The 72,089-nt window shown below is 39.1% G+C and overlaps 1 protein-coding gene and 1 non-coding gene across 2 annotated transcripts; one reads left to right on the top strand and one right to left on the bottom strand.

Moving 5' to 3' along the window:
• Positions 1-13,370: 13,370 nt before the first annotated feature.
• On the top strand, positions 13,371-54,813 carry LOC128132394 (uncharacterized). Its single transcript, XM_052768941.1, has 3 exons — positions 13,371-13,413; positions 53,669-54,435; positions 54,487-54,813. Exons 1-3 carry the CDS (start codon positions 13,371-13,373, stop codon positions 54,811-54,813), a joined length of 1,137 nt encoding a protein of 378 aa, XP_052624901.1.
• Positions 53,971-54,077, bottom strand: LOC128132552 (small nucleolar RNA R71). Its single transcript, XR_008230597.1, has one exon. It is a non-coding gene; the product is annotated as a small nucleolar RNA R71 (small nucleolar RNA).
• Positions 54,814-72,089: the final 17,276 nt, after the last annotated feature.

Raw genomic sequence — 72,089 nt, 5'->3', positions numbered from 1 at the left:
TAAAGAGAAAAAAAAAGCAATGATGGCAGTGGGAGATCTATGGTACAAGAGACTTGGGCATGCGGTGATAAAAACTTATCAAAAATAACCTTTCTTAGCCATTTTCTTTAAAAAATAATGATGATGTTGTATTATTCATGTGCTAAATCTAAAATGATAAGAAGACCTTTTCCTATTAGCACCAGAAAAACAAAATCCTGTTTTGAATTACTACATTGCAACATATGGGGAAAATATCGAACACCCACCTTTTTAAAGGCAAGTGATTTTTTAACAATTCTCTTGTAACATCCCAAAAATTCAGATAAAAATTTTGTTTTTAAATCATTCCCAAACAATCTACATTCATATCAAATCAACCAAGTGTATCATAGTAAAAAATATCATCAGAGTACATAATCAAAAAATCACATAATGCGGAAAACATGGGCGGATGTAGTGCGATCAGGTTAGACCCTTCCCTTTCGAGTTGGAAGTACCTGAAACATACACTGAACACTGTAAGCACAACACTTTGTGAGTTTCCCCAAAATACTATTGGAAAGAGTATCTAAGGTCATTAACTATTAGTAACATGTCTAGTAATAACATGGTCCTTTTGGGTTTCCCTTTAGACCTAAATTGAGTAGAATAAATAAAGGAGAAATTGATTTATTAATTATTATGGTTAACAATTAATTAGAAACTAATTGGAAATATATTTTGGGAATTAATTAATAGTTTAATTAATCAAAGGGTTGAATATTCAATTAATCAATAGTTGGTTGATCATGAGTTTTCCAAAACCCTTATGGAATTAGGGTTGGATGAAAAGCACTCCATCCCACATGGGAAATGGAGTGAACTTCTTTTTTGGCCACATATTCCACATGGGAAGGAATACAAAACCTAGGAAGATATCCAAGGCTATAAATAGCTCCTTAGGGATTTTAATCTTCTTTGCACCTTGGTTTGAAGTTCTGCCAACCCTTAATCCTCATCCCATAGGGTTTGTGAAATTGACCATTCTCCTAGTTATTTTTATTCCACTATTTGGTATCATTGAGTGTGATACCATTGGAGGGATTCTGGTTTGGGTCCTCTCATCCAAGCAACTTCATGGAGGACAAGATCAAGATCTCAAGCATGGAGATCAAGGGTTACATAAAAGATATGCTTTTAATCTTTGTATTTTTGTTTTCTTGGGTAGATATAATTAGCATAAAACCATAGATCCATAGGTTGCATGTACACTTAAGTATATCGTAGTTTTGATTTTTCTGTTACCTAGTTTAATGTGTATTTGATGCTTAGAAAATCTAACAGTGGTACCATAGCCATTGGTTCAAGATTAAAAAATTTGTGTTTGAAAAAACCCTTTGTCGCTACTCACGATGTGAGGAGCCCAAATTAGGGTTTTCCCATTTTTTTTCAAACTTGAAGATTTATGATATGGATAATTACCAAATTTAAAATGTTTTAAATCTAGAAAACAATAAATATTATTTTGTAGTGATTTGAATTAGAATTATTATTATTATTTAAATAGTGAATTTAAATATTTAATATTATTTATAATAGAGATTTATAAATTTGAATATTAATCCCTCATAATTTATTAATTGTTATACTACGTCCTCGCAATTAACTAGAATTAATAATAACCAACTAAATTTAAAGAGTTATAAATTTACCCATTTGTATTTATACATATTAGAATTGTATTTATTGTATGTGTGAGAAAGTTACAACATGTTTCCTCACATGTTTTAAATATTGACATTATCAGTCTTACCATGACTAGGCTCACTCATTCTGATGTAGGGGTTTAAGGAGGTCTCTATGATTTATAATGAGGTCGGTTTTTAGTATGCTTCACGCTTATTCTGAGACATGTTCTGATAGCTATTTGTTTCCATAACAAGAAAAGACTAAGAAAGCATGCATGACCAATATATATATATATATATATATATATATATATATATATATATATATATATATATATTGAAGTGAAAGGACTAAAACATGGAGAAAGTAATTTGATCATGGATTACGAGCCCTTGCCACCTTTCATAGGATCAAAAGATAACTGTTTATCCCATGTTTAGTGTTCAATCAAATATATGGATTCATAATGTCATAAGAACATTACTTTTAAACCTTGAGTATTTTAGTAAGGATTAAGTAATGACATTTACAAGAATGTGCAGTGACTAAAATGAAGTAAGAAGACCGAAACATGGAGAAGATTATTTGATCATGAATGTCAAGCCCTTGCTACTATTCATGGGATCAAAAGACAACTCTCCCAAATTTTTAGTCTATGGTATTATAATTGAAATTATTTATACTATGATTCATGAGATAGTGCTGACTTATTTTAATGTGGAATATTCTAACATGTTAAAAGAAAGTAATGAAATCTATGAAGCTAGTATAGTAGCAATAGTTCAAAATTGATTCGAATATTTAAGTTGTATTATTGTGGTGCAAATATCTGTTGAAATTCATTTACCTAATGGATTGTTCAGATTGACCACAATATATATTGATTCAATTACATCCAGAAGGTTTGGGTGAAATGTATTTATAGAATCATAGTCTTGGAAATATAAATTAGAAATGCATTACCAAGTATTTAGTTGGAACAGATTTTGGATATCATCTGATCATGAATCTCATGATAAATGCAAATCTTGTTTACCAAGATAGATGATGAATAACATCACTGGATGCTAAGAATATTTGTTGGAATTATTTTGTACTAATGGGCGGTTCAGATTAAGCACGATACATGGTAAGACCAACTTCGTATGAACATGAGTGTGGAATCTTTCAGGTGTTTAGAGCTCTCATAAAGCGAAGTTAAGAATTAACTGGGCAATAGGAAGAGACACTCATAGTGAGCATCTCAGTCCAAATTTTATCGATCATATAAAGTAATTGTGAAAGAGTTTCATGATCTATCACTACCACTGAGAACACTACCACTAGGAAGTGCTAGTTGGATAAAAATACAAATCATTGATTTATTTCATACTAGATGAGTCACACTATGCTTCCTAACAAGTCGTGGATTGTACCATAAATAATGTTACGAGAAGTCATTTGGTCTTGTACAAACTAAGTAGGTTCATGAAACACTTTATGATATGTGAAGTGGGATTCAATCCTTACTGTCACATATGGAAGTCTATGATTATAAGGCTTATGCTCTTCGTGAAGCGCTCGATAATCTAGAACTTAGAATAGAGATGTGTTATCTTGTTGGACAATCTATCAAGCTTTTTGGATAACAATCATTTTAAGAACAAAGTGTATGCTGCTCGGAGAGCAGTCTTCCAAGAGCAGGAACTGATTTCCAAAAGGGATAGTGGGAGCACATTGATCTTGATAAGATTCAAGAGTAAACCAATGAAGAGCCTAAAGTTGGACCTAGCATTCAATTCGAGGTTGAAAGAGTTATTGAGAAAACTAACATATTTCCACCTCTTCCTTATAGATATGATAGAGGACGTCATATGCCCGGTTATATAAGAGTTTATATTATTAAGGTAAATGATTCGCTTGTATGGAGCAATCAAAGTATATCGGCTATTGGAAGCCATGGTAGGCCCTAAAGGCTACAACATGGAAGGAGGACATGGAGAGCGAGATTCAGTCCATGTATGTGAAAAACTTGGTAGATCAAGCAGTTAGCCTTAGCCATTAGGTATAAGTGGATCTTAAAGAAGAGATAAGCATAGATAAGAGAAAACAAATAATCAAACCAAGATAGGTTGTGAAGGATGTGTATGCTTAATAAGTTCATATATGGACCGAAATAAGCATCTCAGAAGTGAGATCTTTGTTTCAATAAGAAAGTTCAAGGAGTTTGAAATTCGAGAAATAAAGATGAGTTACATATATGTCAAATCTAGTGGGAGTAATTAGAATCTTTGTTTCAATGAGAGTGTTCAAGGAGTTTGAATTTCGAGAAACATAGATGAGCCATATATATGTTAGTGTTAGTGCGAGCATTGTAGTCACCCTTGTTTAGTACATAGATAATGTACGATTCATAGGAAACTATGTTCTAACCTAGAAAGTGTAAAAGATTGGCTTAGTATGGGAATCATTTCGCTATGATATACATAGGAGATACAACACATGTAAACATTAAGGATCTATGGAGATAGATCAAAGTGTTTGGTTTGATTAAGAAAAAGTACATGGAATCTTAAAGAAACTCGACATGTAGAACTCAAAAAGGAGTTCATGCTTATTAAAACATGGCATAACATTAAGCAATGCTAATGTTATAGTTTACTATTAAGATAGAGGTTATGAGTCATATCCCACATGCTTCTACTATCAGATCGATCATCTATGCCATGAGATGTACCAGATCTGATGACGCGTATGCCTTGAACATGATAACTTGGATTATATCAATTTGACAAGAATCAACGAATCAAGATCAAGAACATTCTTAAGTGTCATAAGAGGACAAAGGAAATAATATTTATAGTATGGAAGAGATAATTTTAAGAGATGCATTGATGCTAAGTTCCACACTGACAAAAACAAATTCATTTGCAGTTAGAATTCGTGCTTTTATTGAATAGTGATGCATTAAATTGGAAGAGTACCAAGTAATACACCATAATGGATTTAACAAACTTATAGTATATTGCAGTTGGTTAATTTGTGAAGAAAACAATGTGACTAAAAGAGATTCATCAGTGACATCTTTCTTGAAATTCAATCATTGATGGTTCTTTTGAAGTTTCTTGTGACTATAAGGGTGAACTTACCTCGAGTATGGATCCCAAGTCACATAAGCCCACATGACACATAACTAGGGGTGCAAACGAGCCGAGCCGAGCCCGAGCCTGGCCAGGCTCGGCTCGGGCTCGTTTAAGTTATATAAGGCTCGAGCTCGAGCTCGGCTCTATTCGAGCTTCCTTGTACTGAGCTTGGCTCGAGCTCGTAAAGAATTATACAATCTTGGCTCGGGCTCGGGCTCGACTCGTTTTTTATCTGACGTGTCTAAATAAGCTTAAGCTCGGTTCAAGCTCGTTAAGAAGCTCATTTACTAATACCTTAAATCCATAATTCCCCTAATATGTTTTTATTTTAATATATATAAATAATATTAAATTATATTGTATAAAGGCTCGTTTAGGCTTGCGAGCCTAATCAATCTTAATGACATAGGCTTGAGCTCGAGCTAGTTTAATAAACGAGCTTAATATTAAGACCGAGCTCGGCTCGGGCTCGTTTAAAATCGATTTCAAGTCGAGATTTTAACGACCCGATCTCGAGTAGCTCGCGAGTAGCTTGGCTCGTTTGCACCCCTACACATAACCAGTAAGTACCAATACATTTGATAATGAGTCAAATATAAAGACATCATAGTCAGTGAGTCACATCGGGAGATAATCTTGTCAAACCATTCCCTAAGCCAATGTCACTGACCAAGTTTGACAGTCAGGCAAATTCGAGAGGCATTAGATTTGCAAATGAATCGCCTTTAGCACTCTAAGTTTGTTTTGTTTTAAAACTGAGAACTTAAAGCAATATATGTATTAATTCAATTTGGCGATTATTAATTGGAGATCTTAATATATGATGAAATTAGGTCATTTGAAATTAGGTTATTACTGCGTTCTCCTTTAGCTTGTTGGGAACCCACTTCCTGAGTATTAATTTACTCAAATGTCCACAGTTGGTCATACTCTTGGAAGTAAGTAGTGATTCAAGACATTCATGAGCATTAGTGGACTTTCAATAGTGATTTGACATAGCATAGAGATTGCGCTAACACTCATGAGTATTTAATAGATATTTATATATTGGATCAACCCACGCTTAGAGATTACTTCATGGATACACTCACGAGTAAATCTAAGACGGTAATATCTTCTATTCTTCAAACCTAGATACATGTGGGGTTTTTCTCTATGATTTTTGTATGCATTGGTATACTCGAATGTTATCCGTAACTGGTAGTTAATGTCCATATTTGACATGATGAAGTAGACAAAAACTATATAGTTGAAGTTAATTTGTTCATTCTGCCTTAAAAGGAGAAGCGATATCTAGGGGCCCGTCAATGATCTGGTGCTAAAATCTAAAGTGCTTGGCCGAGCCCTGATTGGAGTTGATGTGTTCAATTTAGTAGTCAGATGCAGTGGTCACAAATCTATATTGGGAAACGTAATCTTGAATTTTGAGATTGGCCAAAGTTCATCACTTATCTAAGGGTTGGATCTTGATTAGACCAAGAGTTCGGTAGTTGCATTGAATGGATAAACTCTCTGTTGATTATTTGATAAATATTAGTACATGTATAGTTAATGACTTGTCCAAGTGGGAGACTATTGGAGAGAGTGTCCAAGGTCATTAACTATTGGTAATATTTCTAATAATGATAGGGTCCTTTTCGGATGCACTCGAGATCCAAATTGAGTAGAATAAATAAAGGATAAATTGGTTTATTAATTATTATGGTTAATAATTAATTAGAAACTAATTGAAAATATATTTTGGGAATTATTTAATAGTTTAATTATTTAAAGGGTTGAATATTCAATTAATCAATAATTGGTTAATCAGGAATATTCGAGAAGCCTTATGGAATAAGGGTTGTATGAAAATCACTCCATCCCACATAAAGGAGTGAATTTCGTTGTTGGCCTCATATCCAACATGGTAAGGATTACAAAACCTACAATTGGATCCAAGGCTATAAATAGGGCCTTAGGTATTTCATTCTTCCTTGCACCTTGGCTTGAAGTTTCACCAACCCTTCTTCCTCCCCCCATAGGGACGATTTCTGACCCTTTTAGGGTTTCTAAAATTGGCCCTTCTCCTAGTTATTTTTATTCCACTCTTTGGTGTCATTGGGTATGATACCATTAGAGAGATTCTAGTTTGGGTCCTCTCATCCAATCAACTTCGTGGAGGACAAGATCAAGATCTCACACATGGAGATCAAGGGTTACATAAGAGGTATGTTTTTCTTCTTTGTATTTTTGTTTTCTAGGGTAGATGTAATTATCATGAAACCATAGATCCATAGGTTCCATGTACACTTAGGTATATCGTAATTTCGATTTTCCCGTTACCTAGTTTAGAGTGTATTTGATGTGTAGAAAACCCAATAAATAACTCATACCATACATAACTGGGTGTATTTCACCCCCTTTGGTATCTTTTAACCGGTATTGGGTCTATTTCACACCCTTCGGTATCTTTCAACTGGTATTGGATCTATTTCACCCCATTCGATATCTTTTAACTGGTGTTGGGTCTATTTCATCCCTTTCGGTCTCGTTCAACCAATATCGGGTCTATTTCACACCCTAAAACTAAGCATATAATCATAAAAATGAGTGTCACAAAGACAAATATCATTCTACAAACATAATCCATTGGGCCGGCATTGGTGCCTTCGACCCACGAGTACAATGAAGGAAAAACTCACCTCAGTCTAGAGATCAACAAATCACACTCGGCTTGCTGAATAGAAAATCCCTACACTAAATAACAAATAATACAACCCTAATTAGCAATTAGGCCACTAACCTAAAATAAGGGTCCAGATTCTAAATCCCAACTCCTTGGGTAAAAAGTCCACTTTACCCATTCCTTAATGGGCCTACATAAAATGGTTGAATTCCAAGTAGTCCAAACTCCAAAATACACTTAAAGCCCAATATGGGCCCAAATCCATAAAGGCTCAAATCAGAAAGAGTTGTGGCCCATCAAGGGACCAAAATCCTAAAGTCCAAGGTGGCCCGAAATCAAAGGCCCAAAAGATTCCCAGGTTAGTATGCTAAGCGTATCACCAGTACGCCCAACGTACTCAACGACTGTGCATGGATGGGGATCCCTGGCATGTAGGCTCAACATATGCCTTTATACGTCTAGCGTACACCCTAGATGGCCAAACTTTCCTTTAAAGTCTTAATCCGTTAAGACCTAACGTCCAATCTTCAGATCTACCTCTCTAGGGACGTCCTAAACAATAAAGTTGGCAACTTTATCCTTTCGCATGTCTTAATAGGACTCAAGCTCTAGATTTAGATTTCTACTATCATTAAATAATTACTAACTCATGCATGGTTGATCTACAACCATTAAGATACAAACTTTATGGACCAAGGAACTTAGAAACATCAAAAGAACATCTCAGAACCTTTATAGTAGCACATACTAACAAGAGTTCATCCATGGGACCAAAATTTGATAGAATCTTCACCAAATCTAAATCTAGACATAGGATGAGAAAGGTTCAAAATTTATAAGCAAGAAAGAGTGAATACACATACACACACACACACACACCAAAACACATACATAATGATCAATCTCTTAAGAAATGGGTTAGGGTTTCGAGGTGTAGCTCACAAAGGCAATGGAGGTTGATACGATGGAAGATTTGGGGTCTTAATGTGTTTAAATATGGTGCAAAACCTAAAAATTAGGGTTTTCCCCTGGCTACCGTACGCCCAACATACCAGGACGCTACCCCATGTGCAAGACTCTTCAAGGTACGTCCAATGTACCTCATTTACGCCCAACGTACTAGGTCCTTATTGTAACAACCCGATATTTCAAATCAATATATTTGACTAAAGTCGACTTCTTTTGTAATTTTGCGTAAACTAATAAAAATAGCGTCAAAAATAAAGTATTCAAACAGCTTAGTTTGAGAATACCAAGGGATAGATAACGTGTTGTGGTTCCCAACGATATAAAGAACACAAAAATCCGAGTTATAACGAAGAAGTTATGACCATTTTAAGATTCGTAATAATACCGGTAAAACACTGTTAAGCGTAAAATGCAAAGTTTCAATGAAATACTTTACAGCCGTAGGCTTCTAAATAAAAGTCGTAGATATTGTTAAGCTGTAAAAATGCATAAAATGAACGCCCAAATCTGACTTCATATGAGGAAGTTATGATTTTTAGAAGTTTTAGAATAGCAGTAGACAGCTAAAAGCTCAAAATAGAGATCGAGCCATTTTTAGTTGACGCAATCTAAACGAAAGTTGAGGATCTCGATAAGAGCATCGCAACGAAAAAAAGACGGACGAAAACGGACATCAGATAAAGGAGTTATGGATTTTTAACGGACTTTATCAGTCCCGACCTATTAAAAATATATTATTAAAAATAAATTCAAAATTAGCCAACGGTGTCTAAATGAAAGTTGTAGTCTCACCTATGCGTGGATATAAAGAACGCGAAAAACGGAGCTCGTACGCGAAAGTTACGGAATTTAGAAGTTTGAAATCCAATTTATGCCTAGCTTAAATTGGGTTACGCCCAACGTACTCAAACACAGTGTCGAGTCCCATCGGCTAACAGGCTAGCTAGGCTCGAGTCGTAAGCGATGATGACTCCAGAGTACGCCCAACGTACCCCTAGAGTACGCCCAACATACGGGGTGTTTCAGCCCTATAAATAGAGGGCATAAGCCCCAGGTTTTGGCACACAATTCTCAAACACTCTCTCAATTTTACTCACTTGAGAGCTCCAGAGGCCATCCCGACACCCTCGGTTCCATACCTGAGCCCCGACGAAGGATTTACGCTACCGAGATCACAGAGAAGTCCGAAGACGTAGCTTTCCGCAGTCGAAGTTCTACTAGATTCTCGTCTCACTCGCTTCAACCCGAACAAGTGAGTTCATACCCCCTTTTCTACCATTTTTAAATGCTTTTAAAAGGCTTTTATCACTATACAGGGGAGAATACAAGTAAAAATACAAACGCAACCTTATTCGCATGAAAACATCGAACTTTTGAGTATACATTGCATGATGTTCTTACAACTATCGAATGGTTTAGTTAACTTATAAACATCTTACATTTCTTTACCCACTTTGGGATACAAAATTTGTTTTACTTATAAACACACATACGATTTCATACCAACAGTAAGCATTTCAACTATAACATTTTATATTCACGGGAATATATACATTACTACTACAGTTTTGTCAATACTTTGAAAAACGATACTTTGCGAAAACAAACTTACACATATGATACATAATTGAGAATTCGTGAGACAACAACTTCACTATACCCAATAGGGGTATTACAGTAAGTCCTGTCTTATAACCAGAGTCTCTCGTCTGGAGCGCATGGCAAGTGTGTATAGATCTATACGGGACTAATAATCTTGCACCGTGACTGTTAGCTACAGTTCGCGGGGTGACAAGTGTCATAACGTTTCGATGCCTGAAGACCGTCGCATGCTGGCGAATATTATAGTATGGTTATGAGAACTCACCGAATATACGATTAATGTAGTATCATATCTTTTCGATAAAAGTAGTATTATGGATTACTTTTACGCATCTCAACGATCTTCACATAGTTTTACTCTTTAATATTATACAATAACATTTTGAGCATGATCTAGTGCTTACAGTTTACGGTCTTGAACATTTACAGACCGCATTTATACACTTAAGAAAATATGGGATTCTCTAAAAATACATACACGCACTTTCGAATGGCATACATTTATTCAAACCACTACTTATGAACTCACCAACTTTATTTTTGAATCATGATTTGTGTAATCAACTTTTGAAGCTTAACGCGATGATGTTGCTTGCATATTTTTGAATCATGATTTGTGTAATCAACTTTTGAACTTGTATTGATACAATCATGTAAACTTTTCTACTAATGTAATATGGTGGTGTGTACTTTCTTTACTATACAATTGTTATGATACCGTACATGACGTCATCAGCCCCCGAACGTTTCCGCCGTTCAAGTTTGGGGGTGTGACAGATTGGTATCAGAGCATTGTTTATAGTGAACTAAGTATATCAAAACCAATTTTTGATATACAACTATAAACACAACTGGGCAAAAACACTCTGACTAAGAGTCATACTTTTTAAAATATTTTGTTTTATTAAAGTATACATGCATTCATTTCACACTAGAGTCAATATCATAAAATAACGATGTTAGAGAAGTATTATAGACAAGTTGCACAATGCAGATATGCCTTGGAACATGGATTCGGAACTCGGATGGATATAGCCTGATCAACTATATTTGCCCGAGAGCCGACTAATGTGTGCCAAGGAGTACCTGCAGCGGACAACAAGTCTAAAACTTACCAAAAACACAACTTTTAGAACAAAACAAATATATTTAGAATACTATAGGAATATTCTATGCAATAATATAAAAGCCCCATCTTGTATGCATTAGATTTTGGACAATTTTCACACCTCTATTCTTGTACAAACATAATTTCCGGATTCCACATCCCGAGAGATCTCTACTACCCAAACCAAGATAGTGGAGAAGGGATAGAGAATGATCCTGAAGAAGAAATGCAAGAAGAATCAGATTCAGACCCCGAGGACAATAACCTACCCTTAGCGGCTCCAATTCAAAACCCAAATCCTCGACCGAAATTTCATGGCTCGACGATAGAGGCAACTAACCTGAATAGGTGGAGTCGTGAACAGGGTCAACCCTTTCCATTCAACGGAGACCGAAGATTCTACAATCTAAGCGAGGGAGGCTCAACAGACAGAGTCATTCCTATATTGGTTCGCCGAATTTCTCGCATTGATGAACAAGGAAGGACAACCATCTATTAGACTGAAGACAATGATGCGGACACTGGAGTCAATACAGTTCGCATCCGACAATTAGGATTAGCTCACGGAAGAATCGTAAATCAAAATGAAGCGTTGCAAAGAGAGCTAACGACAATTCAAACCAAAGTGATAGAGCTTCGGGCATGCCAGGCAAGACATGAACTACATATGATCGAGATGGAGCGTCAGTTGGCAGAATCTAAGGCCCATGTAATCAGCTCGCATCATAAATAATACCTGTCTGGCTCCCAAAATTTTGTTATAGCATCGGACCTCGGATAAAGCCTTATTTTCCCTAAACATGTAATCGAAAGACCTTTAGATAGGTCAAAATTTTTCCTGACCACAAAGATGTAACATTCCACATGTTTAATATATATATATATATATATATATATATATATATATATATATATATATATATATATATATATATATATATATGAAGTATTTCTAAAATCATTGGCATACCTCTCGTAATTCACAAGATTATCTAAATTATTTCAACTTCCAAAATCATTGACTAAGGTCAAACCAAAGTGCTGATATAACTAACCCTCTGATACACGACACTCAATCATTAAAAACTTATAGTCTTCATTGTTATTTCTTTACCAGAACAATGCCTCCATGTAGATCAACACGCAGAAACGCAACTCCAACACCGCCACCACCACCTCCAACTTATGATCCCGCCATGGTGCAAGCTGCTATCACCGCAGCAGTAGCAGCAACCCTATCTCAAATTAACTCCAACGACAATGGAGGGGTTGGGAGTAGCACCAATCGTCAAAACCACGGAACTGGTCCTGTCAGGGAATGTTCCTACAAAGAGTTCTCAAACGCCAAACCAAAGATGTTTAATGGTACGGGATGAGTCATTGCACTGATGCAATGGTTTGAGAAGAATGAGACGGTCATTGAAATCTGTTCCTGCGGAGAAAAAAGCAAAGTCAAATTTTCTGCTTGTACATTCCTCGACCGGGCCCTCACATGGTGGAAGGGCCATGTGAAGTCTGTAACTGTTACAGTTGCAAATGCTATGACTTGGGAGGACTTGAAAGTCCTACTACTAGAAGAGTACTGCCCAAGGGGCGAGATTCAAAAGTTGGAACAGGAATTATGGAACTTGAAGATGGCTAGTTCCGACTTGGCCGCCTACATGACCCGGTCTAGCGATCTGTCAGCCCTATGCCCAGGAATGGTCAACCCTGAGTCGAAGAAAGTGGATAGATACATTTGGGGGCTATCACCCAAAATTCAAGGACATGTCTTGGCATCCAACCCAATCACATTCAACAGTGCAAAGCGCATGGCGCAAAGACTAATTGACCATGGAGTCAAGCAGGGTAACATCACTGTTGCCAACAGCCCACCAAAAGAGATACCGAACCCGAAGAAGCCCTGGAACAAGAGAAAGGGGCAAGACCTACAAGAGAACCCCAGAAAACAACCAGTAGTGGAAGCTCACGCTGTTACTATCCCTCCTAACCCTACGCCAACAAGTTCTTTCAAGGGTCAACTACCAAAATGCAGCAAGTGCAACTTCCACCATCACGAGCCTTGCAGTGAATTCCAGTGCTCCCGATGCCACAAGAGGGGACATACGTCCGCTTCTGCAAAGAACCAGCCACTCCCACTGAAAACGTAGGAGTGGGCCGCACCTGCTTTGAGTGCGGAGAAACAGGGCATTTCTGTAGGGACTGCCCTAAGGCAAACAACAAAAGCACTAGAGGAAGGGGCCGAGTGTTTGCAATGGGCCTGGAGGAAGCCGTTGCAGACCCCGCTGTTGTTACAGGTACGTTCCTCCTCGAAAACTCTCATGCATACATTTTATTTGATAGTGTAGCGGAGAGGAGCTTTATGAGTCATAACTTTAAAAATCTACGCAAAACAACAACTCAATCGTTAAATGAAAAATTCATAGTGGAAATGGGAAACTGTAAAACCAAAGGCACAACAAAAATATACTCAAACTGTACCCTTTTGCTAAACCACAAGTCTTTCCCAGTCAACCTCATGCCAGTGTCAATAAAAAGCTTCGACGTCATCATAGGCGTGGACTGGCTATGTTCTCATCGTGCGGATATCTTGTGTTTCGAAAAGGCCATCCACCTTAATCTGCCAAATGGCTAAACCCACATAATATATGGTGACAAACCTGGTACCACTCTTCCTATTATCTCGTGCATCAAGGCCTAGAAGTATTTGCACAAAGAGTACCACGCATTTTTGGCACATGTGATAGATGTGAATCGAGAAGTTAAAGACATCAAGGATGTGCCAGACGTATGTGATTTTCCCGATGTGTTTCCTGAAGATCTCCCCGGAGTGCCACCTACCAGACAAGTGGAATTCAGGATTGATCTGATCCCTGGTGCCACCCCTGTAGCCAAAGCACCATATCGATTAGCCCCAGCAGAGATGCAAGAACTTTCCAAGCCAACTGAATGAACTACTTAGCAAAGGGTTGATCAGGCTAAGCATCTCGCCTTGGGGAGCACCAGTGCTGTTCGTGAAAAAGAAGGACGGATCATTCAGGATGTGTATTGATTACTGAGAACTTAACAAGCTTACCTTAAAAAACCGATATCCCCTACCTCGAATTGATGATTTGTTCAATCAACTCCAAGGAGCGAACTATTTTTCCAAAATCGATCTAAGATCGGGATACCACCAGCTAAGAGTCCTGGAAGACGACATCCCCAAGACAGCCTTCCGAACAAGATACGGTCACTATGAATTTGTAGTGATGCCATTCGGATTAACCAATGCCCCCACTGTATTCATGGATTTAATGAGTCGTCTATGTCGGTCATTATTGGACAAATTTGTGATTGTATTCATAGATGACATACTCGTTTATTCAAGGAGCAAAAAAGAGCATGGCCAACATCTGAGGCAAGTCTTGGAAAAATTACGAGCCGAGAAGCTTTATGCAAAGTTCTCAAAATGCGAATTCTGGATTAGGAAGGTGGACTTCCTAGGTCACGTGGTCAGCAAAGAGGGAATCCACGTGGACCCTTCTAAGATAAAGGCTATCAAGAATTGGGCTGTGCCTACAACGCCAACTGAGATTCGCCAATTCTTAGGCCTAGCTGGCTATTACTGCAGATTCATACAGAACTTCTCCAGCATTTCCAAACCTCTTACCTCCCTGACTTAGAAAGGTGTAGCCTACAAATAGAGAGAAAAACAAGATGTGACATTTCAGACCTTGAAACAAGCCCTCTGCAGTGCACCCATTTTGTCTCTTCCGGAGGGGACAGAAGAATTCGTGGTATACTGCGATGCTTCCAATCAAGGGTTGGGATGTGTGTTAATGCAGAGAGGAAAAGTTATTGCATACGCCTCTTGACAACTGAAAACTCATGAAGTCAACTATACCACTCACGACTTAGAACTAGGAGCGGTGGTGTTCACTTTAAAAATATGGAGACACTACCTATACGGTACTAACTGCACCATATTCACCGACCACAAGATCCTTCAACACATATTCGACCAGAAGGAGTTAAATATGAGGCAACATCGTTAGGTCGAACTACTAAACGACTACGAATGTGAAATTCGTTACCATCCAGGCAAAGCCAACATTGTGGCAGATGCCCTAAGTCGTAAGGAGTATTCTGGACGAAAAGTGAAATCATTAACCATGACGATCCATTCCCACCTACCAACACAAATCAAGGAAGCTCAATTAGAAGCCTTGAAACCCGACAACATGGAAGGGGAATCACTTAGAGGAATGGACAAGAATCTGGAAATCAAGAGCGACGAAGTTCGTTACTTTATGAATTGGATCTGGACGCCGAAGTTCGGCGGGTTCAGAGATATAGTCATGTCGGAAGCACACAAAACCCCATAATCAGTGCACCCAGGCTCAGATAAAATGTATCTGGATCTCAAGCAACTTTACTGGTGGCCGAATATGAAAGCAGAAATTGCTACCTTTGTAGGCAAGTGCCTAACTTGCGCCAAGATCAAGGTAGAGCATCAAAAGCCTTCAGGTTTACTCCATCAGCCCGAGATACCTGAATGGAAGTGGGAGCAGATTTCCATGGATTTCATAACTAAACTACCCAAGACGCAGGGTGGTCATGATACCATCTGGGTGATTGTCGACAGGTTAACCAAATCCGCCCACTTCTTATCAACCAAAGAGACTGATAAGATGGAGAAACTAGCACGAACCTACATCCGAGAAATTTTACGACTTCATGGAGTTCTGAAATCCATCATCTCAGACAGAGACAATAGATTTACCTCAAGATTCTGGCAGACACTACAAAAGGCTTTGGGTACAAGATTAGACATGAGTACGACCTATCACCCCCAGACGGACGGCCAGAGTGAGAGAACGATCCAAACTCTAGAAGACAAGTTGCGAGCATGTGTAGTAGACTTTGGTAAAGCGTGGGACATCCACCTACCGTTAGTAGAGTTCTCCAATAACAACAATTATCATACTAGCAACAAGACTGCTCCGTTCGAAGCCCTTTATGGCCGCAAATGCAGATCACCACTGTGCTGGGCAGAAATGGGCGACACACAGTTAGCAAGAGGCCAAGGCCCTTATAGCACTCTCACCGGTCCGGAAATCATTCGGGAAACAATGGAAAAGATCGTTCAAATTCGAGAACGATTGAAAGCCTTGAGAGATAGACAAAAGAGCTATGCCGACAGGAGACGAAAAGCCTTGGAATTCCAGGTTGGTGACCGCGTCCTATTAAAGGTCTCACTCTCGAAAGGCATGATACGTTTTGGGAAGCGCGGAAAACTAAACCCGAGGTACATTGGTCCTTTCGAAATTACTGCAAGAATTGGTCCAGTAGCTTACAAGCTCCAACTTCTAACTGAGCTGAACAAAGTACATCCAATATTTCATGTGTCGAACCTCAAGAAGTGCTTGTCCGACGAAACACTTGTAATTCCACTCGATGAAATCGAGCTTAACGAAAACCTTAACTTCGTAGAAGAACCCGTCGAGGTAGTGGATGGTGAAATCAAACGAACTAAACAAAGTCGCATACCGATAGTGAAGGTCCGTTGGAATGCTAAGCGAGGACCTGAATTTACTTGGGAACGAGAAGATCAGATGCAACAGAAGTACCCGCATCTCTTCCCTAGTCCATAAACGCTTATCTTGTAAATTAATTTCGGGACGAAATTCCCTCTAACGGGGGGATGATGTAACAACCCAATATTTCGAATCAATATATTTGACTAAAGTCGACTTCTTTTGTAATTTTGCGTAAATTAATAAAAATAGCGTAAAAAATAAAGTATTCAAAAAGCTCAGTTTGAGAATACCAAGGGATAGATAACGTGTTGTGGTTCCCAACGATATAAAGAACACAAAAATCCGAGTTATAACGAAGAAGTTATGACCATTTTAAGATTCGTAATAATACCGGTAAAATACTGTTAAGCGTAAAACGCAAAGTTACAATGAAATACTTTACAGCCGTAGGCTTCTAAATAAAAGTCGTAGATATCGTTAAGCTGTAACAATGCATAAAATGAACGCCCAAATCTGACTTCATATGAGGAAGTTATAATTTATAGAAGTTTTAGAATAGCAGTAGATAGCTAAAAACTCAAAATAGAGATCGAGCCATTTTTAGTTGACGCAATCTAAACGAAAGTTGAGGATCTCGATAAGAGCATCACAACGACAAAAAGACGGACGGAAACGGACATCAGATAAAGGAGTTATGGATTTTTAACGGACTTTATCAGTCCCGGCCTATTAAAAATATATTATTAAAAATAAATTCAAAACTAGCCAATGGAGTCAAAATGAAAGTTGTAGAGCACAGTCTCACCTATGCGTGGATATAAAGAACGCAAAAAACGGAGCTCGTACGTGAAAGTTACGGAATTAGAAGTTTGAAATCCAATTTACGCCCAACGTAAATTGGGTTACGCCCAACGTACTCAGACGCAGTGTGGAGTCCCATCGGCTAACAGGCTAGCTAGGCTCGAGTCGTAAGCGATGATGACTCCGGAGTACGCCCAACGTACCCCTAGAGTATGCCTAGCATACGGGGTGTTTCAGCAATATAAATAGAGGGCATAAGCCCCGGGTTTTGGCACACAATTCTCAAACACTCTCTCACTTTTACTCACTTGAGAGCTCCAGAGGCCATCCCGACACCCTTGGTTCCATATCCGAGCCCCGACGAAGGTTTTACGCTACTGAGATCCCGGAGAAGTCGGAAGACACAACTTTCTGCAGTCGAAGTTCTGCTCGATTCTCGTCTCACTCTCTTCAACCCGAACAAGTGAGTTCATACCCCTTTTTCTACCATTTTTAAATGCTTTTAAAATGCTTTTATCACTATACAGGGGAGAATACATGTAAAAATACAAACGCAACCTTACTCGCATGAAAACATCGAACTTTTGAGTATACATTGCATGATGTTCTTACAACTATCGAATGGTTTAGTTAGCTTATAAACATCTAACATTTCTTTACCCACTTTGGGATACCAAATGTGTTTTACTTATAAATACACATACGATTTCATACCAACAGTAAGCATTTCAACTATAACATTTTATATTCACGGGAATATATACATTACTACTACGATTTTTGTCAACACTTTGAAAAACGATACTTTGCGAAAACAAACTGACACATATGATACATAATTGAGAATTCATGAGACAACAACTTCACTGTACCCCATGGGGGTATTACAGTAACTCATGTCTTATAACCAGAGTCTCTCGTCCGGAGAGCATGGCAAGTGTGTATAGATGTATACGGGACTAATAATCCCACACACTGACTGTTAGCTACAGTTCGTGGGGTGACAAGTGTCATAACGTTTCGACGCTTGAAGACCGTCGCATGCAGGCGAATATTATAGTATGGTTATGAGAACTCACCGAATATATGATTAATGCAATATCATATCTTTTCAATAAAAGTATTATTATGGATTACTTTTATGCATCTCAACGATCTTCACATAGTTTTACTCTTTAAGACTATACAATAACATTTTGAGCATGGTCTAGTGCTTACGGTTTACGGTCTTGAACATTTAAAGACTGCATTTATACACTTAAGAAAATATGGGATTTTCTGAAAATACATACACGCACTTTCGAATGGCATACATTTATTCAAACCACTACTTGTGAACTCACAAACTTTATTGTTGACACTTTTTCTTTGAAATGACTTGTGTTCTCAGGGAATCACTAAGGCAGGTTGTCAGCATTCTTTTGAAGCGTAACGCGATGACGTTGCTTGCATATTTTGAATCGGGATTTGTGTAATCAACTTTTGAACTTGTATTGATACAATCATGTAAACTTTTCTTCTAATGTAATATGGTGGTGTGTACTTTCTTTACTATACAATTGTTATGATACCGGACATGACGTCATTCGCCCCCAAACGTTTCTGCCGTTCAGGTTTGGGGGTGTGACACTTATGCAATAATATTAGTTAGTTAAAGTATAAGAAATTTACTTGAAAACCGGACGTTACAACTTTCTCCCCACTTGAATCAGACTTTGACCTCGAAGTCTGCCTTTGCAAACAATTATGGGTAATGCTCTCTCCTCTCATCCTCAGGCTCACGTCCATTCTGATCCCTTTTGTGCTGCCACTGCACCTTTACCAGTTTTATCACCTTTTTTCGAAGAGTCGTTGTCTTCCTGTCGAGAATCACCACTTGTCTATCAATATAGTTCAGGTGATAATCCACCTGAATGTCCTCCAATGGAACCACTGCGGAATCATCGAAGCTAGAAAGCCTGGAGACACTGGTTCACAAAGTAGAGAGTGACACGCACACATGGATCCCAAAGTCGAACGATCACCTCAAGAGGAAACCACGAACGCAGACACATCATCGTCCGACAAAGAGGCCAATCCAAAAAGAATTGCCGAAGCCACGAAAACCTTCGACGGGTTCAGATCGTGCTCAAATCACCACCCATACAGGTTGCTCCTAGTCAATTCCCCAAGTGATGGTGCATAGGGAACACGGGGAGGCCTAAGAGTTGTGATAAGGAGAATAGAGGCGGGAAAAGAAAAACACTCACCCCCAAAGAGAAGTCGGGCATACAAAACTGAAGCGCGAAGGAATATGAGAATTGCCTTCAGAAGAGCGATTCACCCAGGAACGCCAAGCTCCAGCATGCACATAAACATGGTCGAACATTGAAGAAGAATACCTGGGGCACATCCAAGGTTCCGATGTACAGACGCAGTAGGACCACTCTCCATTGGAGAAGTGCCTTTGCAACCTGAAGAGAGACACAACAACAGTGTCACGGCTTGGGATAGCAAGCAAGTCGATGTGAACACCTAACTCCAATGATATCACCCAAAAGATGAAGCAACATTCAGAGACGAGTAGGCTCAACAAGGAAAATTCTACCAAGGAGCACACAAGTGGGACTGAGGACGCGCACCAAGGCGGAGTTCACACCCTCGGTGCCCAAGGACACACCCCCGCTAGTTGGCACACACATAACCTGCACCACCACCCCAACAATGAGGGGAGAAGCTCAGACTAGGAAGGTCCGGACGAAGGGCAATGTAATCAAACTCCGAACAGATAATCACACCCTAGTGGGCTAGTCTAAAAGCTAGGCCTGAGTTAGGTTATGATGTAACCATCTCTCTTTATTTACTTGCTAAGCAATGTATCTGTTTCCAAAACACTATCAATGAAGTGAAGAAAGTTGACTAAGAAAAAACTAAAAAACTACCAGAATGCTTTTACCACTCAAGCTTGATACCATTCACATAAGAGGTCGTACATGTTTACCAAATGATACCAAAGATTGATCATGCACGTCATTTGAGCGAAACCGTTGTGAGAATGCAACCATAGGCTTCAAAGGCTCATAACCTTTCCTTAAACATGTCAACTACACCCAAAAAGCTAGCAGCCCCATTTATGATATATAATAAGGCTTGAAAGGCTCATAACCTTTCCCTTAAAACAAACAATACCTAAGTCCTAAAAATATTGAGGTGACGATATCGATTTGACTTAAATGATTAAGGCCGGAGCCCAACTTCTCAAGGCTCATGACTTAGATAAAAGTCCTTAAAAAAGTGACCAAGCATAACAGGCCAATATAGTACCAACCCAAGAGGAGGAGACTGAACACGTGTCATGATCTAAGCTAGAACAACCCAACAACTGAACATTAGTCGACTCCGTCACATCGGTGGACGTCAAATCCATCTTCGCAGAACACGTGTATTGATCTAAGCTAGAATAACCCAACTACCCAAGGCTAACACAAGCATTTACTAGCCTAGGGGACTTTTTAACGTGTCAAAGATAACATAGTGGTTATCTAAAGAACGACCTAGTTAATGGTGGTTGCCCAACATAAGTTCTAGGCTCGAGCCATCGACCTCGTGGCCTTACGCTTAGGCCCCAACGTCCTAACACCAAGGCTCATAAAAGGCCAAAATAGTACCATATTTCTCCCTAGAACAACAAGTGTAGCGCTCAGATCGCTGCTTCTCAGTACCTCTGCACCAATAACAGATAACCACTAGTGGTGCACGACCCACCAATAGGACGCCTCCATGTCCTAACAGTCCAAACAAGACAGAAGGTGTTATTGGGGACATGCTCCCCGGACGACATGTATAAAAGGACCCTTCTTCTCTAGAAGAAGGGATCGGTCACTCTCTATCTAATACAAAACCCTAAGTCCCTCATATAACTTCTAAATAGACCGTCGAAGTCTCGTTCCAGGACCCCTTCTCGGACGACGACTAATGTCGGCTCTTTTTTTTTTGCTGTGATTCTTAGGCTTAACCAGAAGACGCAATCCAAAAATGACATTAAGCTCGAAGACATATCACAACAGTCCACAAGGTTCATCGAATTCATACATTTGCATTAATGACTATTACGTAAATCCACGTACTAGGAAATGATGAGCCTACAATTATGTTTTAACTATCTGGATATCCACATACCAAATATAATTTTTAAAATTATATATTATGTATTAAAAACTTATAAATTACAAAAAAATTGTTTTCTATATCAATTGATATGGATGTGGTGATAATTCAAAACATGGTGAGGACAATTTTCCACCACCCATTTCGTCAAGGCACAAACTGATGGGTTTTCTAAGTTATAAAAAGTTCATGTGGCGGAAAAACACTTAAAACCTTAAGTTAATATGAAAATTAGAAAAGGATATATGCTTTCTCTATTGATAGCTGTTGTGACATCTCGCCTAGTCTTCAGGTCTTGCAGACTTGGATCTAGATTGGAGATCCGAGCGTGATGTCGTCTGCGTATTCTCGACTTGATTCCTAGCAAGAACCACAACATATCGTTAGACCTGCCCCAGGGCCTAAGCCTTGGGAGTAGGCTTTGATGATCAAGTTAGATCGGTGTTGAGGATGAATGAGTTTCTCCCAGCCGGAGAGAACTACTTTGGTGTGTGGGTTGTGTATTTATCCATAGCGGCGAGTTAGAGTTTAGATCTCTTGGAAAGGTCCAATGGAAGCTGTCTTTCTATGGGGGGAGATTATGTTCTATTTATGGGGGATAGTTAGGTCTGGGGAGAGTTAGGTCAGGCCTTGGGCCGGCCCAGATCAGGCCCAGCTAGCAAGGAGAGGACGCTCGCCGAGTGCCAGACGCGGGCGCTAGACAAGGCTGGTAGGCCAAGTCTTGACGTCTGGATCATGCTAATGGACCATATGTTACCAAGTCCCCCCAGTCTAATTAGATTGTTGAGAGGCCAATGACATTGGGCTGGATAGACTCAAAGAAATAATGGATTCAAGAGATAAAAGGAATGATCGAACCTCGACAACGAGAGATGTGGTGTTGTGCAATGGGATTATGCAGCACTGTCTGGATTGATACCCCTTTCTCCTCAAGAGTATGATTTGACTGATGTGATGCAACGTAGTTATTGCTGATAATATAATGCAAGGAAAGGCTGGTATATCATAATGGTGTCGATAAGAAGTTGGGCCAAGGTGGCTAGGAAGCGCGACCTCACCATATAGTTTCTGAGATTTTCATTTGGCGTAGCTATTGTACCAAGCTTCGAAGTTCGTAAAGCTACTGAAACGTACTCGATCCATGATTCCTTCCTCCTAGTCTTTCCCAAAAGTTGTCCATAGAAACACCGTTGAGGAAAACGCACATTGTAAGTCCCAAAAACTATGGATCCAAATCAATGATCAATTAAGTCAAACAATCAAACAGAGTGTAGAAGGAGTAGAAGAAGAATTAATCCAAGCATGCACACATCTATATCATATAAATGTCAGGTACACCTTGGGAAAACACACACATACGCCACTGACGTCTCTGACATCTCTCTACAACTGACACAAACACACTCTATTTATAGGACCACCAGCCGCACACATGTGTACAACCGCACACGCGTGTATGGCCGCACACAGAGTGTGCAGCCGCACACACGTGTATAGCCGCACACAGAGTGTGCAGCCACACACGCGTGTATGGCCGCACACACTCGCTAGCATACTACAACCAACATAACAAACCCCAAGACCCTACCAAGACCTATACAAGATGAATGCCTAACTCAAACCACGAAATTATGACCTAACAATCTCCCCCTTGGTTTGAGCTAGCATGGACTCAGGTCTTCTTCATCAGTGATCTCCTCCTTGAGCTCTGAGATAGATGGGCCTGCTCCCCCTAAACTTCCTTCACCTATTGATATTCATTTGCCACGAGGTAAAGGATCTGAATCTTGTTGAGCAAGAAACCTGGCAAGCCTCAAAGAGGCAACATCATGCGTAGGTTGTGGAGGAGAAGAACCCCTAGGAGCAGAAGAACTCCCGACTTCAAACGAAGATCTAACATTACTTGGTCCTTTTAGGGTCGGTTGAGTTGGTGTAGCAGCTTTGGAGGGTTGTTGGATTGGTGGTACTTGTTCTTGGATAAGATCTCCCTGCCTCTGATCAAGTCATCTTATTTTCACAAGAGACTGGGAGGTTTGTGTCAGTATCTGATCACTCATCAAATGGCAATAAAGTTGGAATAGTAAATAGAAGGGGAGGAATCCTTGAAATTGTATCCATATCGGTTGAAAGGTGTTGGCCATCTGATCAAAAGTTGGAGACGTCACTTTGAGAACACCACTAACTCCTTTTGTCAATGATCAAGCAGCAATAGAATAAGAAGATGAAAAGAAATCGAGCTTGCACACGTTTATATTAGAAAAACGTCAGGTACAACTCGATAGAACACTCTGTAATCGCTATTGCATCGAGGTCTTCACAGCTTAACCTTATATCACTATCCGTAGTCTATAAGCTGACCTGTGAGACACTCAACAAGCTATACTTTAACTCAGGAGCGTAGATGACGTTCTCAAAACTTAGCACTCCATTTACAACTATTCCTTTTTGAGTGATCTTCCCTCCATCTCCTCCCGTGAAGGAAACATAGCCCCCATTAAAATTCTGAATGACGTGCAGTTGGGAGATGTCTCCTGTCAATGTGCCTGGAACAACCGCTGTCGACGTACCAAGGTTTGACGACATTCCTCCACAGCTGTTCCTGCACAATGAGCGGGATTATATAGATTTGGGGACCCACGTCATTACAAGCCTGGGTCCCAACCGCACACACCAACCGCACACTTAGCGGCACACTCAGCTGCACACTCAACCGCACACTTCAATCGCACACTTAACTGCACACTTCAACCGCACACTCAGCCGCACACTCTAACCGCACACCTTCAAACTGTAACCGCACACCTTCAAATTTCCTTCAAAATTGACACTGAATTGGCTCTTATACCAATTGTAAGTCCCAAAAACTATGGATCCAAATCAGTGATTAATTAAGTCAAACAATCAAACAGAGTGTAGAAGGAGTAGAAGAAGAATTAATCCAAGCATGCACACATCTATATCATATAAATGTCAGGTACACCTTGGGAAAACACATACATACGTCACTGACATCTCTGTACAACTGACACAAACACATTCTATTTATAGGACCACTAGCCGCACACGTGTGTACAACCGCAAACGCGTGTATGGCCGCACACAGAGTGTGCAGCCGCACACACGTGTATAGCCGCACACAGAGTGTGCAGCCGCACACGCGTGTATGGCCGCACACACTCGCTAACATACTACAACCAACATAACAAACCCCAAGACCCTACCAAGACCTATACAAGATGAATGCCTAGCTCAAACCACAAAATTATGACCTAACACACTTGATCCGACGAGGGGGATGAGATCCATGGCCAACGCTGAGTAGCAGGTTATATTCTGATTCTCGGGGGGAAACTTTGAGTGATTGGTCAGCAATGCACATTTTGTGAGTCCCCGTTAAATATTTTACAAGTTGAACTTTTCTCTATGAGCCTAATCCTGGCATGCTCCGAGTGTCGCAAAATTTGGAGTGGTTATCTGAAAATACAACACAATTAAATCATAAGCCAATTTGAATTTCCTATCACAGTCGTTTAGAGGCGATTTACGGAGTAACAATAGTAGCGTATTGCTCTTCTCCCCCCTTTTTCCTTCAAAAACCTAGTGAACCGAACTGCAACACTTATTCTGAAAGCATATTTTGTTAAGCGGGGTCGTAGTGCGTGAACGCTTGAGCGAGGTTGATTCTTTTCTTGGAGAGTTGGTGGGATATTTACAGTATTAAGCTTGCTTGATTTGGTCCTGGATAGTCCATATTGGCCACTGGTTTGGTTTCTCCTCCAAGCATAATGTTGGTCCATGAGATTTATTTGTTCATGTTTTTCCCATTATATGGATTTTTTTTCAAAGGTTTGTGTTTGCCTTAGGTATTGACCGATAGTGACTCTTACTTTCTCTATAGGGTGTTAAGACTCGGAGGACGCTTCCCTTTGATAGGGAAAGTTGTTTGGTTCGAAGACTTAGTATTCATACTTAGCCAAAGCTTTTTGGTTTTGGACAGAGAGTTCGTGCTCGCGAGCTTGGGGTTCGTCCTTTCTTCAAGTCGCTATCCTGTGTTTTTAGGCTAAGGCCATAGCTATCCTTTTTATCATCGTGGCTGGTTTACTTTTGTTAGGGTATTCGTGTAACATCCATCACCTCATGTAATAATTATTTAATATCTTTGTAATTAATTGTTATGCTATGAGATAAATAATGGATTATTTAGTGGGCTTTAGCAAGTGGGCCGATAGGATTTGGGCTGCCCGAAGACGTACGTTGGGTGTAGTGCAACATTGGATGTGGGGGGACGAGGTGCATACGCGCAGCGTTCCAAGGTGTACACGCAACGTACACAAGTAGACACAAAACCTTAATTTTTAGGGATTAAGCCATATAAATACAACATTAATGCTCAAGCCCTAGTCTCCTTACCAGCCCATCAACCTCAGAAACCCTAAATAGCCTTTCATTCCTCATCCTTGTGTGTTTTTGGCGTTGTGAAGCTCATTGTGGTGTTTAGAAGCTTGAAAGGAGAAAGAAGATGTTGAAGAAGAAGAACCTGAGTAGCTTGAGCTCAAGGATCTGAGATAACAACATAATGTGGGGTAAAAACTTTCAACTTACCTCATGAATGCTTAGAACTATGTTAATAGTGTTTTGGACCTCTATAGGACCCAAGAAAGGATTTTTATGAGTCAATCTGTTTCTAGACTAAGAGTTCCCACCTTAGTGCTAAATGTGTCCCTAGAGCAGTAAAGTTTCAATCTTGAAGGTCCTTTTGCGACCATACATGAGTTCCAGTCATTTCCATAGAATTTAGTTGTTATGTTCCAAGTTTGGATCCATTTGGTGGGTTGCAAGCCCCCAAGTAATAAACTTTATTGATCAAGACATGTTAAGGGACTCAGTTCTATATTTTAGGCTTAAGGTCTTAAGGGATTAAGCACTTTTGAGGATTAGGGCTTAACAGGGTGGTACGCTGAGCGTATAAGCCTGTACGTGCAGCGTACAAGCCATGTGACCTGTACACTTAGCGTACAACCCATGCGACCTGTACGCTTAGCATACAAGCCATGCGGCTTGTACGCTTAGCGTGTAGAGGAGTACACCCTAAGTACTCACTGATTTGGGCTTCACGTCATTTGGGCCTCGGTTTGGGCCAATCTTTGGACTTCTTAGCTTCTAGGCCTTAGTGGGCCATCAAGAGTCAGTTATTAGGCTAAGGACATGTTTGGGCTTAGAGGAAGGCCCATTTGAAAAATTAGGCACAATTTAGAAAACTAGGCCATTAGTGGGCCTATAGTGGGCTTGGAAAGATTAGATGGAACTGGGCCTAGGATTTGGCCCAAATTAGACCAGGGGTAAAATGGTCATTTTATGACACACCCCAAAACTGAGAACGGAGGAAACGTTCTGGGGCGGAGGACGTCATGTAATGTATCACAACAATGCAAAGTAGTAAACAAGCAACAACATCATTCATTGCATTAATAGTATAATTTTAATTACATTTGAGTTCTTTCATAGTATAATTCTACAATATGAATATTCAAAATAAAAAGACGAGTCTTGACCGCTCCGTCTTCACAGAACCTGGTAGTCGTACCTATCTATCCGTGTCCTGGGAATACAAGTTATTTTGAAAGAGAGTATCAGCAATAATGCTGGTGAATTCATAAGTATTTATGTGACTTTGATTTGTAAAGCTGTAAAGAAAGACCTGTAAATGTTTGAAGAAATTTTGTACTAATGAACATGTTTGTAAGTAATTGTAACATTTGAAAACCCTAGAAAATCCCATATTTTCTACTAGTATAAAAAGTAGCCTTCTACCAAGACCCGACCGTTTTGAATGTTTGCTTTTAGAAATCGAATATTTGCCCATAAGTGAGTGGTAGTTTAAAAGTCCCAAAAATGAACTACAATGGTGTTTTCATGCCTAAAATAATAGATTTGTATACGTATATAATCGCTAAGGTATTTGATAACTCCGTAAATCAACATGTTTTTAATACTCCATGTGAGTTTTATAACCATGCTAATGACCCAGACTGCCTGTAACAACGTTCTTCAGGTGTTGGAATGTTATGACATTTGTCACCCCAGACCTGCCGGTCTAACTGTAGCTAACAATTTACGTGCGGGATTTTCAATCCCGTATAGATCTATACACAAGTATCACACTCCCCCTACAAGGGATTATGGTATATAATACAGGACTTAATAATGCATACTGATATGGGCATATTTAGTTATAAAATTCATGCATTATCTTAATACTTTATGTTGTTTTTGTCTCATATAATGAACCAAAGGTGGTTAATTAGTTTAGAATTTCATTTTTCAGCAACAATGACATGATCGGGTGGAGAATGAAGCGGAACTAGCGATTGGAAGCTTGGATCTTGGATTTTGAAGAAAGAAGGATGTTGTTGGACAGCTTGACCCCTCGTCAGTGTTTTGGCAATATCTCATGAACCCTAACTCCGATTCACGAGATTCAGAATGTTCTGAAAAGTAGACACAATTTCGGAAGACTTTCGTGTTTTGAGAAAATGCTGATTCGAAACGTACTCGGCGAGTAGGGTCGATTACTCGGCGAGTTGTATCGAACTTTCGCGATTCTGGGCGCGTTGACTTGCCGTACACGGGTTTTAAGTGATGTACTCGGCGAGTAGGTCACTGGACTCGCCAAGTAGCCTCTGTTTTGTGAAAATATATATAAAAGGACTTTCAGATCGATACCCTAATATAGAGAGAAACCCTTGGAGGCCAATTATCGACTAAAGGTGCTGCTGGAGCGTGGGAAGCAAGGGAATCAACCCTACATTCAATTTTAAGGAGAATCAAGGCAAAATCAATTTTACTCTTTACCTAATCTCTTGTTTGAACTATGTTTTTACCAATTGATTTCGTTTTTGAGCTTGTTTCTGGTGTAATCATGAGCTAAAAACTCATAACTTCTGTTTAGGTAGATGAATTTGTGAACATGGATTGATTATTTGAGTAGGATTAATTTTAATTGGTAATTATGTTTTGTTAAGCTTGTTAAAGAACCTTATGTGTTGAAAATAACTATTCTTCTGTTAATAAATCAGTAATTAAGTTGTATGAACATCTCTTAGTTATTAATTTCATATGATTTATTGTGACCACATAATTATATGTCTAGTAATAACGAACGTGAAACTTGAATTAACTAGAAGATAGGTAAGTTAATGTGTAAGCTTGTTGGATGAACATCGAAAAGAGGTTAATTGAAGGGCCAATTTAGTTAACCACTACAAGTCTTACTTAACCCGAATCAATAATCTAGGAAACCCGTTAATTTAGACAACTGGCCATTGCTTGAGTTAATTTGTTTTCTAAGAATTAGGAATAGCGAACGTGAACCTAATTATCTTAATTGGTAGACAATGAAGAATTAATCCGATACATTAAAATCATCCATGGGAACAAATGAGTCGTACCTAAACAGAAGTCCTCTTTACTATTGAATTTAGTTGGTAATTAATTGTTTTAGTTGCTAATTATTCTAATTAAGTTTCTAGTCTTGTAAAACTAGAGAAAACCCCCTTTTTGTTATTTGTTTTATTTAGATAATATTAGCATTTATTTTAATTACCTGTGTTCGATACCCTACTTGCTTGAACTATATTACTAATCGATAGGTACACTGCCTTTCGTGTGTTTATTTTGTGTCTAAGTTAGTAGGATTAAAACTAGTTGGTTTTACACACACCACATACTCGAAAGTACGTGAAATGTCTCACAAACCTAGTATAAAACAGATTTATGTGTGAAAATGTCCATTTGTTCTTGTATATGAAAATATATCTTTGATATGGTACTTGTAGTATGTAAAATTTCATGAATATCTAGTACACTATCTTATGTAATCGTATCTCTTGTAATTGTATGTCTTTAAATTTGTATGCATTGTAATTGTATGTAATCGTATCTCTTCATATAGTATGTAATGTATTAGTATAGACTCATTAATAAACTGGCTCTTGTGTGATTCCTTGTACTTGGAATGGTATGTAGTATATCCTAACTATACCTATTATAGTTACTAGTATTGTGCGTGTATAACCGAAGTATGCCTTTGCTACCCAAAGTTACTGAACCAACTGATGGAAACTTTTATGTCTATATATGTATATATATATATATATATATATATATATATATATATATATATATATATATACGCGTGCATTTGACAATAAAAATATAAAAGAAGTTTTGTAAAACCTTTGAAAAGTTTAATAAATAAGAGATGATGACTTGATGTCAGTTTATAAAACGATTTGAAAGTAGTTTGTTTGATAAGAACAATTTTAAGTATAAGAAGACTTTTGTTTGAAACACGATTCTAACAACGTTTGAAAGGAAACATAAAATATGTAAGACAATTTGATAAAGAGTTTTTAACCTGTAAAAATGTTTGTCGTAAACTATTATAGTTTTTCCAAAAGTTTGTTTCGTTATATAATAAACCCTAGTGAAATGCTCACTTGTTATGTAAAGTGTAACTTTTGTAGTGACATAAATGAACACATATACTCAAAGTATAAATAAAGTGTTTGATTCGTATATGTATAACAACATATTTAATTTCAAAAGACAAGATGTTATCGTGATATATTTTGCGTACGAAAGGTTCCATGTAGTAGTTATGAATCACATATAATTTACTTGATAAAAAGAGTATATAGTGAAACTTTAGGTTACACACGATGATAATCGTGTGTTTACTTGTATTCCCCCCTTAAAAGTGTATATAAAAAGTATTGATAACACATTTGAAAATTTAGTTTATAGGGGTATGAACTCACCCAAGAAAGTGCGTGATTTGAAGAAAACGAGATTTTCCCGGGTGGCACCTCGACCGGAAAGTGACGAGATTCTCGGGAATCTCGGGGCTTCGGACCTTCGTTGGGGCTTAGATATGAAACCAGGAAGTCGGGATGTTGTCGGCACGAAAAACAAGGTGAAAATGTGAGAGAAATGAAGAAATTTAGCAAAGGTAGCCGGCACCCTCGCACTCTATTTATAGGAGCTGGAGGTCCTCGGTACGCTGGGCGTACTTCGGGCTTACGCGGGGCGTACCTCGTACGCTGGGCGTACTCCGAGGTTACGCTGGGCGTTCTCTTGCATCACTGCTGACCGCATCCTCGGGCGAAGTGTTTGGTCGACGTGGACAATCCGGAGCCTAGCATCCGAGTACGTTGGGCGTAAATCGTTTCGGTGTGTGTGCCACGCACTTGTAAAATTCGTAACTTTCGCATACAGGCTCCGTTTTGACGTTCTTTATATCCACACCAAGGTGAGAAAGTACTCTACAACTTTCATTTAGACTCCGTCGGCAAATTTTGACTTTATTTTTAATTATATTTTAATTAATAGGCCGGGACACGATTACTTCGTTAAAAATCCATAACTTCTTTATCCGACGTCCATTTTCGTTTGTCTTTTTACCATCGAACTATTATTGTCGAGACCTTCAACTCTCGTTTAAGTTGTGTCGGCTAAAAATCGCTCGATCTTTATTTCGAGTTTTTAGCTGTATACCGCTGTTACGAAACTTAGTAAATTTGTATCTTCTTCATACGAAGTCCATTTTGGGAGTTCTTTTTAGGCATGATTATGGTTTAACGTAATCTGCGACTTTTGTTTAGATACTTAAGGCTAAAAATTATTGTATCGAAACTTTGCGTTTTACGTCTATCAACGTTGCCGGTTTTTGCCGCGAATCTTAGATTGGTCATAACTTCTTCGTTATAACTCGGATTTTAGTGTTCTTTATATATACGAAAACCTTGATACGATTCCTACTACTTTATTTAACCCAAATAAGATTTTAGGAAAGTTATATTTTTGGCCTAAATTTGACTGGTGTTACATTTTATTGTCTCAAAATATCGGGTTGTCACATTTTACCCTAAGAAGGATTGTGGGATTAAGTGTTGTTGTTATATTGATAGTCGGGAATCGTTGGAACAACCGTTAGAGATTACTTACTATGAGATTCTGCATTCAGCTTTGCGAGGTGAGTTTCCACCTATAGGAACGGGTCGAAGGCATCAATGTCGGCCCTTTTATGTATGTTAGTATGTTCCGGACAAAGGTCTGATGCCGGGCAATGGCTGATGTAGGTTATTATGTTTCCGGATTCCTATCCGATACCGAGCGGTGCCCGAGGAATGTTTGTATGCTCGCTGTCTTCGTGATTTTGGCGTGTGCTTGTTTTATATGTTTCCGGACTTCGGTCCGATGCCGGGGAAAGCATGAGCAATGTTTATATGTTTCCAGATTTCGGTCCGATGCCAGGCGGGGCCCGAGGAATGTTTATATGTTTATGTTATGTGATTATTTATGTGTATTTCTTGATATGTTTATATGTATACCGAGCTTTGCTCGATGTCAGGCATTGTCTAGTGCCGGACGGGGCCCGATGTAGCGGGCAAGGCCCGTGTTACATTATTATGTGATTATGTGTATGATATGTGGTAGTTTGGGGAGACTCACTAAGCTTCATGCTTATAGTTTTCAGTTTTGGTTTTAGGTACTTTTTGTAGCAAAGGGAAGAGCTCGGGATGACCGTAGTGCACACACCATGATTTTAGCCTGGGATGTTTTTACTCTGATATGTTTGACAGATGTTTATGATTTTCAGAGAAACAATGACTTATGATTTTCATGTGATGTTTTGATAACTATGGTTTTATTAATAATTAAAAACGAAACTTTTGGACCGTATTTTTAGGATGTTTCAAGTTGGTATCAGAGCCTTGGTTTGAGGGATTCAGGCACACTCTCGGGTATATCTGAACTCAAACTGAGGACTTGGTATAAAATTTTTAAAAGAAAAACCATTTTTACAAAAAGGATTTTAAAGGAAAAAAGGGTATGGTGCATGCAATTAGCCGATGTCGAGTAATCTCCCAAATTACCCATACAAGTTGTTATGTTATGACAATGAGAACTGCATGATTGATTTGGGCTAAGGATCTAGGAATGATGCCTTGTATGGTTGTTATATGTGTATGAGAACTGCATGCTAGTTTAGAGCTAAGGATCTAGGAAGGATGCCTTATATGCATGTTGTATGAGCTTATTGAACTATATGCTAGTACAAATTGGTCAGTGATATGATGGCCTGATTAAGGTATGCTTGGTTTTTTTACTCAATGCTTGAATGTTTCTTGCTTTGTGCTTTTAGGGGTCCTAGTTATCTTTAACTAACTAGTAAATGAATATGTTAAGTTACATATTATGAGGACTAAATAATATCAGAAGGTTAGGTTTAGCTCTATTTTGCAGCTCTCGTTTGAGTCTAACCGTTGTAGGGTAGGACCTATTATTTGATGAGTTATCTAATCTTAGTAATATGTAATGGTATTCACGAGCTAGTTAGGGGGAGATAGCAAAGACTTCTTATGCAGCTAATGGCGGAGAGTGGGTCAGAGATTAACCTAGGGCAAGCCTAGCATGACATTAGCACAAAAAGTAGTAGTTGTAGAAGGGACTTGGTGGAGTCAAGGCAGTTCTTGAGGAAATTACGGATAGATGTGGAAGGTAGTATAGGCCCGTACTACTGAAAGCAGAGAATCCGTAATCGGATCAAGGAAGGTTGAGATGAACCTAATAAACTTGTAGTATGTGTGATCCCTTGAGTTATGACGAGCATACTAATGTTTTTATGGTGTATTTATAGTATGGTGACGCTATGCACTAGACCAGCTGGCAGTTCAGGTGCTGGTGAGGGATCAGGCTCGGGCTCTGGAGTCGGGCAGCTCGACGAGCAGATGAGAGAGTTCATTCATTTGAGGTCACACGTAGTATTTTAGACCATACTCTTATGATCTTCGGTACAGTGAAGGAGGGCATCTTGGAGATACTTGATGAGAGGTTGGGTGCATTCCGCACCGATATGGCGGCCATGCTAGGAGCACACACGATGACATTCAAGAAGTTTCGAGCTTGCGGAGCTACAGACTATCATGGGGCTCGGGACCCCATTGCTAGCAGCAGGTGGTTGACTGATGTTCCCAACGCCTTTTGTACGAGCCAATGTCCCGAGGGGGACAAGGTCCGACTTGCTCCCTATCTTCTGAAGGACAGAACACGTGACTAGTGGGAGGAGGTTGGACATGTCATTGGAGATGATGCAGCTTTAGATGCGATGAACTGAAGTGACTTATTGGCCAGGTTCACGGCCGAGTTTGCACCTGTGATTTAGGTATAACAGCTTGCTATGGAGTTCCAGGATCTCCAGTAGACGACTGAGATGGTGGCTGAGATCACTGCCTTGTTCAGGGAGAGGGCCCTTCTCGTTCCGCATTACGTGGCGGACGAGGAGATGAAAATGGCCCAATACCAGGAGATGCTGCGGAGTAATATCCGCCAATTTATGAGTTGATCCAGCTGCAAGACGCTGGAAGATATGATTGTGAGGGCGAGAGAGAGAGAGAAAGAGAGAGAAAAAGAAAGAAAGAAAGAAAGAAAGAGAGAGAGTTGAATTTGGAGAGGGAGAAGAAGAGGAAACCATAGGGGGTTCAGTCATGGAGGGGGAAAGAAGCCCAAGGCATTAGATCACCGATCGAGGAGCCAGCCACGCTGTGGCAAGTGCGGTAAGTTGCACGAGGGCACGTGCAGGGCGGGTAGTTCGGGCTGCTTTAAGTGCGGCCGAACTGGTCATGTTAGCAGGGATTGTACTACTATCACCACCACCACCACTACCACAGTATCAAACCTAATTTGCTTCTAGTGCAATCAGAGGGGACACAAGTGGTCCCAGTGCCCAAGTTTTTTAGCAGCAGGACAGGTGGCGGCTCCCGCTCCTGCTACATTGAGGATTACCGATGGCTGTCAGGGTCGGTTAGAGGCGCCTATGGCGAAGAGCAGAGCCTCTCAGCTGACAGCAGAGGAGTCACGTGCAGCTTCCAATGTGGTGACAAGCATGTATCTTCTCCTTATCTCTTTATATATATATATATATATATATATATATATATATATATATATATATATATATATATATATATATATATATTGTTGCTTATGTTTATGTGTTTCAATATAGGATCGTTCCTTGTGAACGGTATATATGCTCTGGTATTATACGATTCTAGGGCTACCCTATCTTTTCTGTTGCTCGCGCTCAACAGGCAACTTGTGGGAGCTCTAGGGGAGCTAGATTGTCCACTTGATTTAGAGATAACGGATGATAGGACCGTTCGGGTAGTGAGGGTTCATTGGAGATGTAAATTGTAGTTGTTTGTGTTGGATTTAGTGTCTAAGCCCATAACTATAATTGGTATGTACTTGACCCGATAGTAGCATGGTGTGACATCCCCAAAATCTCGGCCAGAAAAGACTGGTTTCGTTTATGCCTTTTAAACATTTTCAGAGTAAATTCTTTTGATTTAAAAGAGCTGCGGAATTTGTTCCCAAAAACAAAATATGATAAAATAATATTTATCAAAGCATTTCATCAAGAGATGCATTTTCATTATAAAAAAAAAACTCGGGATGTCATGTTCCGATATAGACCATAAAGCATAAACGATAACATTACAAGTCATTCAACAAATATATACATATACAGACTTGTAAACAAAACAACTTGATGATTCATCCATCTTATGCCCTCGCGCCACTACCTGTGATACAAATAAACTGAGTGGGTCAGGCTTGGGAGCCTGGTGAGCATATAGGGTTTTCAACCCACAATAAATAATTATATTTAATTTCAACAATCAACAATAACCCGTTTACCCATTCCCGTTATCCTCACTTTACGTCCCTAAAACAACATCTATTATAAGGGACCTAATCTAGGATTTTCATCGGGACGGACATTACTGCAAAGGGGCTTCCTTAGCAATAAATATCCTAAAGGCAACCATGAGGGGGATAGAGTACACCGGTGAACACATCGTTCACAACACCTACAGGTTATGTGCCTGCTAGCGTTCCACAGGACTGTCTAGAATAGTCTGTGGTCGTCATCCATACTCTGCTGAATGACTAGAATAACACCAACAACGAGGCCTCTCATCAATTTATTTCATTGCACACCAACTATCTACCCATGTTCTACCCAACATATTAGTAGATAAAAATATACATGTTTTATACATAATTTAAAAGAAAACTGTATAGCATGCTCTTTCAATACTCCATCCAAATAGCAAGTAATACGTAAACACATAACAAGAAATTTCAAAGAGAGTCATATAAGTCTATGTGTTAGAAGGTAATAATAATAATACCCTCACACAACCCGTATTCTTAAATACATTCAACGATTACTTGTATAATATTGTGTATTGAAAGGGACTATACACTCACCTGATCAGAAGATGATCGGGCAGCACTACGGCTTGCAGAAGTAGTGTTTCTCCATAGATCTGGAAGATCTTCACAAAAACCGGGCTCCTTGCGGGCAGCGCTTCGGCTCGGAAATCTCACTTCTCGGGATCCTCGGGGCTTCAGATCTTGCTTCAGGGCTCGGGAATAATACCGGGGCTTCGGGGTATAAATGGCACACAAATCGAGGCAAAAGCTAGAGAGAGAATAAGAAGTTTGAAAAAGAGATTGACTGCCCTCGCATGCCACTTTTATAGGGCTGAACCCTCGCATTACGTTAGGCGTACTGCTTCGTCGGCTAATTTTGAATTTATTTTTAGGATGCTGGGACAGAAAAACTTCGTTATAAATTCATAACTTCTTCTTCTGACGTCCGTTCTCGCGTAACTTTTCATCGTTTCGCTATTAACAACGAGATCTTCGATTCTCGTTTAGATTGTTTTGGCTAAAAGCCGCTCGATCTCAAATCGAGTATTCGGGTTGCATACTGCCAAGTCGAAACTTCAGAAAATCATAACTTCCTCATACGAATTCAGATTTGGGCGTTCTATCGAAAACCTCGTTTCGGCCACTACAACTTTATGAAAAGATATAGAGTTTATTTTACACTTAAATTTTGACGCTCATTTTATTCTTAATTCATTAAATTATAATAATTAAGACAACACACACATAATTCACATAACTCACAAATAATACATTTTTATTATTTCAAATTGGGTTACAAAGCTTAACCTAGAGTCCTAGACTATTACATCAACATTAATGACAAGCCCAGAAACACAGGCGTTACAATTCCCTCCACCTTAGAATGATTGCGTCCCCGAAATCACACATCAACAAACAAATGCGGATAGCGACCCATCATGTCACTCTCTGTCTCCCAGGTAAGATTTGGCCCATTCGCGTGTTTCCAACGGACAAGCACTAAATCAACCATCTTACGTTGCCACTTTTTAGTCTTTCGGTCAACGATTGCCTTTGGTTCTTCAATCAACCTTTTGTTTTCATCAATTCTTAACTCCGAAAGTGAAATCATGTCGGGAACTTCTCCCGTGAACTTCCTCACGTAACACACATGAAAAGTGTTATGAATTCCATTCAGTTCTTCAGGTAGTTCGAGCTTGTAAGCTTGGTTCCCAATTCTCTGAAGAACTTTAAACGGTCCAATAAACCTTGGACTTAATTTTCCTCTTTTACCAAATCTTATAAGTCCCTTCCATGACAAGACTTTAAGCAAAACCGAATCTCCAACTTCAAAAGTCATTGGTCTTCGCTTTTTGTCAGCATAGCTCTTTTGACGGTCCTGAGCTGCTAACATTCTCTCCCTAATTATTTTCAACTTTTTAGCAGTTTGATGGACTATCTCTGGTTCCATAAACTGCTTTTCCCCAGCCTCAAGCCAACAAGACGGCGTACGACACTTCTGTCCGTACAAAGCTTGATAAGGTGCCATCTTAATGCTCGAGTGGAAACTATTATTATAGGAAAATTCTACCAATGGTAAATGTTCATCCCAGTTACCTTGGAATTCTAAGGTACATGCTCTTAGCATATCTTCAAGTGTTTGTATCATCCGTTCGCTTTGACCATCAGTCTGCAGATGGTAAGCTGTAGTTAAACACAACTTGGTACCCAATTCCTCTTGTAGACTTTTCCAAAATCGCGAGGTGAAAGGACTATCATGATCTGACACAATCGTTAACGGAACACCGTGAAGCCTCACAATTTCCTTCACGTAAGAATTCACAAGCTTTTCCATAGACAATTTCACATTGGCTGCTATGAAATGCGCACTCTTAGTGAATCGATCAACGACCACCCAAATCATGTCGTGATCACTTTTTGTTCTGGGTAGTTTAGTGACAAAATCCATCGTGATGTCCTCCCAATTGCCCATAGGCACGGGCAAAGGTTCTAAACTACCATATGGTTTCTGATGTTGTGCCTTGAATCTTGCACATGTCACACACTCCGCCACATACTTCGCAACATCAAGCTTGATCGTCGGCCACCAGTAATAGGGTTTCAGGTCCCTATACATTTTTGTGCTACCGGGATGAATCGAGTACATGGTTTTGTGAGCTTCTTCCATCAGAAGATCTCTGACTCCTCCTGTCTTACGTATCCAAATCCGATCTTGGAACACCTTCAGTCCATGACTGTTTACACCGAACACCAACGTTTTGCCCAAACGTTCCTCCTTTCGGTCATTCTTCTCAGAAGCTTCGTCTTGAGCTTTCTTTATACTCTCCACAATTGTCGAGACAACTTCTATTCTCAATGCTCTTGGCCTTTTCCTTTCAAGATTGACGTTCCGACTGAGAGCATCAGCAACAACATTTTCTTTACCGGGGTGGTAAAGTATCTCACAATCATAGTCCTTAAGTAACTCTAGCCAGCGTCGTTGCCTCATATTCAATTCTTTTTGATTAAATAGATATTAGAGACTCTTATGATCAGTAAAAAGTTTGCACTTCGTGCCATAGAGGTAATGCCTCCATATTTTCAGAGCGAAAACTACCGCTGCCAACTCCAAATCATGAGTCGGGTAGTTCTTTTCATGCTCTTTTAGCTGTCGAGATGCATACGCGATCACCCTATCTCTTTGGGTCAAAACACAACCCAATACAACACCAGACGCATCGCTATAAACAGCGAAGTCTTTAACCCCATCAGGTAGAGAAAGAATCGGTTCCTTGCATAGCTTCTTCTTTAGTTTCTCGAATGTTTCTTTATGCTTATCACTCCAAGCATAAGTAGCTCCTTTGCGGGTCAAAGCTGTGAATTGACTAGCGATCGAAGAAAAGCCTTGGATAAACCTTCGGTAATATCCGGCTAATCCTAAAAAGCTTCGGATCTCCGTGGGACTTTTTGGTTGTTCCCACTTCATTACAGCTTCAATATTTGCTGGATCAACCGTTATACCTTCTTGGTTGACCACGTGACCCATGAATTGGACTTCTCGAATCCAAAAATCACATTTGGAGAACTTGGCATACAACTTCTCTTTCTTCAAGACTTCCAACACTTCTCGCAAGTGTCTTCCATGCTCCTCTTGGCTTTTCGAGTAAATCAGAATGTCATCTATGAACACTATCACATATTTATCTAGGAACGGATTACAAACCCTGTTCATTAAATCCATGAATGCTGCTGGAGAATTGGTTAGTCCAAACGACATAACCAAAAACTCATAGTGTCCATATCGTGTTCTGAATGTAGTCTTCTCTATATCCTGCTCTCTTACTTTTAGCTGATGATATCCTGACCTCAGGTCGATCTTTGAAAAATAACTTGAACCTTGTAGTTGATCGAACAGGTCATCAATCCTAGGCAATGGATATCTATTCTTTATCGTTGCCTTGTTCAGCTCTCTGTAATCGATGCACATCCTCATACTTCCATCTTTCTTCTTAACGAATAACACCGGAGCTCCCCAGGGCGATGAACTAGGTCTTATGAAACCTTTGTCCAATAACTCCTGAAGTTGCATCATCAGTTCCTTCATTTCCGTCGATGCTAGTCGGTAAGGTGCTTTTGCAATCGACGTTGTTCCGGGCAACAAGTCAATACAGAATTCCACTTATTGATCAGGCGGTAATCCAGGAAGATCTTCGGGAAATACTTCCGGATAATCACATACGACAGGAATATTCTGCATCACCTTCTTTTCCTTCTTAGCATTGATCACGAATGCTAAATATGATGTACACCCCTTGGTCAAACATTTTCTGGCTTTCTTTAGAGAAATGATTCCAGAATTTACTCTGCGTTTGTCTCCATACACCATAAACGATTCCTTCCCAGGTGTGTTCACTTTCACTATTTTCTTCTTGCATAAAATTTCGGCATCATTGGCGCTAAGCCAATCCATTCCGAACACGATGCCGAAACCATTAAGTTCTATAGGCAATAATTCCTCGTGGAACTTATTCCTATTTAAGTCAACTAAGATGTTTTTCATATGATGGCTAACAGGTACAAACTTGTCACTAGGAACTTCGACTAATAAAGCATTATCTAGTCTATCCACAGGCAAAGCTAGTTTTCTACCAAATTCATGTGAAATAAAGGAGTAGTTGGCTCCAGAATCAAATAAAATTTGGGCAGGCAATTTGTTTATGAGAAAGGTACCTGAAGCGACATCAGCTTCATCTTTGGCAGCTTCCAGTATCATTTGGAATGCTCTCGCCTTCGGCTTTGGCAGAATGTTGGGTTTTGCTGCCTCCTTTTTCTTCGGACAATCTCTTGAGATGTGCCCTTCCTCACCACAACCATAACAAACATTCTCTGTGAGGGTGCAGTCGTTGGCATAATGCCCTGGCTTTCCACATTTGAAGCATGTGGCTTCCCCGCCGCACTTCCCATGATGCTTCTTCTTGCATTTGTCGCACCATTTCGCTTCGCCTCCTCCACCCCCTCTCGAACTAGACTTCGAGAATTTACCCTTTTTGCTGGACCCTGAAGATCCCTCGAACTTCCTCTTTTCACCAACCTCTGACCTTTCCAGACCTTTTTCCCTGATCTGGGTCTCAACATTTCTAGCAGCCCAGATGGCGGCTTTCAATGTGGTTGCTTGCTTAACCATTGGACCATAGTCCGTTGGTAGTCCGCGGGCAAACTTGTTGACCTTAGAGAGTTCTGTTGGTACCAAATATGGGATAAACTTCATATTTTCTGTGAAACTAGCAGCGTATTCAGTAACGCTCAATTTCCCCTTCTTCAAATTCTGAAACTCATTACTGATTTCCAGAAGGTCCTGCACGGAGCAGTATTGCAGTTTTAGTTGTTCCACAAAGTCTTCCCAAGACATTTTGTTTGCCTCTCCCTTGGTCATAAAGTCAACTAACAGCTTCCACCAACTCAACATGCCAGATTTTAGCAGAGGGATCGCAAGAGCGGTCTTCTGCCTGTTGCTGCATTCGCAACTTTCAAACATTGTCTCTATTTTGGAGATCCAGTCCATAATTTGCACCAACGTCGGGCTTCCGGATAGACATGGTGGTTTGGACGCCATGAAATCCTTATACTTGCACCCACACCCATCATTTCCTCTATCCTGGTTATTGCGTCTAACCACTGGAGGGTCGTCTTGACCAATGATCCCACTAAAGTTTCCTCCTTCAGACTGCCCTCCATTCTCCTCGGGCTCTTCCACTTGAATTGACGGTTCTTCACGATTCTGCCTAAGCAAACGTCTTGTTTCTTCCATCTGACGATCCAACACCGTTTGAATCATTATTTGTACACTAGCCATTGTTATCGGCTCAGGTGGTGTTGCTACGATAGGTATTTGCTCAATCACTGGTGGTTGATTCCTGTTTTCATCCACATTTCCAACTCCACTTCTTGTTCTCACCATTTTTGATCTATACACCAAATAAGGTGAAATTAGATCCTCTTTCATGATAAAATTTCAAATCAGCCTTATCACTCCGAAATGTTTACAGGCTAGATCTAATAACGTAGACATACGCTTAGAATCCTACACACATAAGGTTTCCATATCCGGTCAGCAACAGACCATAGATCCGAACAAATAATATCATATATGGCAACATATAACATTTAGCACATAAAAGCATTCTAGGCAACTTTCCTAGAATAAACTAGTGCTCGTGTCTGAAATATAACAGATATACATCTAAAAACCTTCACTTAACATTCTAAGTTTAAGTCTAGAAATCCTACAAATTCCTAGTTCGCTTAAACTAATGCTCTGATACCAACTGTGACATCCCATCTCGGCCAGAAAAGACCGGTTTCGTTTATGATTTCTAAACATTTTCAGAGTAAATTCTTTTGATTTAAAAGAGTTGCGGAATTTGTTCCCAAAAACAAAATATGATAAAATAATATTTATCAAAGCATTTCATCAAGAGATGCATTTTCATTATAAAAACAAAACTCGGGATGTCATGTTCCGATACAGACCATAAAGCATAAACGATAACATTACAAGTCATTCAACAAATATATACAGATATAGACTTGTAAACAAAACAACTTGATGATTCATCCATCTTATGCCCTCGCGCCACTACCTGTGATACAAATAAACTGAGTGGGTCAGGCTTGGGAGCCTGGTGAGCATATAGGGTTTTCAACCCACAATAAATACTTATATTTAATTTCAACAATCAACAATAACCCGATTACCCATTCCCGTTATCCTCACTTTACGTCCCTAAAACAACATCTATTATAAGGGACCTAATCTAGGATTTACATCGGGACGGACATTACTGCAAAGGGGCTTCCTTAGCAATAAATATCCTAAAGGCAACCATGAGGGGGATAGAGTACACCGGTGAACACATCGTTCACAACACCTACAGGTTATGTGCCTGCTAGCGTTCCACAGGACTGTCTAGAATAGTCTGTGGTCGTCATCCATACTCTGCTGAATGACTAGAATAACACCAACAACGAGGCCTCTCATCAATTATTTTATTGCACACCAACTATCTACCCATGTTCTACCCAACATATTAGTAGATAAAAATATACATGTTTTATACATAATTTAAAAAAAAACTGTATAGCATGCTCTTTCAATACTCCATCCAAATAGCAAGTAATACGTAAACACATAACAAGAAATTTCAAAGAGAGTCATATAAGTCTATGTGTTAGAAGGTAATAATAATAATACCCTCACACAACCCGTATTCTTAAATACATTCAACGATTACTTGTAGAATATCGTGAATTGAAAGGGACTATACACTCACTTGATCAGAAGATGATCGGGCAGCACTATGGCTTGCAGAAGTAGTGTTTCTCCGTAGATCTGGAAGATCTTCACAAAAACCGGGCTCCTTGCGGGCAGGGCTTTGGCTTGGAAATCTCACTTCTCGGGATCCTCAGGGCTTCGGATCTTGCTTCAGCGCTCGGGAATAATACTGAGGCTTCGTGGTATAAATGGCATGTAAATCGAGGCAAAAGCTAGAGAGAGAATAAGAAGTTTGCAAAAGAGATTAGCTGCCCTCGCATGCCTATTTTATAGGGCTGAACCCTCGCATTACGCTGGGCGTAATGCCAAAAGCGTCACTGTATGCATCATCGGAGTACTCGAGTGCGAGGCTTCGTCACGCTTCGCTGTACGCTGGGCGTACATCATTACTCTGGGCGTAACCCGGATAAGTCCGGTGACTCCCCTTCGGATAATATCGGAAGTTTAAATTTAAATTTATAATTTAATTACTTAATAAACTTCAAAAATTCATATCTCCCTCATACGAACTCCGTTTTCGACGTTCTTTATATCCACACGTAGGTGAGAGTACGCTCTACAACTTTCGTTTAGACTCTGTCGGCTAATTTTGAATTTATTTTTAGGAGGCCGGGGCAGAAAAACTTCGTTATAAATTCATAACTTCTTCGTCCGACGTCCGTTCTCGCGTAACTTTTCATCGTTTCACTACTAACAACGAGATCTTCAATTCTCGTTTAGATTGTTTCGGCTAAAAACCGCTTGATCTCAAATCGAGTATTCGGGTTGCATACTGCCAAGTCGAAACTTCAGAAAATCATAACTTCCTCATACGAAGTCAGATTTGGGCGTTCTATATATATTCGGAAACCTCGTTTCGGCCACTACAACTTTTTGCAAAGATATCGAGTTTATTTTACACTTAAATTTTGACGCTCATTTTATTCTTAATTCATTAAATTATAATAATTAAGAAAACACACACATAATTCACATAACTAAAAAATAATACATTTTTATTATTTCAATTTGGGTTACAAAGGTTAACCTAGACTATTACATCAACATTAATGACAAGCCCAAAAACACAGGCGTTACACATGGTCTATCTGGGTTGCATGGCACCGGAACAGTTTGTAAGGATGGACTTTTGAGAAGAGGATATTTATGAGATATTAATATATTATAAGTTTTTAACATATTAATATGAAATCATATTATTTAAGTAGTATTGATCAATAATTAATTTGGAATTAATTTTGTGATCAAGAGATACTAATTAAATATATGGGGTTTGATTGCGTAAATCATTCATACTTATATTGTGGGCTTATGATCCACAGTTCTTTATGTTGGGCTAAACCCATGTGGTGACCCATGGATACTCCATGGAGGTTAAAACCCATGTTGCCTAAGTAATGTGGAAATTCATGCACATTAAGGTTTGCGTGGTGTAACCCTAGTTGTGTCACACTATATAAGAAACGTCATGGCAACCAAAATCAGCAATTAAGTGAGATACAAGAGGGCTAGCCGATTTTTTTGTGTACAAGACAATCTCTTCTCAAGTCCTCGATGTTGGTGGTGTTGTGTGAAGCATTTGAGGCATCACACATTGGGTGCTAGGCTCTTAAAGGCTTAAGGTTCAAAGCTACAACAAAGGTAAGTCATCTAACTAGATTTTTTTAGTGTATATACTCCATAGTGTGCTAGTTAGGATGATGCCATGGAAATTTGAAAGTTTGCATGTATGATAGAGAAAACATAGATCCAAGGAATCTAGGGTTGCATGTACACCATAGGAGTGTTAGAATGCTCAAAACCCGTCAGTAGTATTAGAGGCTAGGCTTGTTTTCTATTATACTTGATGTGTTATTGATTTTCAAAGTTAGAAAATCTGCCAATTTCGTTTCTGCTTACCCACCACGACGTGTCAGCTATTACCACGACGTGGTGATGCACCTGTGTGCAGAATTTCCAGTTTTGGCTAGCAATTGGATTAGGATCATTACCCTAAACTGTTTTTTGAACTATGAAACCTGTTTTTTTGATATGGTAATGATCATGCTTGTCCAATAAAAAGATAGATGTCATAGTTTCAAAATTTGTATTAGTTTATATGATTATGCTAATTTCTTGAAAATTGGTAATTTGACTTATCTTGTTCTTATGATCTAAGATCATGTATGAATTATTTGATTATTGTATTAATTAAATTATGATCTAAATGGTTTTAATGGACTCCATAACTTGTCCTCAAGTTGTGGAAAGCGAAAGGTCTCATTTCTTAAAAGAGTCATTAAAAACCATAGGTTATAGAAAATGAAACGTTTTTCTTTTTAAAAGTCATTAAACTCATAAGCTATAAATGTGAAGAGTTTTGACAAGTTTCAAAACTTTCCCTCAAGTTTTGGAATTTGTAAAGTCTCACTTATGAAATTAAGAAATTTTAATTCCAAACCTTAGAATTTTAAAAGTTAAAATTCAACCCTTATACTTTATAGTATTATAAGTTTAATTATATATATATATATATATATATATATATATATATATATATATATATATATATATATATATATATATATAAGATCAAGTCAGTCTTACCGTTAGTAGGCCTCATTCACGAAGCCGGTCTATAAGGGGGTACGAGGTTGATGCCTATAAAATGGCAGTTTAATGGGTGACCGCTCTCACCCACCGCTTCCTTGACTGGTAGAGGGTCATTAGCCGAATAGGTAGGATATGACTATAATTCTCATTAAAAGTATAATGATAATAATAAAGTAACTAAATGTTTTATTAAATTCCCAATCTTAGTTACTTTAGGAAAATGTAAAATCGATGTTAATCCATGAAAATTGCACTTTGCACCTTGCCAAGACGTTGAGGGAGCATGTGTGGTTAACCAGCACATTAACTTGGACTAGTAAGGGTGGAAAAGGGTGGCTCGATGTTTATCATAAGATCAGTGGAGCGTGTGTGGTTAACCGGCACATTGATTGCGTGATAAATGACATCGGGAGTACTAAACACATTTTGCATAGTTATTTACACCTTGTTTGTGATCCTCGGTATCCCAGTCACAAACCTGAAGGGCATAATCGAGATTTAAACATGCCATTGAATTGTTCAATGAATCTCAAAGGATCTAGAAGTTTCAATCCAATTAAAACTTAATAACAATTTCATTTTTCATGGTGGAAATTGGTAAATCTTCATTTACCTACCTTCAAATATTTTGCATGTTGGATTACGAAATCCCTCTTCCAATTTGTAAAATATTGTGTTGGTTCCTAGCCTTAATATTTCATTTGGGTGTGTTATTAATGACTCTTTATCTAATCTAAACTTGTCTTTCTTTCTTTTTAGATGTCTTCCAACACTGCTTCTGGCTCAAACCCTACTGGATCCTTCTCTCTCATGAACTTGTGTGGGAGAGTCATATTTGATGGTTCCAAATTCAATGATTGGATTAGGAACATCAGGATGGTCACTCACTATGAGGACAAGGAATATGTCCTATACAAGGAGCTTATTGAAATCGATGAGTCTTCTGCTACTCCTAAGGAGCTCGGTGAGTTTAGAGCACATGAGAAGGATGCCACCAAGGTGTCTTGTATCATGTTGGGCACCATGATAGCTGAACACCAAAAGTCCTATGGGGACTTCTACCCTTTTGATATGCACTAGGACCTGATGGAAAAATACCATCAGAGTGTGTGACATCCCTATTTTCACGGCCAGAAAAGACCGATTTGTTTATGCTTTGTTTTATAAATCAGAGTGATCGTTTAAAGAAAACGGTTGCGGAATTTGTTCCCAAAATAAAATATGATAACCATTTATCAAAACGTTTCTCAAAGAGAATGTATTTTCATTAAATAATAAAACCTCGGGATGTCATGTTCCGATACAGACCAAAAGCATAAACAATAATAAATAGACCTTACAACAGTTATTCATAACTACTGGCCTATAATCCAAAATCTCTCGTCAAGTCCACCAACTTATACTCTTGTGCTATTACTTGTAATGCAAAGAAAACTGAGTGCGTCAGGCTTGGGAGCCTGGTGAGCATATAGGGTTTTCAACCCACAATAATACAATTATTATATTCAACCATCAAACAATCAACTCAATTACTCATCCCTATTATGTTTCTTAGGATTTTACCCTAGGAATTCAACTACTCGTCATTCCTTCATTCCTAAGGATTGACCTAAGGAATTTACACAAACTTCCATTGCTACATAAGGCGCATCTGCCAACATTATCCTTTAAGCGCCTCTGCCAGGATTACGTCATACACTATGAGGCGCGACTGCCAGGTTTATGACATTCTCTTTTAGGCACATCTGCCGACATTATCTTATAAGCGCATCTGCCAAGATTATTCTATAAGCGCATCTGCCAATATTATCCTATAAGCGCATCTGCTATTGTTATGAGAATATCTATTTGGCGCATCTGCCAAGGTCACGACATTCACTACTTGGTGCATCTACCAATATTATTCTCAAGCGCATCTGCTAGTATTAAGGCATGCTCTTTTAGTTTCATCTACCAATACTATACTTAAGTGCATCTACTAGTATTATGTCACTTTCTCTTTGGTGCATCTACCAATACTATGCTTGAGCGCATCTGCTAGCATTATGACATTCTCTAATTGGTGCATCTGCCAATATCATTCTTAATCATCTTTCATACATCATCATTTTATCACATACCAACTATCTCATCTACCCATGTTCTACCCAACATATTTGTAGATATGGAATACATATACAGTTTAACTCATTTAAAAACTATATAAGACATTCATTCCATACTCATCTCAAATAAACAAAATATATAAACACATAGCACGTATTTTATAACAAATACTTCATATTTATGTGTTGGAAGAAAGTAACCACACACTCTCCCAAACATATACGTGATACATTCAAACAGTACTTGTATTATACCCGTGTTTATGAAAGGGACTATACATCCACACATATAAACAACTTTATATCATACACATAGCACGTATTTTATAGAAAATACTTAATATCTAAGTGTTAGAAGAAAGTAACTACACACTCACTCGTATAAACAACAATATACTTAATACACTCAAACCATACTTGTATTATTATCGTGTTTGTGAAAGGTAGTATACACTCACTTGATCAGAAGATGATTAGACAACACTACGACTTGCAGAAGTAGTAAACCTCAGCAGATCTGGAAGATCTCTTCAAAAATCGAACTTCTCGCGGGCAGAGCTTCGACTCGGGAACCGCACTTCTCGGGATCTTCGGGATCTCGGGACTTGCCTCGGGGCTCGAGAACAATATCGGGGCTTCGGGGTATTTCTGGCATGCAAACCGATGCAAAACGGGAGAAAGAAGAGAGAAAATGAACAAAACTATCGGCTGCCCTCGCAAGCCTTTTATAGGGGCTGAGTCTCGCACGTACGTGGGGCGTACTGGTCCGAGAAACGTCACTGCTTACGTATCTGAAGCCACTTGCTGCGATGTCGACACCTTCGGAGTACGCGGGGCGTACTCGAGTACGCGGCGCGTACCTCGGATTAGACCGGTGACTCCTTCGGATAATGCTTCCGATTAAAAGATTAAAAATAAATAAAATTTATTTAATAAACTTCGGAAATTCATATCTTCTTCATACGAACTCCATTTTCGACGTTCTTTATATCCACGCGAAGGTGAGACTACGCTCTATAACTTTCGTTTAGACTCCGTCGGCTAATTTCGACTTTATTTTTATTATTTGTTTTTTATAGGCCGCGACAGAAAAACTTCGTTATAAATTCATAACTTCTTCGTTTGACGTCCGTTCTCGCCTAACTTTTCGTCGTTTCGCTACTAACAACAGGATCTTCGATTCTCGTTTAGATCGCTAAGGCTAAATATCGCTCCAACGTAAATTCACTTTTTACGTCGCGCTGTGTCGTGCCGGTTCTGTCGCGAAACTTCGACAGGTCATAACTTCTTCGTTATAACTCGGATTTTGGCGTTCTTTAAATGCACGGAAAGCTCGTGACATATACTACAACTTGGTTAAGATTAACCCTTCTAAATAATCTTCCATCAAAAAGTCATTTTTGACACTTATTGTCTCTAAAGTGGGTTAGATCTGATCCCACATCGGCTTGGAAGGAGAACTAAGCATTCCTTATAAGGGGTGTGGATACCTTCCCTATCACAACGCGTTTTAAAGCCGTGAGGGCAGCAAATCCCATAAGAACTCTGCAGTTAAGCGTGCTCGGGCGGGAGTAGTTCCAGGATGGGTGACGCCTTGGGAAGTCCTCGTGCTGAGTGGCCCAAAGCGGACAATATTTTGATACGTGCCAGAGGGGGATGTTAAAAATGGTATCAGAGCCAGGGCACGAGTCGATGTGTTTGACGGGGACGTTGAACCCTATAATGGGGGGTGAAAGTGGGTTAGATCTGATCCCACATCGGCTTGGAAGGAGAACTAAGCATTCCTTATAAGGGGTGTGGATACCTTCCCTATCACAACGCGTTTTAAAGCCGTGAGGGCAGCAGATCCCGTAAAAACTCTGTAGTTAAGCATGCCCGGGCAGGAGTAGTACTAGGATGGGTGACCCCCTGGGAAGTTCTCGTGCCGAGTGGCCCAAAGCGGACAATATTTTGATACGTGCCAGAGGGGGATGTTACAGAGTGCTTGTCAAGAGAGGTATGATATCATCTCTTCCATGATAACAACCAGGATGAAGGATGGTGAACCCATCACGAGCTGCTTGTAGAAAATGAAAAGGTTAGTGGACCGGTTGCTAAAACTGAATATGAACTTCCCTGAGGAGCTAGCTATAGATATCGTTCTACACTCCTTACATCCATGTTATGATAAGTTCCGCGAGGGGGATGTTACAGAGTGCTTGTCAAGAGAGGTATGATATCATCTCTTCCATGATAACAACCAGGATGAAGGATGGTGAACCCATCACGAGCCGCTTGTAGAAAATGAAAAGGTTAGTGGACCGGTTGCTAAAACTGAATATGAACTTCCCTGAGGAGCTAGCTATAGATATCGTTCTACACTCCTTACATCCTTGTTATGATAAGTTCCACATGACCTATCATATGAACAAGGAGGAGGTCACACTTAGCAAAATTCAAGGGCTTTTGAGGACTTCCGAAAGTGGTCTCAAAGGTAAATCGGTTGCTACTACTCCTACTACCGCCCCTGTTCTAGCAATTGGGACAGGGAAAGGGAAGAAGAGGAAGGCTCCCTCAAAGAGCCGGAAGGGAAAGTCTATTGGTGGATCCTCTACAAGTTGGACCAAGGCTGGTTCTGCTGCTCCCTCTTCCATTCCTAAGGAAGTAGAGTGTTTCTACTGTCACGAGAAAGGGAAATAGAAGCAAAACTGCCCCAAATACTTGCAGGATGTTAAAGATGGGAAGGTTAAGGCCACCCATGAAGGTATTTATACTATTCTATCTAAAAACTCATCACATTCTAACTCTTGGGTTCTTGACACAGGTTGTAGATTTCACATTTTTTCTAATGTACACGACCTAAAAAGAAGTAAGGATGTGGAGCACGGGAAGATAAACTTGATCATAGGGAATAGGAAGGTTTCACCTGTCACCAAGATTGGAGTTTACTCTTTGTTGCTTAGTAGTGGGTTAGAAATAGATTTGAATAATTATTGCTACTCGTCTGATATGGCGAGAAATATTATTTCCTTTCATGGTTTGTACAAACAAGGCTATAGTTTTTCATTTGATAATGAAATTGGTGCTATTAATACTTTTTACAATGATGTATTTAATTTTAAAGCATTACCTTGTAATGATGTATATAAAACTGTGAATGTTGTAGGAAATAATGTGTTGCATATTGATTCTTCCAATGAATTGGATAAGGCATGCTTGTGGCATTTTCGTCTTGGACACGTCAGCAAGAATCACATAGGCCAACTCCAAAAGGCTGGAGTTTTGGAGTCATTCGACTTAAGGTCAGTTGACACTTGCGAATCTTGCTTACTTGGAAAGATGACCAAGTCACCCTTCACTGGTACTTGTGAAAAGGGTGAGGGTTTGTTGGATCTCATACCCACCGATGTGTGTGGGCCCTTTAGAACCGCCAAAAGGGACGCTAACCGCTTCTATGTGACTTTTACTGGTGATTACAGTAGATATGGCTATATCTATATCGACTTAATCAAGCATAAGTCAGAAACCTTTAAGAAATTCAAAGAGTTTAAACAGGAAGTGGGGAATCAGTTGGGCAGGAAGATAAAGATGCTCCGATCCGATCGGGGTGGTGAGTATCTTAGTATCGAGTTCCTTGACTATCATAAGGAATGTGGAATTGTTTCACAGTTGAGGCCACCTAGGACACCACAACTTAATGGTGTGGCTAAGAGGCGCAATCAAACCTTGTTGTACATGGTTCGTTCCATGATGAGTCGAGCTTCGTTACCTATCTCATTTTGGGGGTATGCCTTAGAGACTGCCACCTATATTCTTAATCTAGTCCCAACCAAGAAGGTTGCCAAAACACCTCACGAGATGTGGAGTGGGAAGGCTCCCACATTAGACCACATCAAGGTTTGGGGTTGCATGGCTTTCATGAGACGCGAGACTCATGATAAGCTCGAACCTCGAAGTGAGCGGTGTATTTTCATCGGCTACCCAAAAAATCATTTGGTTATCTCTTCTATAGATCGAGTGACAATGCTGCATTCGTTGCGAGGAGAGGAGTCTTTCGCGACAGAGAGGTCATAGGCCAAGGAGATAGTGGGAGGCAAATTGACCTTGATGAACTTCAAGAGTCAAGCAGTGAAGGAACCTCAAACACTAGCGATCAACCTGAAGAGGAAACTCCTGTTAAGACGATTGACGAGTCTGTACCTTTGAGACGTTCTAGTAGAGTTAGGGTTCCACCTGAGTTCTATGGTTTCCATATTACTACAGAAGTTGATACTTTTATCAGTGATAGCAAACTGGTAAATTAAGATGAACCTAACAACTACAAGGAAGCCATGGCAAACCCGAGTCTACAAAATAGAAAGAGGCAATGGACAGAGAGATTCAGTCCATGTATGACAATCAAGTTTGGAACTTGGTTGGCAATGTACCGAGTCGTAAGACAGCCGGGTGAAAATAGATCTTCAAGAAGAAGACCGACATGGATGGGAAAGTACACACTTATAAGGCGCGTGATATTTGCTGATGAGTTTAAAACTCTTAGATCGTTTGGATCTTTCACAAGTATGATAAAAGAATTCTAACAGGTTAAGAACAATTAAGAATGAACACAGAACATAATCAAATATGAGCTTATGATTCAAAACTGAGTCACGCCTCAGCAGAGCTCGATGAAGAACTTCCGTTGTAGAGGCGAGCTAGGGTTTTCAAAACAGTGAAAATACAAAAACAATGAGAGCGCTTCTTTCTAAGTTTGCATCCATGCAGCTTATATACTAAACCCTAATATAAAATAATGCACGGCTGGACAGGCCCAATATCAGCAACTAAACTAGGCTATGGACCGAGCCCATGACGCAATCCACTAGACTCAACATTTGCATGATTAGTCATATGTTTAGCATACATTTTTATTCATTTTTAGCTAATTATGTGCATAATGTGGACAAAAGGTACTTAGTAATGCTTAAATTTTTCTTTTATTCCAAAAGACATGCTTGGAAGTAAAAAGGAACAAGGAGAAGCAGTTAGAGACCAAAGAATGAAGAATGAGGAAAAACACACTAACTCGACGAATCCGCGAGAATACTCGGCGAGTACCCAAGAATATTCCCGAAGATAAGTCAAGACTCATGGCAATAGACGGATTTTACGCATCTACTCGGCGAGTTGAGTGACCTACTCGCCGAGTCACCCCTGTTTTGTGATAATTATAAATATCGAACCTTTATCCGAATTGGGGATACTTTCTGGCTTTTGGGAGCTGCACCTGCGATTAAAGAACCCTGTGGAGAGATGAGAAACCCTACCCTTCGATCTTTTGATGAATCAAGGCAATTTAGGTTATACATTCCACTTAATCTTAGAATTTAAGCATGTCTAGCCTAGTTGAACTTGTTTTTGAGTTTGTTTTTACTGTAACTATGAACTAAATTCGTTTTGTTTCTGTTTGGGAAGACCAAGTTACTCCTATGGTTTAATTATTACTTTTTGATTGATTGTTTATTGGTGATCTTATTAAATTAAGTTTGTTAAAGAACCTTATGCATTAACCACAACTATTTTCTGTTAATTGGAAGACAATTAAGCTGCATGAACATCTCTTAGTTGTTAACCTCATATCTTTATGTGAACACTTTATCATATGCCTAGGAATAATGAACATGAAACTAGGATTAATTAGAGAATGGGTAAATTAATGTGTGAGTTTGTTTAAGAAACCAACAAACAAGAGGTTAATTGAAACACCAACTTGATTAACCAATTACAAATCTTATTTAATCCAAATAATTGAACTAGGGAATTAATTAGTTTAAACAATTGGCCACTGCTTGAGTTGATTAATTGTCCAAGGGTTAGTAGTAATGAACATGAACCTAACCACTATAGTTGGTAACCAATAACAATTGGTCTATCATATAAATAACCATAGGAGTAAATTGGTTGGACCTAAACAAAAACTCTTTATCAAATTTAGTGAATTTGTTACTTGTCTTAGTTGTTTAGTTAATTAAGTGCTTAAGTGGTGTGTTTAAGCTTCTAGTCTTGTAAAACTAGAGAAAAACCCTTTTACTTTTATTACTTGCTTAGTTAAAATTAGTTATTAGTTTAATTTCCGTTCCCTGAGTTCGATACCCTACTTATCCAACTATACCACTAAAAGACAGGTTCACTGCCTTTGTGTGCTTAATTTATCAACTAAAAGTAGGAATAAAACCAGTGCATTTTACACACATCAAGTTTTTGGCGCCGTTGCCGGGGAACGGTTCCAAAATTAAGTCTAATTCCTAATTTTATCGATCCTTTGTGTGAGTTTTTCCCGCAACTGGTACTTTTGAGCTTAAGGGTCATATCCTAGCTTTACTCAAAGAGATTCCTTTCACTGGAAAAGATCACGAAGACGCCTACAAGCACTTGGATGAAGTTAATGATGTAGCTGATTATTTCAATGTTCCTAACGTGCCTCGGGAAACTCAACTACTTCACATGCTTCCGGTTACTTTGAAGGGTGCTGCAAAGGATTGGCTCAAGTCACTACCCCCCAGATCCATCACTACATGGGCCCAGCTGAAAGAAGAGTTCATTGATCAATTCTGCCCACCATCCAAGATATCCAAGCTCAAGAAAGCCATAGCCAACTTTGAACAACAAGCTGGAGAGTCACTATATGAAGCTTGGGAGAGGTACAAGAGCTTGCTAAGGAATTCCCCACATCACGACCTCAATAGTCAGCAAGAAGTCTCCATCTTTTATGATGGAGTAAATGTTATAACAAGGCAGTTACTTGACTCGCAAGGTCCACTTACGAAGAAGGCACCTCCAGTGATAAAGCAGCTAATTGAAGAATTCTCTAAGCATTCTACAGAATACCATAATCCAAGAAATGATGTGACACGGGGATCCGCCTATGCAGCTTCAGAAGACTTATCAGCAGTGATGGCCATGTTGAAAAACTTGGATAGGAGGATGGACAAAATGGACCAAACGATACATGCTATACGGGTGAGGTGTGAAAACTGCAATGGGCCTCATCTTACTAGAGACTGCGACTTGGATGAAAATGGCAACAAGAAGGTGCAAGTATGTTACTCAAGTGGGGACTGATATGATGAAGATTGGCGAAAACCAAAGAAAGAGTGGCTCCCTTATGAAGAGTACAAGAAGGCTAAGGAGGAGAAGTACAGGCAGAAAGGAAGAGGTTTTTACCAAAAGGAGGAGCCAGCACAAGAAAGAAAACCAAGTTTGGAAGAGATGCTTACCAAATTTGTAGCTGCTTCAGAAAAGAGACATAGCGATCATGATGCTGCAATTCAAGAAACAAGAACCATGCTTAGAAACCAGCAAGCATCTATCCACAACATAGAAACGCAGCTAGGGCAACTTGCTAAAAAATCAACCAAAGATCACCGGGCGAACTTCCGAGTAAAACCGAAAATAACCCACGAGGCGCGCACATAAACATAGTCACAACAAGAAGTGGGAAGACAATCACTCCTCTGGCCCCTATTCAGAATGAAGCATCCAAACAATTGCAGAAGGAGGATGCAGAAACTCAAGACCAAAATCAAAATACTCATGGAACAGAGCCTACTCGGCGAGTCCAGAATATGGACTCGACGAGTCCACTACCAAACTCGAAAAATCAGATCCCTGAAAAGCCCTTTCAGCCTCCATTGCCATATCCAGCCCGAGCTAAGAGAGAAAAGCAGGAGGAGGAGTAACAAAAGTTTCATGATCATATCAAAGCTCTTCAAATCAACATACCCTTCATCGAAGCTGTCGCACAAATGCCAAAATATGCAAAATTCCTTAAGGAACTTCTCACGAATAGAAGGAAGATGGAGGAAGTGAAAAAGGTAGTTCTTAATGAGAACTGCTCAACTGGCATGCTAAATAAGCTACCAAAGAAGAAGGGTGACCCTGGGAGTTTGACTTTGCCTTGACAATTTGGTAACTTGGCTACCATTCATGCTTTGGCCGATTCGGGAGCAAGTGTGAACCTCATGCCTTATTCATTCATCAAGAACCTGGATCTCCCGGAACCAAGGCCAATTCGTATGACGATTCACTTAGCAAACAAGACAGTCACCTTTCCAAGAGGCATATGTGAAGACTTATTGGTCAAGGTGGACAAGTTTGTATTTCCTGCAGATTTTATAATTCTAGACATGGAGGCGGATCCTCAAGCTCCGATCATCCTTGGAAGACCTTTCCTCAACACTGCAAGTGCTATAGTAGACATGAGAGACTCGAAGCTTACTTTACGAGTAGGAGATGATTCAGTCACTTTTGGGGTTGATCAAGCTATGAAGTATGCAAGGAATATTGATGACATTGCGTTCTCAATTGACATGCTTGATGAATTAATGGAGGAATGCGATAATGAAGATCCCAACAAGTCCACAATTTTTGATGAAGAATTTGATGCTGAAAAAGACTTAATGGAGATCGAGAGGCTGCTGGAAGAAGCTGAGTTTGAAGAATTGATGAAACAATCTGACAGATCAACTCGCCGAGTAGGGCCGATCTACTCGCCGAGTCCATGCGAAGAGAAAATGGAATTCGTGAATTCAGCTACCAACTCGTCGAGTCCCTTGCCTGCACTCGGCGAGTACAACCTGCAAAACCCAAAAACCGAGCTCAAAACGTTACCAGAACATTTGGAGTATGCTTTCTTTGAAGATGGCCATCAAAAGCCAGTTATCGTAGCCTCTGACCTTTCCGAATCTGAAAAGGAAGAACTAGTTCAAGTTTTGAAGAAGCGAAAGCGGGCCATAGCATGGAGCATTACCGACATCAAGGGAATCAACCCTTCTTATTGTTCTCACAAGATTAATCTGGAAGAAGGAGCAAAGCCGGTTGTGCGACACCAAAGAAGATTGAACCTAAATATGCAAGAAGTGGTCAAGAAGGAAGTGGTCCAGCTTTTAGATGCGTGGATTATACATTCCATTTTCGACAGTCCGTGGGTGAGTCTAGTCTAGGTGGTGCCCAAGAAAGGAGGGATGACGCACATAACCAACAAAAAGAATGAGCTTATTCCGACACGAACGGTAACCGGTTGGAGAGTGTGCATCAATTATCGAAAGCTAAACGATGCCACTCGTAAAGACCATTTCCCCTTACCTTTTATTGATCAAATGTTAGAAAGATTATCGGGCCATAGTTATTATTGCTTTCTAGATGGATTTTCGGGTTATTTCCAAATACCCATAGACCCAATGGACCAACAAAAGACCATATTTACTTGCCCAAGTGGAACTTTTGCTTATCGCCGCATGCCCTTTGGGTTATGTAATGCACCCACGACATTTCAAAGGTGCATGACAGTCATATTCCACGATATGGTGGAAAAATTCATGGAAGTCTTTATGGACGATTTTTCTGTTTTTGGATCTTCCTTCCATGATTGTCTCACAAATCTTGACTTAATGCTTGCTAGGTGTGAAAAAACCGACTTAGTCCTTAATTGGGAGAAATGTCACTTTATGGTCAAGGAGGGTATAGTTTTAGGCCACAAAGTTTCTAAATTGGGAATTAAAGTGGATAGGGCAAAGATTGACACCATTGCCAAATTACCCACACCAACTAATGTGAAGGGCATTAGAAGTTTTCTAGGACACACGGGTTTTTACTGGCGTTTTATAAAAGATTTTTCTAAAATAACTAGACCTCTAACATAATTGCTTTTAAAGGATGCACCATTTAATTTTACTAAAGAGTGTTTAGAGGCATTTGAATTCTTAAAGGAAAAATTGACTAATGCCCCGATCATTATTGCTCCAAATTGGGATTTACCATTTAAAATAATGTGTGATGCTAGTGACTTTGCATTAGGAGCTGTCCTTGGTCAAAGGGTTGATAAGCACTTTCGACCCATTTATTATGCTAGTAAAACTTTAAATCCGGCCCAAGAGAATTACACCACCACTGAAAAAGAATTATTACCTTGAGGATAGGAGGTTTTCTACGGATGGATTCGGAGGGATGCATAAAATGAGCATTGTTCGGATAAGTGGGCGAATGTTTATGAGGATTGTGAGTATTTAGAGTATGGGGGTATTTAGGAAAATTTTAGACATAAATGCATGCGTTGCGGTCTTGGCATAATGGATGGGTTAGATTGGAGTTGTTATATGTGGTTCTAATGTGTTAAAATTCAGTTTTGCTTGGGGGCAAGCAAAAGTAAAGCGTCGGGTATTTTGATATTTGCATAATTAGTCATATGTTTAGCATACATTTTTATTCATTTTTAGCTAATTATGTGCATAATGTGGACAAAAGGTACTTAGTAATGCTTAAATTTTGCTTTTATTCCAAAAGACATGCTTGGAAGTAAAAAGGGACAAGGAAAAGCAATTAGAGACCAAAGAATGAAGAATGAGGAAAAACACACTAACTCGGCAAATCCGCGAGAATACTCGGCGAGTACCCAAGAATATTCCCGAAGATAAGTCAAGACTCATGGCAATAGACGAATTTTACGCATCTACTCGGCGAGTTGAGTGACCTACTCGCCGAGTCGCCCCTGTTTTGTGATAATTATAAATATCGAACCTTTATCCGAATTGGGGATACTTTCTGGCTTTTGGGAGCTGCACCTGCGATTAAAGAACCCTGTGGAGAGCTGAGAAACCCTACCCTTCGATCTTTTGATGAATCAAGGCAATTTAGGTTATACATTCCACTTAATCTTAGAATTTAAGCATGTCTAGCCTAGTTGAACTTGTTTTTGAGTTTGTTTTTACTGTAACTATGAACTAAATTCGTTTTGTTTCTGTTTGGGAAGACCAAGTTACTCCTATGGTTTAATTATTACTTTTTGATTGATTGTTTATTGGTGATCTTATTAAATTAAGTTTGTTAAAGAACCTTATGCATTAACCACAACTATTTTCTGTTAATTGGAAGACAATTAAGCTGCATGAACATCTCTTAGTTGTTAACCTCATATCTTTATGTGAACACTTTATCATATGCCTAGGAATAATGAACATGAAACTAGGATTAATTAGAGAATGGGTAAATTAACGTGTGAGTTTGTTTAAGAAACCAACAAACAAGAGGTTAATTGAAACACCAACTTGATTAACCAATTACAAATCTTATTTAATCCAAATAATTGAACTAGGGAATTAATTAGTTTAAACAATTGGCCACTGCTTGAGTTGATTAATTGTCCAAGGGTTAGTAGTAATGAACATGAACCTAACCACTATAGTTGGTAACCAATAACAATTGGTCTATCATATAAATAACCATAGGAGTAAATTGGTTGGACCTAAACAGAAACTCTTTATCAAATTTAGTGAATTTGTTACTTGTCTTAGTTGTTTAGTTAATTAAGTGCTTAAGTGGTGTGTTTAAGCTTCTAGTCTTGTAAAACTAGAGAAAAACCCTTTTACTTTTATTACTTGCTTAGTTAAAATTAGTTATTAGTTTAACTTCCGTTCCCTGAGTTCGATACCCTACTTATCCAACTATACCACTAAAAGACAGGTTCACTGCCTTTGTGTGCTTAATTTATCAACTAAAAGTAGGAATAAAACCAGTGCATTTTACACACATCAGTGCGACTAGTTACGAATGGATTTATTCAAACTCCGGGAGTTGATTATGATGAGACCTTCTCACCAGTAGTGAAGATTAAGTCTATTAGGGTTATGCTAGCCATTGCTGCATTTCATGATTATGAAATATGACAAATGGATGTCAAAACCGCTTTCCTTAACGGAAAGTTGGCTGAGGATGTTTACATGAGCCAACCATAGGGTTTTGTCGATGCAAAGTACCCTAATATAGTGTGTAAGCTTGAGAAATCCTTTTATGGATTGATACAAGCATCTCGTAGATGGAATCTTTATTTCGATGAGAAAGTTAAAGAGTTTGGTTTTCGAGGAGATAGGATGAGTCTTATATATATGTCAAAGCTAGTGGGAGCATAGTTAGCTTTCTGGTATTGTATGCGGATGATATACTAATCATAGGAAATGACATCCCAACCTTGCAGGTGGTTAAGTCCAGGCTTAGGAAGTGTTTCACTTTGAAAGACCTCGGAGAAGCTGCCTATATTCTTGGATAAAGATATTGAGAGACAGGAGTTAGAGACTAACTAGACTTAGTCAAAGTACCTACTTGGATAAGGTGTTGAAAAGATTCAGCATGCTGGATTCCAAGAAAGGTGACTTACTGATGCAGAGCAATACCAAACTGAGTAATGCTCAGAGTCTGAGTACAGAGGCTGAGATAATTGAGATGAGTCGAATATCGTATGATTCCGCTGTTGGCTCGATCATGTATGTTATGACTTATACTCACCATGATGTGGCCTTTTATTTGATCATGGTCAGCAGATATCAAGGGAATCCAGGAAAGGCTCACTGGACTGCGGTAAAGAACATTCTCAAGTACATGTGGAGGACTAAGGACTGGGTCCTTACCCTTGGTGGGAGTGATGACTTGAGAGTGGTCGGGTATAGTGACACCAGCTTTCAGACTGACATGGATAATTTCCCCTCTCATTTGGGCCAGTTCTTTACTCTAAATGGAGGAGCAATAACTTGTAAAAGTTCCAAGCAGGAGACTGTGGCTGATTCAACTTGCGAATTAGAGTACATAGCAGCAAGCGAGGCAGCGAAGGAAGAAATATGGATGAAGAACTTCATTGGAGTCCTTGGAGTTGTACCATCTATAAAGGAGCCTATGGATATTTTCTGTGACAGCGAGAGTGCAGTTGCCTTAGCCAAGGAACCAAGGGATCACAGCAGATCTAGGCACTTCGACATAAAATACCACTTCATAAGACATCGAATAGAAGGACTCCTCGTGGCACTTCGACATAAAATACCCAACAAATCCCCTCACGAAGGGATTGAGTAGGGTTAAGCAGTTACAACATGCGAGACACATCGGGCTGAAGGATGATATTAGTTTTAATGATTATATAGCTTTTTAAACTTGTAATAGTTGAAATGTAATTGACATTTGATGCTTAAATAAAAGGTGCTTTTTATATACTAGTATGGTATTGTCTTGTGTCAATCATTTTCTATTGTTTCACTTTGCATGTTTTGGCTTCCAGAATAATTATATTATTCAAACTATCCATAGTCGATCATACGTTGGAAGTAGGTATTGAATCAAGATTGTCATGAATTTGGCTTGTAGATTTGTCTGAATTGTATTAAACATAGCAAAGTTTGTTGCAACATTCGTTAGTGCTCATGAGGTCTGAGAATTGGATTCAACCCGTGCTCACTTGTATCACTTCATGGAATTTATCTCGAGTGATCGTGAGACAATAATATCATACAAGTCTTTCAAACTAGTGATATGAGTTGTTGATTATGAGTTTGTTGTGCATTGATAATACGAAACCGCTCCAGTAAGTTGATGCTATAAAACGTGCGGTTGTGTACAATTCGATGAGTAGTTAGTACAAGCGTATGAGTCGAAGTTTATCTGTTCCTTTTAGTCCTTGGTGGATTAAAAGCGATATCTTAGACCCCTCGATGATTTTTTTACTTATGTGTCGGGCCGGGTCAGAACTAAATTGATGTGTTCGATTTCGTTCTATGTCAAACAAACCAGAGATCGAGAAACAAACTGCTGGACAATAAGTATGACGTCGTTCCATGTATTTATCCATTTGATATCTTGAGAACAGAGGATTATATGATCACTTATCTAAAATGGAGCGTCTCAGTTCGACAGAGGCTTTTAAGAGCTACGATTGCTAGTCAGTGTTTTAAGTCGTACATGCAGTTATAGTTATTAGGCTTATCCAAGTGGGAGAATGTTGGATTTAGTGTCTAAGTCCATAACTATAATTGGTATGTACTTGACTTGAGAGTAGCATGGTCCATTTGGGTTGCATGGCACCGAAACAATTTGTAAGGATGGACTTTTGAGAAGAGGATATTTATGATTTATTAATATATTATAAGTTCTAATATATTAATATGAAATCATATTATTTAATTATTATTAATCAAGAATTAATTTGGAATTAATTTTGTGATCAAAAGAGACTAATTAAATAAATGGGGTTTGATTGTGTAAATCATTCATACTTATAAAGTGGGCTTATGACTCATTGTTCTTTATGTTGGGCTAAACCCATGTGGTGACCCATGGATACTTCATGGAGGTTAAAACCCATGGAGCCTAAGGAATGTGGAAATTCATGCACAATAGGGTTTGCATGGTGTAACCCTAGTTGTGTCACACTATATAAGAAACCTCATGGCAACCAAAATTGGCACTTAAGTGAGATTCAAGAGGGCTAGCCGATTTTTGTGTGTGCAAGACAGTCTCTTCTCAAGTCCTCCATTATACACCATATGAGTGTTAGAATGCTCGAAACCCTTTAGTTTGATGAGCTATTTTCTGTGGATTTAGTCCCTATTCCCCTGTGAGGAAATAAGGATATAGTGGGTATCGACTGGTTGAGCCCCAATGGGGCAGTGATCGACTGCGAGAAACAACTAGTACGAGTTCGGACCTCAAGTAGGGGAGGGTTAGTGATCCAGGGAGAGAGGCCGCAACATGGCCCGACTTTGTGTTCAGCAGCGAGAGCAAGGCGCTACCTTCAACAAGGCTGTGTAGTTTATGTCGCCTATGTTATGGATACCCAGGATAAGGGTAAGGCGACATTGCATGATGTACCGATCTTATGCGAATACCCATACGTGTTTCTAGAGGATTTTCTTGGGTTACCTCTGGAGAGGCAGGTAGATTTCAGGATTGACATAGTCCCTGGTACGGCTTCGATAGCCTGGGCACCATATCGGTTGTCTCATCTTGAGTTGCAGGAGTTGTCTACATAGCTGCAGGAGCTGTTAGATAAGGGATTTATTAGGCCGAGAAGTTCTCCATGAGGAGCCCCGATCCTGTTTGTGAAGAAGAAGGACATGTCACATCAAATGTGTATAGATTACCAGGAGCTGAATAAGGTAACGGTGAAGAACCTTTATCCCCTCCGGAGGATTGATGACTTATTTGACTAGCATCAAGGTGCATCTTGGTTCTCCAAGATTGATCTGCGACCAGGTTATCACCAGATGCGAGTTAGGGACGACGACGTGCCAAAGACAGCCTTTCGGACTCGCTATGGTCACTATGAGTTCGTGGTGATGCCATTTGGGCTCACCAATGCTCCTCTCACATTCATGGAACTCATGACCCGCATGTGCAGACCGATGCTGGACCGGTCTGTGATAGTCTTCATTGATGATATCTTGGTTTATTCCAAGACTTAGGAGCAGCATGAGGAGCACCTGAGGGAGGTGATGGAGACGTTGAGGAGGGAGAGACTTTTCACAAAGTTCTCCAAGTGTGATTTATAGTTACGCGAGGTGTAATTTCTAGGGCACCTTGTCAATCAGAAGGGTATTCTGGTCGATCCGACCAAAATAAAGGCGGTGATGCAGTGGGAGATTCCGAGGTCTGCATCTGAGATTTAGAGTTTTCTTGGGCTAGCGGGTTACTATCGGAGATTCATACAGGATTTCTCCAAGATCGTTGTTCCTTTGACCCGTCTGACCAAGAAGTCGGTGACATTCTACTGGGGGTCTGAGCATCAGGCAGCCTTCGAGACTCTCAGACAGCGGTTATACGAGGCACCGATTCTGACTTTTTTGGAGGGCGTCGATGACTTCGTGGTTTACTGGGACGCTTCGATCACGAGCATGGGTGCAATGTTGATATAGCGAGGTCACGTGATAACATATGCTTCAAGGCAGTTGAAGCCTCACAAGGCGAACTACCCGACATATGATTTGGAGCTGGGGGCTATTACTTTCACCCTCAAGATTTTGGCGACCCTACCTCTATGGGGTTCGTTGTACCATTTACACAGACCACAATAGCTTGAGGTACCTGATGGATCAGCTGAATCTAAACATGAGGCAGCGCCAATGGTTAGATATGGTGAAGTATTACAATTGTGAGATCCTTTATCAACCAGGGAAGGCCAATGTAGTGACCGGTGCTCTTAACTGCAAGGCAATGGCGGCTCCGATTTGAGATATATGTCTGAGAATGATAGTGATTACTCTGTTGCTATAACGAATTTAGGAGGTGCAGGTCGAGGGTATGCAGGAAGAACGCCGAAAGTGTGCATGGATTTTAGGCTAGGTGGCCTCATTTGATTATGACAGCCGCAGGTTGTTGACCCGGCATAGGAGGTTATGGGTTCAGTATTTGGACGGTATACGACAGGTTCTGATAGATGAGGCTCACAAGAGGTTAGAGCTGGTGAAGGTGTAGTGGTAGCACTGCAAGGGCTCGGAGTGGACTTGGGTGCCCGAGGAAGAGATAAAGGAGCACTACCCGGAGTTATTTCCAGACGCATCTGACTTCGAGGATGAAGTCTGATTCAAGTGGGGGAGAATTGTAACATCCGTCACTTGAGGTAATAATTATTTAATATCTTTGTCATTAATTTTTGGGCTATGAGATAAATAATGGATTATTGAGCGGGCTTTAACAAGTGGGCCGATAGGATTTGGGCTGCCCAAAGACGTACGCTGGGCGTAGTGCAACAGTGGATGTGGGGGGGGGGAGGTGCGTACGCATATCGTACGCAAGCAGACTCAAAACCCTAAATTTGTAGGGTTTAATCCATATACATACAACATTATGACTCAAACCCTAGCCTCGTTAGCGGCCTCTCAACCTCAGAAACCCTAGATTGCCTTTCATTCCTCATCCTTGTGAGTTTTTGGCCTTGTGAAGCTCATTATGGTTTTTAGAAGCTTGAAAGGAGAAAGAAGAAGTTGAACAATAAGAATTGAGTAGCTTCAACTCAAGGATCTGAGATAAAATTATGTTATTATGTGTATGGTATATGGTAGTTTGGTGTTATGTTATTATGTGTATGGTATATGGTAGTTTGGGAGACTCACTAAGCTTCGTGTATATAGTTTTCAGTTTTGGTTTCAGGTCCTTCCGGTAGCAAAGGGAAGAGCTCGGGATGATTGCAGTACACACACTATAATTTTAACTGGGATGCTTTTACTCTGATATGTTTGACAAATGTTTATGATGTTTTGAGAAACAATTACTTATGATTTTCATGTGATGTTTTGATAACTATGGTTTTATTAATGGTTAAAAACGAAATTTTTGGACCGTGTTTTTAGGATGTTTCAATTCGCCTTTAGGCGAAGTTTTCTAATTACCCTTTAAGACTTTTCTCTAAGTCTTGGGCCAAGGAGTGTTGCACTTCAGGCCTAGTCATCTAAGTTAAGTCGAGATCGTCACCTCGAGGCATTTAGGACTTAGGTATTTTTATATCAAGGGAAAGGTTATGAACCTCTAAAGCCTTTGTTCATGTCATGGGAAAAGGTAGTGGGCCTTTGGATTAGACTGTCATGTTTAAGGAAATGTTATGAGCATTTAAATCCTATGGTTGCATCCTTGCATCAATTTTGAGTGAGTGATGTGGATTATCAGTCCTTGTTACTACTCGGTAAATGTGCACAACCTCTTGAATAATATTTGACGCTAAATGGGCCCAAAACAAGAGCTAACTGTTAGGGTGTGGTTATCCACATGGAATTAGATGACATTGCCCTTGCCCTTGTTGTGTCTTATTCTATTTTTTCTCCTTGCTCTAGGAGTAAGAGTGACGCGAATTATACATGTTCCAAGTCCGGGGTATGGGCCTTCCGTCTTGTGTTTCCAGGATGCATGATCAATTCTGGTGCGTCTCCATTATCTGGCTAGTGTGCCAAGGTTGTCCAAGCCATGCTAATGGGCTTGATATTAACAAGTCTTCCCGATGATAAAATATAGAGTGAGTCTGCTACGTGAGTATGCAGCATCAACGTCGTGATATTTCTTTTTGGATTGGCCTCTTTGTCAGACGATGCTATGTCGAAGTTAGAGGTTTCAATTTGAGCTGCTCATTCGACCTTGGGATCCCTGCGCATGCTTGCCACTCTCTGCTCTGTGTCCTAGTGTCTCCAGCTGTTTGGCTTTTAGTCTTGTGGGCGATAAGAGGCTTACCGGGATTTGGTAGGCATCCTATCCCATTTTCCCGTTTTCTGCATGGATCCGTTTCGAGCTTTTCTTCGTCTAGTGTGTTACTCTTTAGGTACAGTTCTTGGTCCTTGCTCTGTGTTTTTGCTAAAGTCCGGGGGGTCTGCTTGGTGTTGCGTGGCGGTGGATCTTTTGATACAGTTGCATTGCTGCTACTATGTACTCCCCCCAAATTTCTTTAATCGAGGCGTTCTCTTGCTTGCCATCTTGATGTTGTGGGTAATTGTCGGTATCGGGTGCTTCTTCATATGACGATGTGTTCTTCGTTTCCTTGGCACGTATACTGTTTCTAATTTAGTGATGGCTCTGCTGTACTGTGTGTAGGTTATATGCAATAATTATGGATGAGCCTGTTCTTGTACTAAAATTCCCCATTCCATGGATTGTTGATGGTATCAACCGGAGCTGGAAGAGCGTTGGCTGTCCGAGGAGCATGTCATCATCGGCCGGGCGACGTACCACTGATAACTCTATCACCCTTGTGGTTGTTTGTTTCCCATCATGGATGACTACGGTCAGTGATGTTGGATTAGTGTCTAAGTCCATAACTATTTTGGTATGTACTTGACCCGATGGTGCATGGTCCTTTTGGGTTGCCTTCACCAAAGCAACTTGATAGGATGAATTATGGAGAGAAAGGATTAAATATGACTTATTAATATATTATGAGAATAATATATTAAAGGAGAAATCATATTGTTTAATTAATATTAGTCAATAATTAATTAGTAATTAGTTTTGTGACTAAAAGAGATTAATTAAACTTAAGGGACTGGAATTATAATTATAAGATAATTACAATTTGGGCTATGGATTGTCTTAAATTAAGGAGTGGACAAATTCTATGGGGAAACCCATAAGGAAATCGTCCAAGGCCCTAATTAAAGGAGTCCATGGGTTGCTTAGGGCTTAAGCATCCAAATTAGGGTTTCCTTGTTAGATAACCCTAATGGCCTCACTATATAAAGACCCCTTATGACCCAAAAACGTGGCTAAGACTTATTCTAGGGTTAGAAAACGTTTTGGGCAGCCTCCATCCTCTCTCCTCTTCATCCTCTTTCTTATGGTGTTTGTGAACCGTTAGAGGAGTGACATTTGTGACTCTAAGCTTTCTAAAGTCAATACAAGGAGATTTGGGATTGTTATTGCTACATAACAATCAAGGTAACATCTTAAACCTATTCTCATGTTAATATGATTACTTGAATGCTAGAATTAGGGTTTATAGTCTTGGATAACTTGCATGTACAATAGAGAAACCTAGATCCAAGCATTAAGGTTTGTATAAGCACATAGGATGTCTTATGACCAAAACCCATCAGTGGTATCAGAGCCTTGATTGGTTTCTATTGTATTGATGCCTTGTATGTTTGTTCAAGTTGCAAAATCGAGTTTTGAGCCATCTGCCTGATGAACTCAGCGAGTACCACAGTGTACTTGGCGAGTATAGTGTGGTACTCGGCGAGTTCGAGCGTCAGATGGAGTTATTTTCGGGATTTCTTGCTGTTTATCTTTGAGATACTTGCCTTTATCATATTAGATCAATATAAATCCGATTTTATGATATATATGACTATATTCTTGATCTAATTGAAGATATTTATCAATTAATAAAATATTGGTTTTCTTATGTGATAATTGACTAAGTATTTTGATTAAATTGGTAAATTGTTTTGCAAGAAATCATTAAATAAATCAAATATGGATAATTATGTGATTAAATGTTAATTTAGGTTATTTGTTATTTGAACCTTGTGTAATGAAATGTTTCATATTTTCCCGTTTAGGTTTTATAGTTTAAATTTGAACTCAAAAGTTTAGTTTTGAAATTTAAATAGTTGAAACCCTAATGTTTTGAGATGGTTCAAAACTTGCCCTCAAGTTTTGGAATTTAAATTTTGATTAATAGTTTAATTTTAATGTATATTTAAATTCTAAACCCTAATGTTTTGAAATGTTTCAAAACTTGCCCTCAAGTTTTGGAATTTAAAAGTTGATTAAAGGTTTAATTAGGAATGTTAAATTCTAAAACCCTAGTGTTGTTTTGAAAAGTTCAAATCACACCCTTATGGTTTTATTAATTAATTAAGGTATATAATTAAAAGAGGTTTAATAAATCCATAAATGTTTTGGTTTACAATTTAATTGAATTAAAGGTATAATTATTAAATTTGACCACCTAGTATTTTAAAAGTGTAAAATATACCCTATACTATATATAACATTAAAAGTCTAACATTATATATATGTATGAGTAAAAGTCAGTCTTACCGTTAGTAGGCCTCATCCACGAAGCTGGTCTATAAGGGGTGTTTAAGGAAATTTCCTATAAAATGGCGATTAAATGGGTATCCACTCTTACCCACCACACTCTTGACTAGTGGAGGGTCGTTAGCTGAACGGGTAGGATAGGACGAAACCTTCCATTATAACTATAATGAATTACAAAAGTAACTAAATGTTTTACAAATTCCCAATCTTAGTTACTTAGGCAAAAGTGAATTGATGCAATTCCATGAAATTACACTTTGTGCCCTTGCGAAGACGTTAGTGGAGCGTGTGTGGTTTACCGGCACACTAAATGTTTCTAAGCAAAGGTAGCAAAGGGTGACTCAATGTTTGACATAGTTCGGTGGAGCGTGTGTGGTTTACCGGCACATCGAATAGGTGACTGTAACATGTGAGGGCACCATGTAAGTTTGCATGGTTATTCACACCCGCTTTGTGATCCTCGGCATCCCAGTCACAAACAAGAGGGGCATATCGAGATTTAAGCATGCCATTGAAATGTTCAATGAATCTCATAGGATCTAGGAGTTTTCATAAATTTAAAACTTAAATTTTTGTTTTTCATGGTGGAAATTAGTGAATCGTCATTCACTTACCTTCAAATGTTCTGCAATTTGGGTTACGGCATCCCTCTCCCGAGTTGTAGCATATTGTGTTGGGTCCTTGCCTTAGTATCTCATTTGGGTGATTTACTAAGGACTCAATCAATCAACTAACTTGAATTCGTTTTCTCCTGTTCTGTAGATGTCAAAGTTCGACAACTATGGTCTTCCCAAATCCCGTGGAACAAGCATTCCACCTGAAGATGATATTCCACGATTCGATCAAAGAACAAGAAATCATGCTTCACTTCCTCCACCTCCTCCAATTATTCTCCCTAACCCACAAGTTCAAAGGCTTGAAAAGTTCAAGATCGCTCAATCCCTTTTGACAAGTAAACATAAAGAAGGAAAGTCGGTGTGTGCACACGTCCTAGGGATGAAGTCACACATTGATATGTTAAGAATGTTGGGATCCGTTGTCTGTGGGGAGATGGCTGTTGATTGGGTTCTTCAGTCATTTCCTAACTCATATAGTGAGTTCGTAAGAGAGTACTATATGATGAACCGCGACATGACCCTTATAGATCTCACCTATATGCTTATTGCTGCTGAATCAGCAATGGTTTGGCGCAATAGAAAAGCAAAGTTGATTGGTGAATCTGCCTTCAAGACCTCTATGGATATAGATAATGGCAACGAAAGACATGCAATGATCGAAAAGCTTGATCATAAGAGAAAGGCGATGTCTGAAGTAGTTCCATGTGCTGTTCCAAAAGAGTCAATTTGCTTTTATTGCCAAGAGAAAGGTCATTGGAGACGAAACTGCCCTATTTACCTAAGAGATCTAAGAGATGGGAGAGTCAAAACGTATGGCTCTTGGTAATATCCATTGACTAACTCTTTTAAGTTTCTATTCTAGATTCTTAATAAATAATGTGATAAGATTACAATTGATGTTTTGTAGGATCGAAGAAAAGAAAAGGAAGCTTAAGGGAAGAAGTGAGCAGAATCTAACCGAGAAGGAATGGATTTCGATCGCATTACTTGAAGATTAGATTCTTGAGCTACTACTTAGAGTTAGAATTAGATTGCTAAGAAATATGTATTAGCATAGTTTTTCAATGAATTGCATTGTAAGGACAAATTTTTCCACAATAAAATAAAATTTTGATTTTATATTATTTTTTTATCCTTGCAATGGCGTATATGAAAAATTGATGTTTGAATGTTTGTATTATTAGCAATAATGGATTTGATTCTTATTATGTTATTTGTGGAAATGTCGAAGAATTTACCGAATAAGGAGAGTTTCTCATCGCCCAAGTTTCAATTGGACAGAAATTTGGAATAACGCAACTTGGTTGAGAAAGTTCATATTTGGAAATTAGACTAATTCGTTGACAATGTGTCAAGTGAAAGGACTAGGAGATCGAGTACGCAAAGTTGTGTGTTGATCAAATCCACCATAAGAGTAACAAGATATTCGTCATGATTTACTAAAGGTTTAGTAAATATGATTATACTTATAAGATTAAGTATAATTCGGAATTGATTAAAAAGGTTTAAATCGATAGCAAAACGAATAAGAAGAATCAAGTAGGCAGAAAGATAAAAGTTTCTCCATTCTAAGAAGAAGGGAGAGTTGTTTTTATGCTTTATGATAGGTCTTAATGATTAAGAACCATATCTCAATTGATCCTCTATATGAGACTTAGTACAGTTGTATGTTTAAGAAGAGGAATAAAGGATTGAAGAAATGGTTAAATCAAGAAGTCTATCCTACTTCGTTCAAATAACAAGTCTTAAAGTTAAGATTGTGACAACGAGTGAAAAGTATTAAGAAGGTTTATAACATTCATCAAATGTGGAAAGTTGTGATGTCTTGGATGAGACAAAGACCAACTAGGACCAATTTATGAAGTGTTTTGATAAAAACTACACTAACTCTTGAATATTTGTTTGTCAAGAAGTGTTCATTGACAAGAGAATCTTATATGTCAAGGAGTCAGTGGGAGTCTTAATGGTCTTGAAAAGTTTCAAGAATAAATCAAATAAACCTTATCGATCATCACTAGCACACGAGTTGAGGTTTACAACCTATCGTGTTGGCATTATTTAGTTTCTGTGCTATTCCAATTGAGTTAATTATGCATGTGAGTTCTATGAGTTCTCATTTTGAACACATAAAAGGCAAGGCACCTTAATCAATGAAAGGTACATTGATAGGAAAGGGTGAGGTGCTTAACTACTTGGAAGACGTGGTGGGCAGTTGTGCTACCATAAGGCAAGAAATCGAGATTAAGAAAGTTCAATCCATATGAGTTTGGATTTGTCGTAAACTTTGGTTTTGACAAATTCACATGGATAGTAACAAATACACCGTTTAAATCTAAGTTTCATAAGATTTCCTCCTTCATGAAAATGATTGTGAGGAAATGCTTTCACTAAGAAAGATTTTAAGAAGATAGTGATTGTAAAATCGCATTCTTGAATTCGATTATGGTTACGGTATCCCTTTCCATAATTTGAATTGTGAGGTTTGGCAATTAGTCTTAATTGTTAAGACACACATATGAACTATCTAAGGCAAAGGTGTATAAGTTCAAGAGGCCTTGATAAAAGATTATTAAAGCATTAAGTATTAGAAACATGGACTTAAGAAATTCAATAGGTATTGCTTTTCTGAAAGTTAAGATGTTTATGAATACATGTCGAAGCTAGTGGGAGCATAAGTGTTATGTTTTATAGTAATCATCATGATAGTGGGAGCATAAAAGTTATGATTGTATGATTATTTAGGCACGTATTGCAAGTTGGCAATATTAATTATAGAAAACAAGAGTTATACCTTGCAAAGTCGTAAGGGTTGTAAAGTTGTTTTGCTATAATTAAGGGAGAGAATATTATGCTTCATTTCAAATCTAAAGGCTTAGGTTGAGAAATGTTAATAAATTTAGTCAAAGGTACATAGTGTGTTCTTAAAATTTTGATTATGATTACGGCATTCCTCTTCACAATTCGAATTTTGAGAACATAGAAAATAAAACATTATACGTCGTGTCCCATACGCTTCGGGTATAGGATCGATTGCAAATGATTTAATGTTTGACCATTCTAAAATTTTCCAAATGTCTAGCGCATTTAGAGGGAAAAGGGACTAGAATCGGTTTTGACTAAAATAATTAAACAACTATCAAAGGACAATCCAAAGTTCGACGAGGATTGGTTGCTTGTGAGAAGTTGGAAGCATGGTATTGAATGGACCATATCGGCATTATTATGAATAGAAAAGATTCTATTAAGAATAAGTTGTCATATGGAAAATATGGAAATGTTTCCATATTGGATGGACCATATCGACATCATTACGAATAGATAGGATTCTATTAAGAATGAGTTGTCATATGGAAAATATGGAAGCGTGTCCATATTGGGAATTGAATATTGAAAATCTATGTCTAGATTAGAAACTTTTATGCAAAAGGATGTTCAAAGGAATGTACATTGAATGAGAGACATCATATCTATGGAATTGTCTTGTAACAATCCCCGTTAGAGGACTTTGTAATATCATTGACAATAGTCTTTGTGACTTTGGTGCAGTGGCATTACGAAAGGATTGTTGCATAAAATGTTAGAATCTAGCATATTCTATAAGTGACAAGAATTTGATATTCTCACACTTATGAAAAAGGATTTGGAGTTGTGAAATGAGAATGATTGGAAATGTGTTCAATTTGATCTATTTCACAAAGTAAGAACCATAAATAAACATTGTGTGCATGCTAAGAGCATGGGACAAGTGTAATAATTCAAGTAAGAAGTTGATTACCCGAAACGACAAATAATGAGTAATCG

The sequence above is a fragment of the Lactuca sativa genome, chromosome 2 (genome assembly GCF_002870075.4).
Source record: "Lactuca sativa cultivar Salinas chromosome 2, Lsat_Salinas_v11, whole genome shotgun sequence".
In the NCBI taxonomy this organism is placed as follows: domain Eukaryota; kingdom Viridiplantae; phylum Streptophyta; class Magnoliopsida; order Asterales; family Asteraceae; genus Lactuca; species Lactuca sativa.
Note: the sequence above shows the minus strand (reverse complement) of the source record. Positions and strands in the feature narration are given on the sequence as shown.

Coding starts and splice junctions, on each gene's coding strand:
- LOC128132394 (XM_052768941.1), top strand. CDS start 13,371: ATGGGCCTGGAGGAAGCCGTTGCAGACCCCGCTGTTGTTACAG. Junction 13,414..53,668: donor AGACCCCGCTGTTGTTACAG/GTACGTTCCTCC, acceptor CCTTTGTGTGAG/TTTTTCCCGCAACTGGTACT. Junction 54,436..54,486: donor ATGGCAACAAGAAGGTGCAA/GTATGTTACTCA, acceptor CGAAAACCAAAG/AAAGAGTGGCTCCCTTATGA.